Source organism: Vanellus vanellus, assembly GCF_965231255.1.
Source record: "Vanellus vanellus genome assembly, contig: HAP1_SCAFFOLD_718, whole genome shotgun sequence".
Classification (NCBI taxonomy): Eukaryota; Metazoa; Chordata; class Aves; order Charadriiformes; family Charadriidae; genus Vanellus; species Vanellus vanellus.
Window position 1 is genome coordinate 8104 of NW_028126724.1, and position 70962 is coordinate 79065.

The 70962-nt window shown below is 44.3% G+C and overlaps 3 protein-coding genes across 3 annotated transcripts in view; 1 reads left to right on the forward strand and 2 right to left on the reverse strand.

Annotated features, from left to right (window-relative positions):
* Positions 1 to 5523: 5523 nt before the first annotated feature.
* On the reverse strand, positions 5524 to 14784 carry LOC309685805 (kelch-like protein 8; the record flags this gene model as incomplete). The annotated part of the gene is given in 7 exon segments (XM_082501518.1): positions 5524 to 5700; positions 5702 to 5729; positions 7778 to 7906; positions 9094 to 9241; positions 9928 to 10114; positions 12678 to 13226; positions 14569 to 14784. Coding segments are annotated over 7 exon segments (1434 nt in total), but the record flags the coding sequence as incomplete, so codon positions are not given.
* Positions 14785 to 18840: 4056 nt separating this feature from the next.
* LOC309685806 (AF4/FMR2 family member 1-like) lies at positions 18841 to 58142 on the forward strand (the record flags this gene model as incomplete). Its single annotated transcript, XM_082501519.1, has 19 exons — positions 18841 to 18855; positions 23112 to 23156; positions 25360 to 25440; positions 26230 to 26251; positions 26626 to 26677; positions 31736 to 31790; positions 31922 to 31959; positions 33393 to 33555; positions 37035 to 37319; positions 39895 to 39977; positions 43476 to 43722; positions 49227 to 49318; positions 50296 to 50359; positions 51202 to 51338; positions 52528 to 52599; positions 53220 to 53313; positions 53416 to 53459; positions 54845 to 55074; positions 57778 to 58142. The coding sequence occupies 19 exons, from the start codon at positions 18841 to 18843 to the stop codon at positions 57897 to 57899; spliced, it is 1941 nt and encodes a 646-aa protein (XP_082357645.1). The 3' UTR covers positions 57900 to 58142.
* A 12427-nt stretch (positions 58143 to 70569) lies between these two features.
* LOC309685807 (kelch-like protein 8) overlaps positions 70570 to 70962 on the reverse strand; it is a gene marked incomplete at both ends in the record, with an annotated part of 9959 nt that continues 9566 nt past the window's right edge. Inside the window, one exon of the mRNA XM_082501520.1 lies at positions 70570 to 70683. Within this exon, the coding sequence (XP_082357646.1) occupies positions 70570 to 70683 (114 nt within the window). The remainder of the gene's footprint in view (positions 70684 to 70962) is intronic.

Here is a 70962-nt window from a genome sequence, read left to right on the forward strand (position 1 = left end):
TCCGTTAAACAAGGTTCATTTGCATGGAGACAACACTTCTCAGGGTTCATGCTTTTGGCAAAGATATTTTACCACTTCTTAGATTCTTTTATGATTTTCCCGGTTGCAACTCTTGTGCGTAATGTCTGTAGTTATAACATTCATGGCAAATACTACTAAGAGGATACCCATAGAGGCAGTGGACCCACCACTTTTCTTTACAAAGTTTACACTTAGACAAAGGGATAACAAATACAGTTAGGATTTCTACAAAAGACAGTTTCATTCATTTGTCTTTCTTCGGAAGGTAACCTTTAGGTTGTCCGGGCTTCCTGTTGCCTCTTAATGGGAACTTCGAACGGGTCCTTTGATTCGGCTTGCGTGAGTCCACTCTTTTTCAGCAGTCCGAACAACAGAATCTGTAGTGAGTAAAACAAGAAAAGGTACCTCCCAACAGGGAGTCAGGGATGATTCTTTCCAGACTTTGATCAATACTTTATTTAATTGTAATATTTAAAGGCGGTCTCTGCACTCTTAGTCTTTTCTTTATTAACTTTTGCCTTCTTTTCATGCACAGGAGAAAGAGTCTGTCTCTCACCTTGAAACACGCTCCACACTGCAACCAGCTCTCTCACCTGTGCACTACCTTCTCCTGTAATGATTTGCTTCTTGGTTTTTACTTGAAGGGCCACAGCCCGGTACTTCTAAACTTTCTCTTCTCGCTTCGATGAAGCATCAGTAAACTATGCATTTAAAACTTGCTCTGAGAATGGGGGAGCGACTTTGATCACAAGGGAAAGTTGGGGGCATCTCCCTATCCAAGTTCGCCTCATCTTGGATAGGCAGTATTTTAGCAGTTCTTTTTGTCACAAAAAATCGCAATAGTGTTTTATTTGAGCATACTATTTTTTTTTTTTTTTTTTTTTTTTTATGGAGGCGCGCTGAGCCACCCCGTCAGGGGTGGGGTCTTTGTAAATTTTAACTTTTTCTTGTATGTGAATGGTTTCAAGTTCTTGGGCCAGTACATGATGAGCTGGTGTGGGGGAGTGTTTACATCCTTGAGGCAGTCGAGTAAACGTATACTGCTGCCCCCCCCCCCCCCCCCCCCCCCCCCCCCCCGTGAAAGCAAAGCATTCCTGTTTCACAGGTTGCAGCGGAACCATAAAAAAATGTCTTTGACATCAATTGTTGCTATCACCGGGTGAGATTGTTTCTGAATGGTGGCGATTAACTCAGCGATGTTTGGCACGGCAGCCGTTAATGGGCCCGTATTGTTATTGAAGCGCCGGTAGTCTACAGCCAATCTCCATTTCTTATTAGGTTTTCTCACGGGCTATATGGGAGAGTTGAAGGGGGACTGTGTCGGGACTACGACTCTCTGCTTCTTCAGATCTTCTAACACGGGGGTGATGCCCTCCCTCGCTCCCAGGGGTAACGGGTAGGGTTTCACATTAGTCAAGCGGGAAGGGGGGGGGGAGGCGCCGCTTGTAGCAGGCGCACTGACACACTGAAATTCTCGGTTAGCCTTCTAACCTGAGGAATGCTGAAAGACTGTAAGTTTCCTTGGGTGTCCCGCCACTGTCTTCCCTTCAAAATATTTATTTTTAGGAGATTTATTTGGAAGGGCTTTATAACCGCCATGGTGTCTACCGGACTTTCCTCTCCTGGTAGCCACAAGATTACCGGAGTCATGGGCACAGATTGGGTTTTCCCCAAAGCATTTAGTACTATTAGGTGTTTAGAAGGGGCCGAGATGCCGACTGTTCTACCTCACTCCGATTAATTGCTGTAGTTTGGGCCCCTGTATCAATTAAAAAAGTCACGGGCTTTTTCCTTGGCCCTACTGCAACTGTAATTAGTAAGTCTCCTTTATTATTGCAGATGAGTTGTCTAATAAACATTTACCCTCTGCCTCCCCTCTCACCTTGGGGGGGCGGAGGATTTAGCTTTCTGCCACCTTTTTGTTTCTTTTGAACCTTTCTTCTATGTCCACGGGTGGCGCCGAAGGTGGGTTCAGTGTGAGCGGGGGTCTTTGTTCAGACCACCTCCGCACTAGGAACTCTAGCTTTTTGGTGGGGAGCCCCATCCATTAAGTCTTGGGGCACCTCCTTTTGTAGTTCTATTTGCCACAATTCTTGCTGGAACAGAGGTCTCTCTCTCTCTCTTTTTTTTTTTTTTTTTTATTTTTTAAGATCAGGGCTTTTCCCAGAGAAAAAAAAAACTAAACAATGATTTATTCGCCTGCTCCTCCGTCCGCACTGCTCTAGTTTCTGCTTTTTGGTAAGTCGACTTACTGGCCTGTATTTCTTTCTGTAATTTATTAATTCTTGAGTCACTTCCCCCTCTTCAATGGGTTCAGCCCCCCCACCCCCCGACTAATATGCGGCTCTCTGGGTTAGAGACCATGGGGCTCGGAGGTCGCCCGTTGTGAGGAAAACGCCAGGGCCCTAATATCCCTCTGCTCCCTTTTTGATAAAATGATTCCGTTCTCTCCCGACAGGGATATACTCCACACGTATTCGGTTTCGGATTTCTTTGCCATCCTAGCAAAATCTTTCCGTAGTTTGGCTAATTCAGTGGCGGTAAAGGGGATTCTGTTTTTATCAGTGGATACATGTGGGGGTGTTATCTGTGGCGTCTTTTAGTTGGGTTTTTGTTTTGTGGTGTTTTTATCTTCCTGACGATAAATTGGGCGCACCCCTTTTCCCTTTGGCATTACTTTTGTCTCAGCGAGGGTGTCTGACTCCTTTAGGAGCTGAACTCAGCTTCTCTTTCAATATTAAGTTTTTTGCTCTTTTCTTCCTTTAGCACCCGCTTGGTTTCTAGGAACTGTTCCTGCAGCGGCGCCAGTGCCGCTTGTATTGAGGCAACTATCGCCTCTTCTTGGCAGGGCGCCTGCCTCTTGTCCTCCACCGCAGCCGCCAGGCACGCTCCCAGCACAGCACAAACAGTAGCTTTCCCTTTTCTCTTTCTAGCTTTAGCTTCTTTGTGCAACACCACTATTCGGTTTATGACACCTTGCAGTTGGAACCAATGGTTCCGTGCTCAATCTCGTCCCGAGAGTGAGGGGCGAGAACAATACCTCTCTCAACAACTCGTTTAATCCTTGCTCTTGCCAGTTTTCTAACTTTATCAATTTCTTTCTAATGTCTGTCCATGACTTTACCACAAACTGAGTTTTCAACAGAACTTGTCTCACAGGGGTGGTGGGATCTAGCCTTGAATAGAGTTGCAGATTCTGTCGCAATCTGTCTAGCCATTTAGTGGGGGGGTTCATCTTTCCCTTGATGTTCACTAAAAGCTTTATTTATATTCTGTCTCTGAGGAACAGATTCTTTAATTTCTTGAACAACTCTGGTGCGCAGATCCACCATATGAGTTTTATGTTCAGTGTCTTGATTAGTCCAGTTTGGCTGCTGTAGTAGCCATTTAATGTCTGCGCCTGGACTATGTCGATGTTCCCTCTCCTCCATTATGAAAATCCTTTTCACTTAGGGTGAACACACAAACTCTGCACCGCACTCACTCAAACACTCACTCAGTCATATAAAAGGGCCCATTACACTTCTCACTCACACCACAAGATTTTCCAATTAAAACAATAGCCAGTTACGTGTAACTTAAATCTTAAACCATTTGCCATTTACCACTAATCTGCACCAAGATAGTCAGACTGATCACAAATCTAAATTGGCCAATATAAGCCTTTTCTTATTTGTTTCTTTCTCTCCATATTTCCATACAATAGTGGATCAATTTTACTTTGTTCTTACCCCGCCTAGAGGGGTAATCATCCCAATACTTGATCATTAAACTTAACGGACTGTCTGGTGGTATTTGGGGGGGGTTTCACATGAGGTCCCAATCCACCCATGGAATCAGAGGGCTTGCTCTTCCTCTGTCCCATCTTCCGGAGTGCCTTCTTACACACACACACACGCTCCCCCTATTCGTGGCCCAGTCCCTCGCGGGAGATGGGAACCGCACTACTAAGGGGTCCGCACTCACTTCGTCCGGTGGGCTACTAAGTCCGGTGGACGTCTCACATTATCACACTCCGGGATACCCAACCCCAACCGAACGGATAACTGGCCTATACTCACGCGTTCCTGCGTCTTCGTTCGGGGCTTCGTGCACAAAGATTACAGGGTTTGCCGGCTTTCTTTTGCTTGTTGCCGAATTTAGGGTTCGTCGGTAGAGGATGTGATGCGATAGCACCCAGCCAGGGCCGCTGAATTTCAGCGGGGCGCCTCCCTGTATGGGGCTTCTCACCAGATTGCCTCTATCCGAGTCACGGCACCAAAATTGTTATATGTTGATCTCACAAAATTGACGTGAGACAGAGTCAATTAAAATTTGGAGTATTTATTAGCAAGCGGCAGCAAGCAAAACAGCGCTGGGCGGCCCGGGAGTCTCACTCCACTGACGGCGCGCACTCAATGCAGCGGCCTTCTCAAATATATATGGTACTTTTTACATAATCATAAGATCTCTTAATACGGCTATACATATGCATAACCTATCCCCGCTTCGTATTAAAATTAGCTTTAAGAAGTCATTTTCATAAACTCCTCCTAACTGCGCTTGCGCAATGCTTTGTGGTGGTGGTCGCTGAGGGTCTTGAGGATGAAGGCTGCAAATTCTTCTTCATCACTTCAAGTAACCTTTTGTCCCTGCGCAGACTCAGTTTTTCTTTTTGGTCTCTGTCCAGACTGCAGGGTTGGTTTCAGCCGCCTTTCAAGGCCTTCTTTTATTTGTTATCAGGAGCTGTCCTTGGCAATGCCTCAAGACTTCTTGCTTCGTCCATTTTTTTTATCAGGCCTGTTTTTTAGGTTATGAATTACTACTAGTTAATTAGTACTATATCTTTGACTCAGTTCCCCCCCCTTTTTCTAAAGAGTTAGTAAATTCTATAAGGATTCTTCATCTAACATTTTCTCAAAGTATTTATCTAAGTGCTATAGGTATCTCTAAAACTCTGGCAGTACTAAACGAACACCTTTAAAATTACACAAATTAATATCTTAAACACTAGTATTGCCAGTGGTCTTGGGGTGAAGGTTTCTTTCTTTCAAGTCTTTTCACAATTTATTATACTTTGTCTACATAACTTGACCCTGCAGCTTAGTCTTGCCTGCACAATCATGCATATCTTGTTTACACAGTAAAATGTTGGCCATCTTGCCACCTCTTGTTAAGCAGTTGCCTTCTTGTGGAAATGTAAGTTTTTAGGTTTGGTGAACAAACGATACTGAGTTTATCACAATGGATATTACTCAATTATTACCAGGAAACAATAGATAGACTCCTGCTGCGCACTACTTCTATTATGTTGCGTTTTCATATAGGCAGTTCAGTTTGATCTGAGTATTATCCTAAATATCCTCATCTTTTGCACAGCTCAGTAGGATTTTGATGACCAGAGGTGCTAAGACCTACCAGCTGCATTTTGTTCAAAATCCTGTGTTCTGCCTTGTAAAAGCAGATGGGAAAAGCAGTTCAGTTCCTCAGATGGCCTCAACTTGGGAGGAAACAGTCACTTACCACAAGGGCTACGGAACCAACTCCTCCCCTGGGAGCGTTCATTGGGGCGACTGCACTCCATCGATCAGAATCAATGTCATATCTTTCCACATCGCTGAAGCAAGTGTTGTCATCTAAACCTCCTATTGCGTAAATGGGGCCACCAAGGGAGGCAAGAGCAATTCCTCTCCTAACAAAACCACAGGATCAACACCTCAGTGCAAGTCCTTAAGGAAAAGGAATGGGAAAGACACATCAAGTGCAATGTTACCTGACTGGTACCTGTTTCAAACTATGGGGGAAAAAGTAATGAAAATGTTAAAAGTGAAGTTTATAATAAATAATGACCAGTAACTGCGGCTGGCCCTCTGTACACCTGCATCAGTCTTGCAGCTTTATCCTGAAAGTCTTTCGTATGTTTGCATCCTCCCGTGAGAGGGGCTCTAGAGTTTTATCTTGACTTCACCTCAGCTTTCCCAGGCACCTCTACGTTATTGTGTGATCCATGAACAGGACTGTTGCAGCTAGAATATTTCTAGACTGCAAAAAGACAAAGCTCCTGTTTAAAGAATAAAGGCAGGGGGACGCGGAATACTGTTTTGACTGAATGTCACCCAAGACCCAAGTCTTCTAATTACACGCTTAGATATATGAGGTTAGCTTAGCTATGTGATTTCTTGGTACTGAATTTTACGCCTCCTATTTTGTTTTATTGAAGAACCACATTTTGTTTTATGGAGAACCAAAACCTGCTGGTTTTAACTTTGCTGGTATAGCTGCTGCTACAATCTGGGAATGATTTTTTTGGGGGGTGATATTAATACATATTAAAAGCAAGCCTGCGCTGGATATTAGATGAGTGAACTCTAGAAAGATTTAGTTACAATTTCTTCCATTCTCTTCTTTTTTATTAAGTCTGTGTTAAAATAGTTGTCAGATTTTTTTCTACTGAATCTACAATTATGAGAATACAGTCAGTATTACAAAATGCAAAGTATGGTCTAGACTCATTAGAAGCATTAAGTTTCTGCTTTAAGTACCAAGACAGGTGATTCACCATTTCACTGAGAACATTCTTGCCTCATTACACAGAGGGCAGGTGCGAAGATACCAAGGCAGGAGCAAGGGATGCACAGTCTTTCTACAGAACGCACACTGGGGAGATACCCTGACCTTATCTTGCATTGCCTCACCAGGTAACATAGATGGCATCAATGGTGGCAGTTTTTTCTCAACTAAGTATTCGGACACCATGTCCATGAATGGGAGGAATGGAGCGTAGCCAAGGCACAGCAGCCCTTCCATTTACCAAGGTACTGAGTAAGAAATGTCACAGAAATCTAGGGCTGATGTTTGCAGAGAATATGCCCTGTGGTGGTGGCAGTAGGGAGGAGTAAGAAGCTCCTTCTGGGAGTCTGGGTCTTTTACTTTGATTATGTCACAGCTACAAATAGCTTGAGGACTTAGCCGTGTTCAGTAGTTCACTCCTGCTTGTACATGATGCTTTTAGAAACAACAAATAACAAAACAGAATGTAGAATTCAAGAGGTTGATTTAAATGACAGCGGAAACAAAAAATTACCCATCTGTGACTCCTTAAAAGAATCCTAAATGTCAAAAGGCAAGAAAAAGCCTCAATCTGACTTTAAGTGTTTTAGTGCGTCTGGTGGCCTTTTGTGGCAAAAACATAGGCAGCATGAAGGTTTCCTGGGCATGAAGAATTTCACTGTGCATGTTCACTGGCAGTCATCTTGCTCATTCTTAAAAAGCGCAAAAAACCCACAGAAGTCTATCAGTTTCAAGTTCTTTATCGGGCATAGCAGAAATGCCCTAGATACGGGAATGTAAGCACAGCTGGAGTAGAAGAGCTCTCTGCTCCAGAAGCCAGGCCCCCAAGAAAGAAAAGAATAGTGACAAAAGAAAGCCAAAGTGTAAACGTAACCAATGTTACCAGCCAGGGCCTCTCCCTAGAGAGAGAGAGATATTATGCAGTTTTGCACTGAAATAGTATGTTACACACAACGTTGTGTTTCTGAAAATATGTGATGTATGCAAGTATGTGATGCAAATTTGTATTTGCTTTACAGCTAGTAAATAAAGGTGTTTGATAGCATAAAGCCCCAAAATAGGAAAAAAAAAAAAAAAAAAAAAACAACCCAAAACTAAAAATAGCACAGTTTGGAAACCCAAATAAAGACAGGACAGACATGGTGTTTTTCAGCGTCAGCAAGAAATTATTTATCACAGACTAGGACTTAAAATTTGGATCACGTACCTCTTTGTGTTCATTGATGCCTTCATCATCCACTTGTTTGTGAGAGGATCAAATACTTCCATGCTTCCTAAGTGTTCGTTTCCATCATGTCCACCTACTGCGTAGACTTTACCCGAAACACATATGCATCTTTTGATACAGAGATTGCTTGGCAACACTTCAGTTTTCATTTATGCAATATCCCTGCCTATGTGGAGACAACAAGCTCAAATAAAGGTTAAAGTCTTCAAATGTTTTCAATATCAAGATTTTAGTAAGTACAGACTTTATATTTTTATATGCTGTACTCAACCAGAGATCTGTTTCTAACTTGGACTTTTATACAAAGCTTGAGATATGTAGACAAAAAAATCTTCCCATCACTTGAGTACTGCAGGTCAGATCAGTTTTGGACATTTATATCAGTCTCTCCAGATTTACGGGGGCGGGGGGTGGGGGGTGGGGAAATCTCTGTTCTGCTGCAGCAACACAGGAGCTACCGTTTACAAGGAGAAGTTGCATCATGGGTGCTAAGCTGCTCTGGACTGCACGGACCTGGTTTCAGAAGATGGAGACCCAAAAATAAAGGTAGGTCTGTTCTTGGAAGATTTATGGTCTTAGTGACTTGCCTGTATGGAGTTAAGTGTGAAGGGAGCTAGTATGAGTACTAGCAAATTCTGGGTGACTCTGCTGTGTAAGGCTATTTTTTTGTAAACGGGTTAAAAAAAAATTAAATCGCCTATTAAGAGAAGAGGAGGCTATGTACCGTTCATAGAATCATAGAATAGTTGGGGTTGGAAGGGACCTTTAAAAGGTCATCTAGTCCACCCCCCCTGCAATGAGCAGGGACATCTTCAACTAGACCAGGTTGCTCAGAGCCCTGTCCAACCTGACCCTGAGCGTTTCCAGGGATGGGGCATCTACAACCTCTCTGGGCAACCTGTTCCACCACCCTCATTGTAAAAAATGTCTCCTTATATCTGGTCTAAATCTTCCCTCTTTTAGTTTAAAACCATTACCCCTTGGCCTATTGCAACAGCCCCTATTAAAAAGTCTGTCCCCATCTTTCTTACAAGCTCCCTTTAAGTATTAAAAAGCTACAGTAAGGTCTCCCCAGAGCCTCTTGCAGGCTGAACCACCCCAACTCCCAGTTCACAGTAATATCTTTTCAGTAAGCATGCTCTCAGATTGTTTCAGAATCACAAACCCCTTCGTGGGGAAGAAGCCTTACTAAATTGAAGAATATCCAACAGGTAAGCCATTGGAAGACAGATTTATTTATTAAAAGTACCGATTCCACCAAAAGGAGCAAACAAGTGCCTTTAGAATAGCATTACTGACCTCCCACAGAGATCACACCCACGTGCCTTCTCCTGCTGTTCATTTCAGGGCCGAAGAACCAGTTGTTCTTACTGCTAGAGTAACATTCAATGCTGCGAAATGGGTCACCAGATCCACCTCTACCACCGACACAAAACAACACACCTGAAGAAGACAAAACAGGTTTCCAGAAAAATAGCAGGAAGATGGGGGATAAAGTTGTACAGCAGAGTGAACTGAAACTTATGTAGTTCGGGAGAAGTCATATTTCACTTCAGGGGGCACAGTCATTGCCCTGCGTAACTGGGTGCTGGATTTTGCCTTTGCTTGGCATGCTGTTATGGCAATTAACTATCTATGCTGATGCAAAACCAATGCATATTTTAAATATGCTTTTTGTGATTTTTTGCTCAGGGAGATAAACATTGTTAAATATAAAAATGTAAAAATTCGGATTTGCAGTCTAATATTCATCACTCACTTTTGGTGTAGGTTAGCCAAAGAGTTTAAAAGTTAGCTCAACCTTCTCGTGCCAAAAGATAAGTGTCCACTGTTGTCGGTATAGCTGTGAGCATGCTGCCTGGTCACAAGATACTTAACAGTTCTAGCTTTAATACAGATAGAGCCAATCAGGATAAATAAATAATGCTTTAAAGAAAGAAAATGACAGCTAAAGTTCTGCTAGGACAATGCAGCACACTAGCTAATTACCAGAGAGGTACACAACGGCTTTCCCAGTTTTGCATTAAGTCATTAACAACCATTTCTACCAAGCTACCTAACCCTGCACAGACGCACCGCCTTTTCTCCACACCACTCCCTATGGGATAATCAGACACACATTTAATTACCAGCAGTCTGCTTCCTTGGTGTTGTGCGAATGGAGTACTCAAAGTCTGGCACTGCCCTGCTGCTCAGGTGAAGGTGGTAGTTTCTTGCTTCATCCGGCAAATCCCTACATTTTAGATTCTGCTTGACAATCTCTTCCTTTGCCACAACACCCATAAGGAAACAAATGGGCAAGAGAGGCAGCCGTACCTGACAGAAATGAACACAGTTGGAGTAACTGGCTGAACTGACTGAGTCTCACCATTTACAGTGACGCAAGCATAACAGATGGCAGCTTCTGAGCCAGCTGCCAGCCCCACGCTCTTCACTAAAAAGGGAGGCGTTCATACTTTTTTTCCAGAATAACAGCGATATGAACAGTTCTTTTTAGTGACAAACGATTGCTACAAGCCTTTGCATTTAAGCAGCGGTGGAGAACTGCCCCTTGGCCCAGGCTGAGCGGAGGAAGAAGTGCCGCTGCCTGTACTGCAACTGCACCTGCCTGATGTGATGCAGGCAGCATCCGTGACTGTACCAGGATAGCCCGTGTCAGGTTAGTCTGCTGAGGGGGTGAATTTTCAGCTCATTGCTATGCCAGTATAAGAGGGCTTTTGCTAGAATGGCTGATTTTCTTTGGGTGGCAAGTCAAAGAGGAAACACTATCAGCATGAACTAAGTGTCTGTCTATTAAGGAGGTATTGATAGTGCAGTAACACCTTTCTCTAGTGTGGACTTGACAGACTACAGGATTAAAAAAACCCCAACGTTGAGAGCTAATTGTTTCCTTCCCCAAATCCTTCCTGTGGTTCCCTAGCAGAGAGCTGGTGAGCAGGCTGAGGAAAGAAAGGCTCCTTCTGGGTAAGGCTATAGGTGGTCACTGCCCAGAGCAATCCCCAGCGACAGGGCACATCTGAAATAAGGTCAGCCTCTCCAAGGCTGCCTTGAAATGTCTTCCTCCCCACAGTCACTTATTTCAGCAAACCGTTCATTTGTCCTTTTGAGAGAAACAGTGAGGAATATGAAGTACAATCGGGTGCAAAGGTGGGACAGGTGTTAGCAGGGGGGACTGAAGCAAACCAGCATCTGACTTCCTAAGGTTTGGAATCGATGCTGTCAGGCACCTCCCAGTTAGCTCAGCAGCAATTGTGAAGTCCAGTATCTCCAGTGCTTCTCAGAGCAGCAAAAGGGTGCTGTTACATGGCTGACAAATGTCCCTGCCTTGAAGTAAGCAAGTGTTTCTACCAGTTCTTCCTTACCCGCTTGCTTTCAGTCCCACTTCTTCCCTTACTTTGGCCTGTCTTGGTTTTGGCCGATTAAAAGCACAGCCATAGCCCTGCTCATAGACTCATGAGGCAAGTGATGCGGTAAGAGCACAAGGCTGACAAATTCAGAACCTCATGATGACAGCGCAACCCCTAAGGCTGATTATGATGTGGATAATAACTATCGCGAAGCCCAGTCATGTTTTCTGCTAGCAATAATGTCCAAATCACCTGATGGCTCCGTATACTCTGGCAAATAACCCATATTTACAGGAAGGGGTTTACTTTTTCATTGTTTCATTCTAGACTGGTTACCATGAATAAAACAAAGATGTTAATCTCATCTACTTGTACACCTGGGTAATAATGAAGGTTTTTTTAAATCTCAAATTATATTGCCTATAAATTTAATTATAGTGTACTAAAGAAGGAATTTTTCTACCAAAACCATCATGCTAGTCTAGACGAAACTGAAAGTTTTGGGAAGACAGTTAATAAACAGTTGTGATCTTTTACCAGGAAAGGTGAAAAATGATGCATGAAGACAATGACAGCAGTATTCTAGTGGACCTCTCTTTACTCACATGATGCCAATATTAGCACTTCTGCTGAATGCAAAACATTCAAGCTGGAGTTCAGTGACAACTGAAATGGCACAGTTGATCCTACCTGCTAAGATTCACAGGGCATTTTGCAGTGCACAGCATGTACCACCCTCCTCCCCAGCACAGGTTCTCTATACCTGTCTCAAATACTGTATTTTAAATTCCCATAATCAGCACATACGGAGCTTGAATGACTGACGTACCTAACGCTTTGACAGGAGGAGGTCCGATGGGTGTTTAAATAAGTTCAGCTAAGTGACCTTTTGATACCCGTATGTGTTTCTTTCAGAAGCAGTGGACTCTCATCAAGTCTAGATCATTAAACTGCTAACTCCTACAGGTAACCAGCAGTGCTAGCCTAGTGAGCATTAAATGGTCTAGCATATGTTTCCTAGCCTGCTTATAGGGCTAACATGTCTTGGTCTTTTGTTAATTAAATATAGGAACATTCTAGAAGTAGCACAACTTGATATGACACATCTCCGTTACAGTTTTACTCTCCTAGACACGTAAAAAGCTCCTCAACAGCTTTGCTCTCTTTTCTTAAGTACAAACACTTACCAGCAAGGGAAGTGAGTGTTTCAGGCTGTAGTAGTATCAAACCAAGTGAAGTGATGGCTTTATGTACTCTACTATGTGTAAATCTAAGAATTTTCTGCTCTAACACAGATGCAGCTTTTTGTTGGCTCCCCAGCCACGAGCATGTAGTGAGTACTCATCTCACAAGAGAAACTGAAGAATATGACTTCTTCCTGATATTCTACTGTTAACTCACAACTGCGAATACCAGAGGAGGTGCCAACTGCCGAGAACAATTTTCATCATGAGATCTACCCAAGGACAAACAGTTGATTAGACAACAAAACCAGTGACAAGACAGGCACACGGCGCCTCAGCCTGCCCTACCTGTGCAAGTATTTCATCCAGCCACGTCGCATGATGCTGTGGATTGGCTAGCAGCCACTTGATAGCAGCGTTGTAAACTTGCTTTTCGTTTTCAATATTCAGGTCACTGGAGGACAGGAGTTTATGGAGGTGCTGTGGTGACACACTCACAAAGTCTTCGCACTCCACCACTTCTGTAAAGTGTTCGCAAGCATACTGATCAGCCATGTCCATCAAGTCAATGCGGTTGTGACTCTCCGCAAATGCCCTGACTGCCAGGCAGTTGGAGGGATGGAAGTGCAGCTTCATGTATTCACAGCACGCCTTTGCTACCAGTTCCACCTGAAGAATGCAAGCAGCGTACAAGAGAGGCTGGACGTTATCCACTGTCAGAGTAATCCGGGAGGAGTACACAAACTTCACCAGGTCTTCTATTGCATCACCATCAAAGTCCCTGATCTCAATCAATGTCTGCTTGGCTTCAGCCATTTCCGAAAGAAACATGGCTCTAAAGTAAGGTATAACACAAGCTAGCACCAGTGTGTGGCAGGAGATAAGCTTTGGACCAACCTGAAAAAAAAGAAGAAAATAACCCTCAGTCTTTCACTGGAATGTCAGTTTTGGCTACGATAGGACGGACAGTTAAGCCGAAATAAGAATCCTGAACTCAATATGCATTGAGCTACTGTATTTTGTTCAAGCAAAATAACTCCATCTGCCCTGTACTTCTGACATCAGATCAACGTATCCCAAGCAGGTCTGAGTTGTAACTTGGTCACCAGAGTAGGGCAAGGCCGTAACACAAAGAAGCAATAGCACTGATGCACTGAACTTGCTTTTCTTTAAGAGGCGTGTCCTATTTCTTAAATGAAACATCCTTAGGAACCTTCTAGATGCATCTTGGAGACAGGAGGAGACTGCCAGGCACTTGTTTCTTTTATGTGTATTTCAGAGACTTTGCAGGGCGGGGAGGGCGTAAATTGTAAAGCGACATTTTTAGACAACCTAATTTAAACCTCTGGACTTTTACTAATGTTGAGGAATTTATAATTCTCTATATTAGCAGCAAATTCATGTAAAACGGCAGTAATAACAGGTATTACAGGGATTATTAAAAGTTACCAATCACTTCCAGATTTTTAGCAGTTGTTCAGCCACAAAAGATAGAGTATTCCCCATAAAGAGGAGGTATTTTTCAAAATTCCGATCAGAAAGCACAAAACAAGCTTTTCACTTATAAAATTCTAGAATTCAACTATGTTAAGAGAATGTAGGTAGTGAAGGTAAAGGAACAATCCACTACTTATTTGCGTTACAGGAGTGCTTTCTTACAGCCTTTGTCATTCATCAGTCTGCGCTAACAAAGGGATGGCTGAGTTAAGCAACCGGTACTCCTGGCAGACTCAAATTACATCTTCATTTTCAGATGAAGGCGTTAAAGTGAGCGGTCTTGCAATGTAAAAATAAAAAAAGGGTGGGATATTAAATTATAAAGGATAATTTGGAGTTTTTTCTATCTCTGATTCAACACACAATTTCTCTACCCTTTTAAAAAGTGTGTGTTATCAACACAAGTGTAACCTGCCTGGTGAGCAGTAAGTCGAGGCTACAAGGAGCTGAAATTGCACAGTTACATACTGATCAACTGTGGGAACCTGCTTAGAAGGCAATTTGGGTGAGGTCGAAGTCATGCACGTCCTCTCTTGGACTGTTAGCATCTTAAATGTTTACATTTCTGTTGTAAACTTCCTAAATAAAAAAAAAAATACAAACACCTAGATAGAGATGCTTCAGATCCAACAGGTATTCTATGCTTTCCATACCCCTGCCCAAATTCACAGCCACCTCCAGCATACGTATTCATAGCTTAATCTTCAGGCTGTTAAATGCAATGGATGTGTGACAATATCTCCTTTAGTGTAACATCGCAGAGCTCTCCAGCTTCAAAGAACTGAAGGAGAGAGCTGTGAAAATCCTTCCAAGCCTCATTTGCTTCAAATACAAAGATGTCATCTTCACCGTCACTGTTGGAAGACCTAGGCTGCTGCTGCTGCTGCTGTTGCTGCCGCCTTTTTCCCTTTATCAGATGTTGTTTTGCCTGCTCTGGAACCATGGATTCTGAAGCCATTGTTTCTTCTTGCACTGTGTCCATCTTCAAAAATTCATGCCAAGACAAAATCCAGCCCATCAGGAGTCAAATCCTAAAATGCAGTTAAATTCTGTTCATGTTCCTGTTTGGAAAAAAAAAACAAAACCCAACACAAAAAATGATGAGACATTAGGTACTGGTAGTACCTAACAATTTGATTACATGTTATAAATACTACCTATAACCTTACTTGGGGAAGGTGGGAGGAGAAAGCAGGGAAAAAAGACCCACAGTCAAGAACCCTACGCAGGTACCTTTAGGAAAAGCCATTGTTTGTGAACTTGTTGCCCACGCTTCTTGAAAAAAAGACAAGAAAAAGAAAAGGCAAGGATGTATCCTCCAACATTCCTGATCTCACTGCTGTGGATGGCAGAGGAACAAAAGCGACACGGCCCACACACAACCGTGTTTCTTTGGTCCTTAAATAGCATCTCTCATCACTGCTGCCATAGACAAACTATTGATCTGACCCCGATGGGTATTTTGTACATACTTATTACTCAGCTTTCCTCGGTCTCTTAAAAAGCTAAAGCAATCCTTAAGTGTTTTATGCATTTATGCAAATGTAAGCAAAATATAAAAAGCTTCTACACAATTAGAGAACAAGAATTTACACTTACAGAAAAATCTTGGAATGAAAATGATTTCCTTTTATCTAGCAACCTTATTAATCCAACAGATTGATAATTAAAGCATGACAATGAGGAGCAAGTTTGCTCCTGCTTGCTAGCTTTTATTTTATACTGTTTACCCAGCTTAGCTGAAGATATTTAAGGTGTCTAAGTTTTATACAGCTCGGACTAAAGGAATTGTAGCCATACTAACATCATAGCCTTCCCAGGGCTGAAAGACAAATCAGGGATACCACAGACAATGGGGAGAAGGTTTTTTCTGCTTCTGCCACTCGAGTATTTTACTCTTCCTGCTACTGTGAGCTTCAGTTAGGTTAAGATTTAAGTCCAGCTTTTTATTTGGAAAAAAAAAAAAAAAAAACAAACTTAAGCATTAGGGGAAGAGCAAATATTTTTCCAGTTCAGTAGCATATTTGAAGTTTCAGCTCTGTGTGCCTAGAACTCATGAAAGCCACCTCAGTGAGATTTAGGCCATGCATCCACACGTTTTGTGGAAGATTATGAAGTCCACAAGAAAAAATGAAATACTGTTTGAAAGCATGGAGTTACTGATCTAGCTTACAAGCAGGAGTTCTGTTAGATTTTGGCAAGGAAAGCAAATGGATTTGTAAGGTTTTAAGACAAAGTCTCTGGAGACGGTATTTAGTAGCGTGTTCCTCTCTTACGCTGGCTACGAAACTTTGGTTTTCATGTTTTCTGGTTAATTTATTATGCATTCATTCTTCGTTTTATGCTAAGAGTTGATGATTGCTGTAGTTCAGTGATTTCTGCTCATGGACTCTGGTGTTGGAGGAAGTGGACTGGCTGAAGTAACAAAAAAATTATTCTACAATAAAAATGTAAGTCGCATGTCTAGGAGCAGACTTGACTTTCTTCTGGGGTATTTGGAAAGCGTCCATGCTAAATTTAGAACTCCTCAGGCATCGGTACTGGAGAAAAAGCAGGAAGTCATACTCATTTCTGCTGTAGGTCACAGGGTTGTTGCCAGCTCCTCGTCCTGTGCAGTGACAAGGCTGTTGGCTGCACTGGGCCAGGCAGGTTAAAGTAATATCACACGTGCCTAGAATATTCACTGATGGTGCTGTAAGCAAGGTAAGTATTCTTCCTTCAAAAGATACCTAAGAGAAAGATCTTACTTATTCCAAAATCACAAACTAGTTCACAGATATTACGGATCACAGGATATTTACATAGTTTATAAGAAGGAATACCTTTTCCTGCTGAAAACTTAATTTCTACTATGCCAGATTTGACAAATTCCTATACTAAGATGTTTTTCTAGTTAGCTAGGGGGAAAAATCTTGATATTTTGGTTCTCTTAACTTCAAATTAATCCTCAACTACTGGTATTCACCACCTTTGCTTTGTTTAACATTCCCTTTGAAGAAGTCACTATTATCATTGAGATATAAGCTTCCGAGACAACCTACTTAAGTTACAAAAGTGAACATAAAAAAGCAAGAGGAAAAATGAGAGAGGTTGAAATGCTGTACAAGGGTTTTGAAAAGCACCATGTATTATTCATTCAGAGGTCAGATATAGCATCTTTAGCCTACACTTCCAGGGAACTCTTGCTTGTTTTGGTCCTTAACTGACAGTCTCACTTCACCGCTCCCTAGCTACTCACACTTAACAGTATTTTACAGCCGAGTAGAAATGCTGCTTACAGATAGAACTGCCACTGACTACTAAATGATAGTTTGCAGCTCCCAAGTCGTACGGTTTTCCACCTGGCATACATGCTACATTTATCCTTGTACTTTAAGTGCAACTGCACATACGCTTTCCAAAACTATTCTGTGTCTCAACGTGAAAGAGGCTGATGGTGTATGTTTTACCTATTCTGGGTATGCCATTGTAAACACGAACACAAAACCCACACAATAAGTCTTAAGATAAATCAGTGCTGTTGGGGTGGCTTTTTGTGTGTGTTTTAAATCAACTGAGCAATAACACAAAATTCAAACATAACTGCTTTTAAGCAGTTTTTTCAAAACCAAGTCATCGCTTTCTTTTGTTTCTAATCTTTTAGCTACAAGCAATTAAAAAAACCCCGATCTGTAGTTCAGAGTACTGAGGCAAAAACAGTGCCTGGAACTAGGTTCGTGCATGCATGGAGTATCATGACACAATCTTGCCTATTTGTGTGCTTTCTAGGGAAAATGAAACTTGCTGGTAGCAAAACATACTTTGATTGCATTGGAGGTTTTCTTTGTGTCTTTTTGAAAATCTAAAATACCCCGTTCATAAAGTTTTAAAAATTATTATTTTCAAGTTATGCAAGTATCAGGTGCAGTATAAGAGTCACTTCAGATTTGCTGGAATCTGTAGGAATTCATCAATTAATCTCTCTGAAGTAACTTCCTCAACTGCATTTTCCCAGAAGGAAGATGAGTATAGCAGTGCTGCCTGAAATGACTCTGAATTGTGTGTCCTTCCCCACTTCATTATCTGGGCAATGCACTTGCATTATCAGAGGTTTCCAAAGTGTTGTACCTACAGTAGATGTTAAATGGAAGCACACAACTTCTTTGTCAAAAAAACCCTGAATCAAAATAAAACAGCTCCCCCCCAAAAAAACTCAAAATATATGGTACATCTTTTTTTCTTTTTTTATTTAAGCTTCCGCAGGTAGAGATTTCTTCTTGGCTGAGGTCATTAGTAGTGAGGAAAAAGGAAGTGGGTGATTTTTTTTTGTGCAACTAGCAAGGTGGGGAGAGGGTGGATGTGGGATTTAGGTCATGCTGGTCTGAGCTGTTACGTTGAAGTTACATTGAACAAAAAGGTTTGAGTGAAGTCCTTTTCAGACAACTTCAGTTGTACCTAAGAGTACTTCAGGCATATTGCCTTGTAGCACTGTCTTAACTTTGAGATGATAGGTCTTTGCAAAAACATTACTTGGCCTTCATGATCCAGTTGTGCGGGTTGGTGAACTGGAAAAACATATATATTGCAAAAATTATAAAAAGGAGAGAATGTGGCAGCGTCTCACCGTTTTAAGAGCATGTTGCTTGTTCTTTAGTGACTGAGAGGCTTAGAAGTCTTATTAATAGTAGTCTCTGCGTTTTTCTGTAGTCAAAATTTATTTAATGGCTTTGACTTTGTTTATCTAGCTTTTTGGCCCAAAAACCTTAAAACCAAAGTTATCCTTGACATTGTGAAACATCTGTTATGCCAATTAAGTCGTGAATCCTCATCAAAAAGATACCTGAAAAAAGTCTTTATGACCTTTTTAAACCCCTTCTCTTTGCTTTTTAAGCTTGCAAGTAAGGAAGTCATCTGTTAAATTAGCCTTGCAAAACTTATTATGGAAATTCATCAGTCCAGATTCTGCTCCCATCATATGTTATTGTTTGAGAATAATTTTCAATTTGCCCTTTAAATTATTGGCCATGTAACGGGCATGAACCATGTTAAGGTCTGTGTCTAGCTGTTCCCTCGGATTTTTCTGGATAAGCGCTGCAAATTACAAAGGCGGCAGTTTCTTCAGCCTGCTGTCTTAAAGTAGTTTTCTGTCTTTCTGAACGAGATTTCTTTCCAAGTTACATCCATTTATTTAGCCTCTCCGGAGTCTGTGGGCCTGCATCAGTGGAGGAACTGGGCTGGAGTCTTAGGTCAGATGTGAGTACCTGCTTGCAGCTGGACATGTGCGGCTGGCTCTGGTGGTGCTTCTGCTAGAGGAGATGGTAAATGGAGAAGCATGCTGCCCTGCAGACCTGTTATTGAGCGCAGCATCAGTTTGGGTAGGAATGTTGGCATTAAAAAGCAAAACGAAAACAAAAACCCAGGGACTCAACGGTTCTGGATGTCCCGTGATTGCGCTTGGCCTTGGCTGTCAAAACGTTTTGTGAGTGGCACTTGGAGGCATCTGCATCATTCCCAAACCGACAGTGAGTATGAAGGTGGCATGAGGAAATCCTAGCTGGAGATTGTGCAGATGTCAGTGTCAGCCAGCAAATATGCACAGGGCTTAAATCGAGTTGTCTGTGGGGAGTACGATGTACTGTTCCCTGTAAAGGCTGTCAAACTGCTAGTGGGGATAGACAGCAACATGTAATATTTGATCTTCTATGCCCACAGTCCTCAGTGGAGCTGATCTCGTTTCAGTATTTCTTTGGCTTTATGGCTTTTTAACTCTTCTTCTTTGACCAACGTTGTATTTCTCCTTAAACTCTTCTCTTCAAAGTGGCAAGGACAGCCCTTGCTGCTGGGTGGCAGTTGTGGTTTAATGGTAGTTTACAGGCTGAAATACAGCTGACATGTGACTTGTAGGGAAAAAAAAAAAAAAAAAAGGAGGAGGGGGGCAAAACATTACTCAGGGTGCAGAAAAGCCCAACTCCTTCAGGCGCTGGACGGTTAGCTTTGTAAGAGTCACTGCAGCTGGGACAGAGTGAAAGGGTGCACGCCCGTCCTCTCCAGGGCCAGCGGGTTTGGGGCACAAGGACTGATGGGCTGCAGTGGCAACTTACGGTAGAAATGACAGTTGCACACCTACCCAAGAGACAGGAGGGCTCCCTGGTGCAGTCAAATGGCCCTGACCAGTTTTGTTGTGGTTTTGGCACTGAAAAGAAATTTTCTGTGCGTGTCCTGAACAGTCTGTGATTTTAATCTCTCGAGCAAACGTTTCACCGTGTATTTGATATGGGTGTTGCAAGTCCATTTGTGGGCAGCAGTTTTGTTTGCCTATTGCACACTTTCCTGCTGGTGAAAGCGTCATTCAGTTTTTCAGTCTTAGGGTGCCGCAGGATGGCAGAACAGAGACTAAAGATGCCTGAAAACCTGTCCTCTTCAGGGAGAGACTCTAGTAGGGGCATGGGCTTCCTAGCGTGTCCTAACTTAGTGGCTGTGGGAATAAACTGCTGGGCAAAGCTGAAAGCAATCCTGACAAAAGTAAACCTTATGTTCTGTACCTCCAGAGCTGCACGTATTTTGGGGATACTTGTGTCCTTTAAAAACAATAGAGGTCCTTGTGCTGCCGCTGCAGACTTCTGCAGTACTTGTGCAGTCGTGCGTTTGCTTTCCTTTAAATTTTGTGCTGCGAAGAAGAAAGTGGTTTCTGCTAAGCCACCGGACCTGTGAAGAACAGCAGACAGTCACTGAACAGTGCCCTTCGGGCTTATGATAAATCCTCCTGGCAATTGCACTATGAATACTCATTGTATGTAAACCTGTATCAATTTCAAAGCCTCTTCAGGCTTATCTGAAAGAACTTGAGGAAGGGCTGTGAGTTGTTTGGCAAGGATAAGAGAGGTCCAAACTGGCTGTTGCAGATATTCTCTGATTCGCAAGTTAATTGAATTCCACTTTTGTCATCAGTTATCACTTTATAAAACTCAAGTTTCTGGAATGGGAGAAGCAAACGGATTTTGATTTGTTGCAATTGATCCATTGTAGAGAGAGGTTTTTGAATACTTTGTCCAGGTGGGATCTTGATTCGTTATGTTTTGTGGGAAGGTTTTTTACTGTGGTGCTCTCATGGGATATCGCAGGAGCTTTCTGCAGTAATCTGCTGGTTGAACGCTGCTTTTCTGTGCCTGCTGTTCACCACTTATTAAATTAAGAAGTAAATTAGGTGTTTGAGCTATCAAGTTAAGCTTGCTGGGAAGAAAAAGGGGAAAAGAGAGATTGCGTTTTGGCACTGTGAGTTCTGAAGCTTCCCGATGTCTTGCTGTGTGGTAGAAGTTCCCTGCTGTTTGCTCTCCCTTTCCCCTCCTCCTGCCTGCTGTGGGGTGCTTCTGCAAGCAAGATCCCAGCCCCTTGCCTTCATTCGTGTGACTTATCTGGCCGTGCCTCAGCTTCTGTTTGTCTCGAGGTGAGTAAGGTCAGATGCAGCTATCCGTGCATGATTTTCTGAAGAGAAGTCAAATCTTTGTCAAATGAGCGCTGCCTCAATGAGAGCCTTTTGTAGACATAGACAAATGAGGTTGCAGGGAAAAGAGAAGATTCCTCACCTGCTCTCGTCCCTCCAATGCAAATAGTGCAGCATATGGGAAACAGATGAGTGACCTTTCTGTGAGAGTGTGAAGGATGACACTTTTTGACTTGATTAAAGTGTTTGCTTGCTCTGCTGTTTACCTTGATCTGGGGAAGATCCCTCTGATGGGGCACTGTAGCTCGCTACCCTCTTCCTTTAACACAAGGATCGTCTCAGTGGCCTTTCCCTTTTCAGCGGTTATGCTGATTGCTGAACATTTCCATTGAATCTCTTGTTTATAGGCAAGAAGCTGGTCTTGGATGCACTTTGCTCATTTTAACTACTCAGCCCTTTGGTTATTTTTCATTCCGATTTCCTTTGATAGGAATGGTTGGGAAAGGATGTGTAAACGACATGTGCTTTCAAAACACATGCGTTGCTAGTAGATAAGCCGATCCATCGAAGTGAAGTGGTGTTCCCTGCGGCCAGGTGGCGAGTCAGTGCGTGGAAACAGTGCAGGTCCTGCTGCAGAGCATCCCCAGCACCTAATTCTGCCAGGGGCATGGGAAGGAGGGCCCTGCTGCTGCGTCCTCTCCCACCAGGCACAGCCTGGGCATGGGGCAGGTGGGTTCTGTCAGGGGGCATCGCCGCTCGCCCTGGCTGTGCAGTTACTCTCGTCCCCACGTGCCTGAGGAGCAGGAGGCGTTCACTGTGCTTGTCCCAGCCCCTGCGCCTTGCCCAGCGGTACCCACACTGCTGATGCGTGGTGTCGCACGTGTGCAGGAGGGTGTCCTGCCAGGAGCCGCTCAGTGGTTTTGCTGATACATTAAAAGCAGATTTATGTGTTTGCACAGGCTGCAATGTCTGCTGTTTGTTATATAACTGGCAAATACCAGCATTGCCTTCGTTTTGTGCTCTTCCCCAGAGCTTTGTTGTGCCTGGGCTCGGGAGCCTGGTTGAAGGCAGCTGTGGGCGCTGCTACGGCTGTTGCCTGGTTCCCTTCAGGTGGCACTGCTGGAGTGCCAGGGCACCAGCAAAGAGATGGCCTCCTTTCAGAGGTCCTCATCACACTTGCGCTCGGGAGTCCTGGCCCATGCCAGGTGGGCACGTATGTGGTGGTCACTGCCTGGGCTCCAGTGAAACGGGTGGGGGAAGCACAGGGGCAGTCCCTTGATCGAGGTCATCTGCAGACTTTTCCAGAAATCACCATGTTGTTCCTACTCAGCAGTACGTTCAAGGTTTTGTTCTGAACTGCGCAAGTTACAATTGTATGCTTTTCTATTTTTTAATATCAGTTGATGTTCCCACGAGCCCAAGAGCTGGCATTCAAGGGTCTGGTGTGTGATTCCTCCACTTAAAACCACCTCTGCTTTGCCCTCTCCAAGCTTAGGGCTTTGTACTGGCTTCTTTTTCTGCTGAAAGCACATGAGTTCGTAGAAGAACGTGAGCCATGAAACAAGAGGAATCCTGCCAGCTGAACGAGCACCACTGTTGAATGAGCTGTTTCACTTTCCTTCTTTCTAATCTTTCTTAGAATGTATCTTCTACTAAAGACTTGAAAAGAACAGGCTTTGTAGAAGTGCATTATTAACTGGCCTTCTGATGGGGCCTTTAATTCTTACTAGGATTTTATTATTAATGGGCTTTCATGAAATTTATAGAACTGTTGGTAAGCCAGTGTTTAATGAGTGCATCTGTGTCTCATGTCAGTTGGTAAAAACAAAACAAACTCATGCTGCTTCCCTCTTTTTTTGTTGTAGCAAACCTTCCCCAGTGATGTCCACTCCATTGAAGAAATTTTGAAGGTAGGTGCTCTTAAATAATCAGTCTCTGTGGTTGCTTATATTTTGCATGCATTAAACTAGCGTGTGGGGAAAGAATGTCATTCTGTTTCTGTTCTGTCAGTGGATGTTGTAGTCACTAAAAGTGGTGTATTTTGGGATATGCCGTGGAGCAGTAAAGATAAAAGCTTCAGATACAGGTGGAGTTGGAAGACCAATAATGGTCTTCCTATCAGTATGTAAGTGTAACGCAGTGTGGTGCAGTTCAAGAGCAAGACTGACAAGTCACCTGAAACAGCCAGAGCTGCTCCTTTGTCGAGTCAGGGGGTTGCCATTATTGAGTGTGTTTCCTCCAAAGGGGCTGGACATGCTGCCTGCTGTCCATACTGCCAGCCCCAGCAGCATGGCCCTGAACAGGAGCACGCACCTGCATCCGTCCCACCTGCCTGCGCAGGGCACTGCTGCTGCACTGTTTCTTCTTCACTGTAATTATAGTCCATTCGTGCAAAGCTAAGGCAGCTCTGATGCAAAACCGTCTCCGTAACTTTGTGTTAGAGTCGGCTCTGTGAGCAGTGTGCAGGCTTCCAGTAGCTGGCTCTGAGTACATGTCACCCATTCACTGTGCAGGGTGTGAAAATGCACTGGGACCTTTAATAAAGGTCTTCAGTAAAAAACACTTTAATAAAGTAAAAAATGGCTGGTCGTTCTGATACTGAGAAGACAGTTCCTTGATGTCAAATGCTGTTCTGAGACACGGGAGTCCTAACAGGTGTTTGGTTTCTGTGATTCGCTTCCCTCACGGTTGCTTCAGGTTGCTTCAGATCCTGATGCCTTTATTGCTCTCGAGAAGCTGTTCTTGAGGCAGTGTTGTAGCTGAAAGGTAGTTGTGCACAGGTGCTCACTAGCTGCTGTGCACTGGTTGGTATTGCAGCACAAGTACTGCTCCTGGAAATACTGCATCATTTTGTGTTTCACAAGACATCCTGTCTTCTTGCCTTGTGTGCAACGCATAACACTATTTTTGTAGCAACCACAGGGAAGCACTGACAAATGCATGAAGAGGTGTAGTGCAGTATATTGAGGAGTTAATAATCTACTGAAAGATTGGAGAGCTAGTCAGTGAAGCGAGCAATGAGCTGAACAGTGGGAGGGGAGAAAAGAGAAGGCAAGGGTGGTAACAGTGCCATCAAATAGTCACTCAGGTTAGTTGTAGGCTGCTTCCAAGTTTTGCACAGAAACCCCTGCAGATTGCTCTAATCCCTTCTTATAGAGCCAAAGGTAGCAATGTGGTTTCATTCCCTATGTATCTTTGCATTTCATGTTGTTCCTAATAGATAAGGAAACTAGGGACACTCCTAAACTTTCATATTTGTGCCTTGTTGAAAAAACGGCACTTGTAAATTATGGCACAGTAGACTTTCATACTTCAATCTATTTCATGCCAAAAGTACAAAGATGCACTTTGTACCGACACGTTTCTCATAATTTTTTTTTTTAAGCCCCTGAGCAAACTGCGTGTGGTGCATGCTCATCATGAGATGTGTTCCGCACGAACATAATTCCTAACTTTCATTCACCTGTTAGTGATGGTGGGTGAGAGTGAGGGCAGGGGAACAGGGCAGGAGAATTCCTGAAGACATAGCACATCGGGCAGTCTCTTTCTTTGGTTTGAAACTACGTCCCAGAGCTCTGCGTCAAAGATGTCTTGGTCAGTCGGAGCAAAAGCCAATAGTCCAGGCAGAATAGCGTGGGGAACGGCTGGCAGTCAGCACTCTCTGGCTGACGTCCTCACATTATGTGAAAAGCCTTTTGGAGTGTTGTTGCTGTAAGGGGTTATAAGAACTTCTGTGAACAGGAAAGTCCTGTGCTTTGAGGAACCCCAGAACTACTCATACAGGTTTTATTTACTTTTCCCTTTATTAACTGTGATAGCTGTAAGACTGAGGCCTAATCCTGCAAATACAATATGTACTTAACTCTCTACGAGCTTCACTAAGATTGCTATTACTTGGGCAATGGGAGTATGCTTGCAGAAGAGGAGCAAGTCCTCTCCATGGTCTGGCTGCTGTGATCAAAGGAGGGTTTCTTGCTGTGGTACCAGCTCAGCTTTACAATCGGGTCAATAAGGACTTTATGGGAAGATCTGCATGAACCTCTTAAGCTTAAAACCTCACCTGTGTGTATCAGCGAAAAATACTGTAAGCCGCTTCTCTCAATCTCTTTCCAGGAAATGACCCACTCATGGCCACCTCCCCTGACAGCTATTCATACGCCTAGTACAGCAGAGCCTTCCAAATTTCCATTCCCAACAAAGGTAAAACACCCTCTTTTTGCCAGGGTTTTTGATAAATTAGAGGAACTCTTTCCGGCTCTTGCATGTGTTTTCATCTGATTTTGTCCCTCTTTCATAGATAAAGGCTGTTAGGAGATATTATCTTTAGAAGTCAGATAAATTAAAGCACAATGGATCTTGAGTTGTATAACAGCTGCTTGCAATGTATCATTTTACTGAGAATTAGATCAGATTGTGCTTCTGAGTAATTGTTTTTGAGTGGGCTTTATGGTAGTGTAACTGTCTTTCCTCTTTTTTATTTTTTTAAGCAAGATTTGTATTTTTAGAGTTGAAAGACGTTTGAGCCAGAGGGGGATGAATGAATTAATATTTCAATGACTTACACATTTGTTACAATTGTGGGCTTGAAATGTGACTGCTTTTCCGAAACATTTTAAGCATCTCATCTCTGTTGCCGCATAAAAACCATTTCATCTTTATTGCCAACAAAAATACTTGCTGACTGTGTTAAACAGAAGTGTTTGGCAGCTCTTATAATTTTTTTTTTAATATTTCTTCAAAAATGCACATACCACTGATGTGCTAGGAACGCATTTTTGGTGGCAGTAGCACGTATCACTTCTCTGTCCATCTTAAGCTATGTCAGGCCAGCTTAGACTATTGGACACTTCAAAGTCATACTTTGACAAGTTAGTCAAAGTATTTATTACAGTATGTAACCAATATGCTGCTATTAAGAGAGAGCTGATTTATTTTATTCTTAATTTGCACTTTGTCCTTTCTTTCTAAGAATCACAGCATGTTGGATCTGTAGCACAGAATCAGAGTAAGTAGAAATCCAAAGAAAACGCACTTAATGTGTGTATTGACAGATAGTTGTGTGTTGTGTGCTATACGTTGAAGTGAACATCAAATGTTTACATTGATTAAGGAATTTAATTCAACGTTGAACAGTGATGAATTTAGAAAATGCTTAGGAAATTGCATACACTCATTACCTAGAAACTAAGACAGCAGTTCAACAGAGAGCAAGCAGTATTTCGTTAGGAAACCCTGTTTGGAGTGATGAATAATCTTAATGGCAAACAATTGCATTCTGGAAGAAGGTGACTTTCTAATCTGATGCTCAGAGACCATAGGTTAAAATACCTACTTTAGTGTGAGGCAAATAAAAGCAACTGATTCATTTTTGATTTACAGAACAGTATGAAGCACCTTCAAAAACGTTGCCTATTTCTCAGCCGAGAACATCGTAAGTAACCAGACTCAGTTCCCATCTCTACTGTGCAGTTATTTAAATGACCCTGGAATGAATTACAGTTTGGCTTACTTGATGATTCTGAAGATTAAGGCTTTACCAGTCTGATTTTTCTCAGAAAATTTCAATGCAGGGAATTTTCACCAACAGAAACATTACTGTTTCATGATTATAATGACTGTGTTAAAAACAAAACAAAGCTGAAGAAAAGAAACCCAACCATTAATGTACCTGATTTAAGGTTTTTTTCTCTTTTAATATTATTTAATATTATGTAGCTGTGGCTACATAATATCTTGTCACACTTAGTGCTATTCAAACTACTAATAATTTATTAAACTGACATAAACGATAAGGGATACAAAATGAATCTGATCTGTTCTGCATATAATTTTGAAGCTTGTGGGGGCTCGTAAAGCTACAGCTACCAAAACTCTGAAAACTAGGGGTGAAATTTTAAGGCAATTGTATGATAGAACTTTCTGCAATTGTGCAAGGAAAAGTTTTCTAAAAAGTGTTGTCTTAATTCTGTTTTCATTTTTAAAAGCAAACAAACAGGCAAAAACTTAAATGTTGACTTTCTAAAAACCTCTATTTATATTCTAAGAATGTTAGCTTGTTGCAAAGTGGGGTGAAGATGAAGTTTCTAGAGCTTTTTTAAATAGTATTTATATATTTCTACTTTTCTTTATCTAGTTATTCTTTTCCCTATCATGTTACGTTTTCTTTCAGAAGAAAGCTTCTTAGAATTTGAGTCTCAGTCTAAGATGTTTATGCGTAATCACTGCAAAAGTTTTACAAGGCTAGGAAGGAGTGCCAACTAACAAATGAATCAGTCCAATAGAAAATTTTAAGTTGGTGGATAAAATAACTTGGTACTTTCCTTGTAGGTTAATAATTAATTAGGTTAATAATTATCTATTAATTAGGTTAATTACAGAAATTGCTTGAAGGTAGTTTTGTGTGGGCTGACATTAGTCTTTCAGGATTAACCTGGCCAAATTGGCAGCATTGATAGCCCTGAGTAACAAATAGAAATCTTTCCATGTCTGGAAAGCTAAGGCGTCCCTGGGCAAGGCAATTGCTGAACCATTAAATGCTTATCAGTCCATGTGATATATAAAGATCTCATGTTCCATGGAAGGCTGCAAACTACAGACCACAAAGCTTACTCCATTTGTTTTCCTTATCGTGAACAATTTAATTAAAAAACCCCCAAACTGGGCTAGTCACAACTAAGAGGAAGAGCATCTCTCCATCTTGTTTGAGATTGTAGAATTTTGCATTCAATCTCTGTAAGATCTGTAAAACAACCCTTTTTATACTGTTCCAGCATCATGCAGAGGAGCCCGCCCTCACTGGGAGCAATCAGCTACTCCCTTAATCCATTCTTTATTTTACTCCTCCTTCTTCCACCCCAGCTTGCTCCTCCTGAACAATTTCTGGCAATTTTCACTGCAGTATTAAAAATACTAGTTTCAACTGCAGCAGGCTCTGCCTTCCTCCTCAGCTACCCTACAACCATCATCTTTATTTCAACTGTTCTCAGCTGCTTGTAAAAATCCCCCTAGAACTGTAGTCAGTTTTCCAGGTGGCAGAGAGAGAAGAGGCTTTCACTGTAAACAAGAATCTGAAAATACTCCTTTCTTAGCCCAAAGGTCCAGAATTGTAAATATGGCATGGTACATAGCTCTGTCCTTAGCCAACATCCCCTCTCTGCTCGGCGTCCTTCTGGGTACTTCAGAGCCAGCACTCATCTGCCCAGGGACATGCATACCCACAATCGACGACGGCAGTTGAAGCAGGAGGAACAGGGTGGTTTAGGTTTACGTCCCAAATGGAATTAAGCAAGATTTGCCCAAGAACTTCCTCTACATCTTTCCCTCGAACTCATGCGTCCCTTCTTTTTTGTTTTGTTTTTGGTTTCATTTGCACAACAGGGCTTGTTTTCTTTGCTGTTTAACGCACACGTGACTGTCTGAAAATTCAGCTGCCTAGAGTAGCTTGCATTACAAAGTGTAGCTGGCTGAAAACAAACAGCGTTTGTGCTGGTTAATTAGAAGTTGAAATCCCAGTGCCTCTGTGTGCCCAAATTAAGCATTCAGCTTTACAGAGCATGCAAGGGTTTCCCAGATGGCTTTCATTCTTGAATAGAGCCCCGAAGTTAGCACCTGGCTACACTGGAATGGAAGCAGCCCTTCTTTTAAAAGGGGAGATGCCAAGCTCATTCTTGGTGATGCATCTTTAACCTGGCTGGCAGAGAGGGACCAGCCTGTGCTTTCAGTGGGGTTGTTTGGCAAGTGATGTTAATTTTAGTGCTGCTTCTCGCTAAAAGAGCTCTTTTTAAATAGCTTTACAGGGAGATTGATGGTGTGTCTATAAGCTGCAAATGAACAGGTCCTGCGAATGAAAACTCGGCATCTATTAACTCCTGAGCTAATTAAAGCATTAAAATTATTAAAGCAGATTTATTTTCTTTAACTAGGCTATTTAACAATTTGTTGAAACCTTGTTTTGGGGAAACTGGTTTTGTCTATCCTTGTAGAAGTATGACTCATTTAAAGTTTTAGTGTTCTTCCTTCCTTGATCCTAAATTGAACTTAAGTAGTTGCAATGTTCTTTTATGCTGATTTGTTTTATTTACCAGCAGCTCAGGTGAAAAAGGTGGTCCTTTTTATTACAAACAGTTAAATCAGATTTAAAAGATCTAGATAGAGTTTCCTTGCATTATTCTCTTAACCTCTAAAAGAAATGCATCTGTAGTCCACAATTCTTAAGGCAAAAGAAAAAATGAAAACATTTTCAGAACTTTTTAGCATCCCTGGAAGTTTGTTCATTATCACCTTTGAAGGATTACTTTCCCTAATGGGTTGGGGGGAAAAAAAAACAAAACAATTCATTGAGATGCCAACAGACATTTGCCAAACTGCCCAGAAGTGTGGAGAGTGGCTGTATTGTTGCTACCCTTCCTTTTTTCCTATTTATGCCTCAGTGGACTAGCGGTGAGCTTCAGCTCTAGCCCACGTGCAAAGTTGGCACAGGCAGGATTGCTGCAGACTGCATGCCATTTGCCTTCTGTAGGAAATTCGGGGGCCTCATTTTCCAAGGTGGTGTCTCATAGTGATTCCTGTCCCTCTAAAGAAGAGGGAAGAGGTGACTTCCACTGAGAAGGTGTGTGAGGAACTGAGGCAGTGGAGGCTGGGAGATGGAGGAGGATAGTCACAGGGGAATGGCAAAGGCAAAATGCCTGAACAAAGAAAGCGCGTAGGTCATCATGAGTGTAATCAGACAGCGCCTTTGTGGCACTGAGAGCCTCTTCTGCATCAGAGAGAGGTACTTGGGGACTGTGGGTCAGTACCTTTGCAGGAGGTGTCACCTATGCAGGAGGGGTTGGCTCCGTACTGGTAGACAAGGAGACCTTTGGGGTTTCTTCATGCTGTCCTGCTCCATGGGCAAGAGTAGATTCGTCCCTTCTGGTTTGTGGAATTATTTGTTTTGAGATCGTGCCAGCTTCAACTGTAAACACGGTCCTATTCCAATGAAAGTATCTCCATGCATGTCAACTGCTTTGGTATGAGTGTAAAAGAATTTATCTAGGTAGTGGGGATAGTACTTAAATAAGGGAATCACTTTTTTATTCAAAGTTTTTACTTCTCTTTTGTCATGGAATCATAAAAGCAAACTGCTCAGGGTCATTAGAGGTGACCCACAGGGCCATAAATCTTTTTCGCTTTGTTCGTAATTTGAAATGAAGGCTTAAAAGAGTGTGAAGGTTTCTGTAGTTTTCCTTCTCCTAACAAGCACCAGGAACACTCTCTCCCCACTTTTCCAAGGTGATGTGGTTCACTGGGGATCTTTCATATTTGTTTTCATGCTATAAAATGTGTTGTCGTGAAGGGTTGGAGGCTTATTTTTCTTATTTCTCACAGAGAGCCCTTAGATTGAAATGAGGCTGAAATAAACAGAGTTTTGACCTGATTGATTAGAACCCCTGTCTCGGTTCCTAAGCGTTTTATCCAGTTTTTGGACACTTGTGTAACTCTCTGGGTTGAGGAGTCAGTCTCCAGCTAGTTTCAAGATTTGAACCACCGTACACTTGAATAACAAGAGTTTTGCCCGTCTGCTTTCCAACTCCTTTTGGGGGTGCCTGCATGATTGCCAAAGTGGGGGATAACAGTTTGGGAGAACTTTGGGTCCCTCCCCACAAATCCTTCCCTTCCAGCCTTTTAAGGACCTCGGTAATGCATTGAAATTGCCAGCAGTAGTTAGCACCTGCAGGTAGAGGACTAAATTAGGCTTTTTGGAAACATTTGCGGGCAGCCTGCTCTCTACTCTAGCAATAGTAAAAAAGAGTTTGTGCCTCCCAACTCGTAAACCACTTTGAGTATCTGAACTGCTCAATGTTATGGTTACTGCTGAGATGTGCACAAGTGTGAAGTTCATTGTGTAGAGAAGAAATAGGAGAAAGGCTTGACCTTGGCATTTACTTATGTATGTGCGATAGGAAACTTCAGCAGCAAAAAGAGAACTCCTGTGACAGAAGAAATATTCACAGGCCCTCAGAGTGTGAACACGCACAGTTTCTGGTGCAAAGACGATGCTTTCTGCCCCTTGGGGAGCCAGTGGAGGCTAATAGCGTGCTAATTTCTTGCTGTACAAGGAGCAGATAGATTTCTTCCACGCCACCTTGCGGTCTTAGTGCCTAGGTAACTTTTCTTCTCTGTGTTAGTGTGCTAGGTAACCGTTGTTGAGGAGCACTGCCCTCGTAGAACTTTGTCTCAGTTGCCTGTAGATGGCAGCCGATGACACTGACCTCCAATTGCGCAGCTCCTGAGATCGACTGGAAAGCACAGTAAAACGTTGAGGTTGTGTGTTGTCGTTTTATCATCCATTCGGGTAGTGAGAGGGTTTAGCAGATTGAGCATGCCAAATGTTCAAAAAGGATGTGGGAGGTTGGTTTGTTTTGGCAAGTGCAAACCAAGTCTTTTTCAGTGTCTGCTGCTTGAAAATGTGTCTGCCTTGGCTGATATTTATCTTCTGGTTGTCTTTCAGAATGCTCCAGGACGACCTGCAGCTCAGTGATAGTGAAGAGAGTGGTGACGACCAAGTCAGTTTTAGATGTTTTATACACTAGGCACACAGACATCCCTTTCAATCACCACAACTTGTTGCGTTGCTCCGAGTTCCTTACGCTAACCTTTCCTCCCCCTCTCCTCTTTGTTTTTGTGAACAAAACAGGTTGTTGAAAAGCCACCTTCTTCACTTGCTCCTCCAAGGTACAGGTTTGTTCCCAAACTACTAGCTAGACCAAATAAGGAGGAAAACCAAAACTACTTTTTGTATATGGGGTAGATAGGTAAGGGTTCCTGGTTTCTCTTGTAGACACAGGCTTTTGTTTCTAGCTGCCTGAAGCTGCTTTTGAAAATTGGCTTGTGGGGGGTTTTACAGAAAGCTCCAATTGGAACTGAGTAATCCAGTCATGCTGGATTTTGCCTGTGAGCCGTAATTTTATTTCCCCAGCTCTTCTCTTTTTTTTCTCCTCTTCCCATCCACCACTGTGTATGTAGATCACGCTGGAGCTAATGGGATTTTCAGTTGTAGTAGTGATGGATGTGAATCCAGTTTTAGTTTGGAAGGAGGCCCAAAACAGCCAAGTGAGTGAAGAACAGGAAACGGTTAAGTAGACTCATTGAGGCTGTTTCAGCTCCCTGATAAGGCAGCTGATTGTAAGCAGCTCCTGCCATGTATTGTTAGTCAGAAGCAATATTCAAGGTAGACTCAACAGCCACATGCCAGCATTAGAGGAAGAAAGGTGGAGAAGCCCAGAATTTTTCCTACAGGAGAGCACTGACAGACATTTTTGGCTTGATATCTGTATTCTTCAAGCACAGGGTAATGGTCGACAAAGTCAGACATGCAGAAGGGCATGCCGATTCTTGGCATGATTTCTGCGTCTCTGCAAGCTCTTGAAATAGAGTCTTCTCTTGAGATCAGTCTGGATCAGCAAGGAGCTTGCCTCCAAGTAATACAAGCGTGTTGATGCTGATATGGGAAACAGTTTTCAAAGTAAAAAAAATAAAAAAAACCCAACATTTTGATTTTGTAAGCCCATTTCAAAGCAAAAAGAAGCTGTGCATCAAAGTCGTGGCTCTCCCTCACTTCTATTCATTCCCATTGTCAGTGCTGGAGGAAAACACTTTTGAGTAGGGGAGGGTGTTGAAAAAAAGCCGCTGCTTGACATGGCTGTTAACGAAACAGTTACAGCACCTTGACCAAGTAACACAGATGAAGTGAAAAGGTGAAGGGGAGAATACAAAAAAGAGAAACCATCCTGGAATGTGTGTTTCCATCTTGTTAGCCTTTATTGGAAGTTTTTCTTTTGAGGGTTGGGGCTGTCAGAAAAGCACTTGTCAGTTTCAGTTGTTTTTTAAACTTTGGTTGGCTAAATGCTGCTTCATAGTGTAGCAGTGATGTCCTGCTTATGTATTTGTCTGACTGGGTTGGAGTTGAAGGTTTTATTATTTCCAGAGGTTTTTTATTCCGGTGCTTTATCTTTTGGGTATGGCAATGTATTCCTTTGGCCTTCTCCCATCTCCGCTCACTGCCAAAACATGGGGTTTCAGTTTTACTTTTGAATCTTGCCGTGTCAATATAATAAGTAACCTTCGCCCATGCTGCTTTCTAATGTTAGCTCATGGTGGTCTAGCAGTGCCCTACAGTCCCAGCCCAAGAGTGTGGCATCAGCACATTCCAGCAGCTCGGAGTCAGGGAGCACCAGTGACTCAGACAGCTCTTCAGACTCGGAGACCACCTCAGAGAGCACCTCCAGTGACAGTGAAGCAAACGACCCTGCGAGAGCGTCAGCGCCTGAGGTGAATATTAAAATAAAATGTAGAGGCTGCTTAATACAGCCTCTTGCTTCAGACTCTCTGCTGCCTGAATGCAGTCAGGACAGGAGACCTGAAATAACGTCATCATTCATGTGTCCCCTTGACATCTTTGCTTCATCATCAGACTTTTTTGCCCTTTGCTTCCCTTCTAGAGTTTGTCAATTAAATAATCCTTAGTAACAGCGTAATTAGACTTTTACGTGCCTAACCTTGAAGTGTTCCCCCTTCTACTTTGGCATCGTTGTCTAGCACTCCTGGAGGAATTAGTGTCATCGCTGGGGAGACACAAGTAAGGCACAGATGAGAAGCACGGCTTGTCTGGGATGTTTGGGGTGCACCTCTGCCCATGCAGGTTTTCTGAGTGCTGAGGCTATGGGCTGGTTCAGGGTGAGACCAATTTCCTGATATGTGAAGAAGAGCCTTTCTTTTGCCTTAGAAGCACATGAAAGGGAGAATTTTATGTGCAGAAAACAAGTTTTGAGAAGGCATAGCTTTTCTTCTCATATCTAATACACTTCACCTTCCAGCAGTTCAGTTACGGAGTTTGCCTTCTGCAATGCGGTTGTCTTTGGAAGGAAACAGATATTATACTTCTACTCTTTTACCCAATCCTGCCTGCTTTGTTTTGAAAATACTGGATTGCAAGATCCTTCTCGCTCTAGTGAAATCCTAGCTATTTTCCATTGACCATCTTATCCTTTTTTATTCAGCAAACTGTTCATCCATGGTGCTCAAGGAGCAAATTATTGCACATGGCCCATTTGTTTATAGTCAGTTCTTCACATGCAAAAGCACAGACTTGAAGACCTATAGGCAATAGTTCCTCCTTTCTTTTTTTTTTTTTTTTTTTGAAGTCTCTTACTATTCTTTGTGTTTGGAAAACCTAAGGAAAGCCCGTATGATGGTGTAGATCACAAACAAGGTAACCAATGGTAGAAGGTGCTAGAAAAGGATCAGAGTATGCCACTGTCTGCTAGCTACCTACATTATGAACTGAAGTTTGCTAAGTATTTTAACTGAAGCTTGCTAAGTATTTTGGCCACGTTTGTATAGTGTTTAAATTAAAAAAATGCTCTTTGGTGGCTAATGAGTTAAAATTCTAATGAAAACAAAGCTGATTTGTGTTGTCTGAAAACTATAATGGAATTTGTGGTTTAATTTTTCTTACGACCCCACGGTAAAACCAAACTGGTTTTTAAACCAGGTTTCTAGATTGACTCTCTGAAACACAGTTGAAGACATGTTTTGTTTATCCACATGTTCTACAGTGAGTTGAGTCTGGATAGAGAAGAAAATTGTGGTAGAAGGGATTCATTAGTCTTGGAAAACCTTTCAGGCTTTCTCTTTTTGGGGAAGAGTTGTGGGACTTCTGAGAAGGGAGAGTTGTGACTGGGGAGAATCGGTAAGGGCAGGAGTGTAACTGTGCCATGATGGTGCCCAAATAATGAGCTACACATTTAAGTGATGCTGACCCATACGTGGTGTTTTCAGAACAGGCCCCAGAGAATAATGCTCCTGCTTTGCAGTTTCTGTTGTCTTTTTTTAGGGTTAGTTGGGTTTGCTTTTCATAGAATCATAGAATGGCTTAGGTTGGAAGGGACCTTGAAGATCATCTAGTTCCAATCCACCTGCCATAGGCAGGGACACCTCCCACTAGACCAGGTTGCTCAAAGCCCCATCCACCCTGGCCTTGAACACCTCCAGGGATGGAGCTTCCACGACTTATCTGGGCAACCTGTTCCAGTGCCTTCCACCCTCAAAGTGAAAACTTTATTCCTAATATCTAATCTAAATCTAACTTCTTCCAGTTTAAAGCCATTCCCCTTCATCCTATCGCTACATGCCCTCCTAAAAAGTTCCTCCCCGTCTTTCTTGTAGGCCCCCTTTAGATACTGAAAGGCTGCTATAAGGTCTCCCCAGAGCTTTCTTTTCTCCAGGCTGAACAACCTCACCTCTCTCAGCCTGTCTTCATAGGAGAGGTGCTCCAGCCCTCTGATCATCTCTCTGCTCTTTTTCTCGTAATTTGTCAGACTCCTGTTAGGTTAAGCAGGGCTTGTAGCGACCACATTACGTTATCTGACCGTGTGTCCTGGTTTGAGATAGAACAAAACTAATGTTCCTTTTCAATAATTTTCCTTTTCAGTTTAGTCTGGTCTAACTGAATGCACTCTCTGAAATTAATGGTATGTTTTTCAGACAGTGTCTGCTTCTGGCAATCAAAAAGTCTGATGCTTATAGTTAGTACCAAGGAATAGTATGCCGAGAGGCTTTTGCTTATACTTATCTCTGTATCAACCAGGGTTAGCTAACTTTGTTATGTACCGAGTTGGAAGCAGAAGAGCGGGCAGGAGCGGACAGGACAGATGACCCAAAACTGACCAGCGGGGTATTCCATCCCATCTGCCTCATGCTCATTATAAAGCTGAGGGAGCAAGGGCTCAAGTTCCCTTTTCTTCAGTGGCTGGAGTCGGAGGAGGACTCTGTCTGTTCTGCCTTTGATCCTGATCTGTGTGTTCCTGCACCCAGTTCCTGTCTGCTGCTGAGTCCAGTCTGGGATTTCCCCAGTGCTGGCTGGTGACGTGATTGTCATCCTGGGAGCTCGATATTGGGTTTATATATATTTGTATATATTTCATTATTTTCTTATTAATATTATTATATTTTCTTTTTATTGTTAATATTTCATTAAAGCTGGTTTAGGGTTTTTTTTCAAGCCGTAAGTCTTTCTCCCTTATCCTCTCTCCTTTCTCTCTTCTGGGAAGGGAGAGGGGTTAATAGAAAACATCTGTCATTCATTTAGTGGCCAGCCCAGCCCTAAACTGTGACTCCAGAGGCCTTCAGACCTTGGTCATTGCTCATGCCTTGCTTGACCCAGAGGGAAGCAAGTGTTAAGTTGTGTAGGCAGAGGACTCAGAAGAGGCTGGACTTGATGCGGTAGCCATACAATTTCTTATGGTAAATGGTTTTCTTTTGGTTAAACCACAGGAGCCTGACAGCCTACCTGTCAAACTTCAATGAGATGTGATAGCTGGCACAGCCCCTTGTCCGTTTTGCTGTGTGCAAATAACTTTCCAAAAGCATTGTGAGGACAGCACCTAAACCGTTTTTACAATTGCTGCTTTTTTTAGACGTTGTCTGATTGTGCAACAATGTTGGTTAGTGGCAAACCAAGATGAAGCTTTCATGTAGACTACTCTCTTACTGGATGACAGGTAGGGCTAGCAGAGAACCAGGAGTGCTGTGCAACATATTTGATCCTGTGCAAAAACGAGGTCTGTGTTCCTGAAGTAAGTGTTCATGTGCACATACTAGAGCATCCTCACTGTCTCACGGTCTTTCACTTTCACGCCTTTTTTAACAATAAGGAGGAAATTTTACTGGGTTCTGATAAGCAGTGCTAGGATGGAAATAGCCCATAAAGGCATCAGTGTTGCATCCTTCTTTTCTCTTTTTGTCTGCAGCCTGACTCACCAACTTCTAATAAGTGGCAGCTCAACAACTGGCTGACCAAGGTGAACCCACCAGCAGTGCCAAGTCTCAGCGAAATCGCCCATGGGGATGGATGTGAGGAGGGCCAGGAGCAGGGCGATGGCATCAGCAGCAATTCTTCCCACCAGCACGCTGAGCCGAGGGAGCGTCATCACAAAAGCTCCGGCCGAGCAGCCAGGGCTCCTCAGGACACTCATCTTCCAACCATACACAACTGCCAGAAGTCTCCTGTGCGCACCGAGGAGCCCTCGCTCAGGCAGACTTGTCTTCCTCAAAAGAGGAAGGTGAGGGGTGGAGGGGGAGGTGGGTTTGTACAAGGGCCAAGGTGGTGTTTGAAAAACCCGTGTGGAGAGTTCATTTCTGCTTCATAGGTTGGGAGTGCACCCATTATGCTCCTCCTATAAAGGTGCTATCAAACTTCTAAAGGGAATGCGTACCAAAACTTTCCACAGATGTTTCTTGTTGATCACAAATCCCCTGCTGAGCAAATGAAAAGCCTTGTAAGCTGTCTAACAAATGCTTTGGTGGTTTAAAACATTTTTTTCTGTGTTTTCTTGAAATACTAATTTTCTCAGACACCAAAACCTCAGCCCTCCTATGTCAGAGAGGACCTTTGGGCAGCAGGCTGTGTCACAGCATGCAGCTGGCCAGCCTGCTGGGAGCATTTGTGGGTTTCTCTGCTTTCAGCCCAAGCAGAGCTTTGTAGGGCTGCAGTTCCCCCTCCCCCTGCAACTCCTTGAAAAGCAGCATAGTATCTGAAGCACCTTCCAGACTGTGGAGTCATCTGTGCTACCCATTGAGTGTCTGTTGTGGGAGAGCACCTTGCCTGCAGTTTGTGGGGGTGCCCACAGGGACAATTGACCCAGGCCACCCTGGTCTGTGGTTTTTGGTTTTGTCCATGTATGCACCTTCTGCTGCCTTTAGTCACGCAACCACAGTCTGAGTAGCGTAGTCTTTTCCTGTGTGGAATTATTTATTTCCATGAAACAGTTGTGAAGGCTTGCTTATGCAAAGAGGACTGAATTCTGCAGATGTAAACTGTGTTATTACTAGGGGTGATGGCAGCAGCCCCGTGCCTTTTACTTTTCCATAAATGCAGACTTTTGACTGAACCAGGTTCACTGATAGTAACAACCATCACTAAACCCTGCTTTGGATCTCAGCGCTTGGATAAATATGTAGAAAATGTCTTTGGTTTTCCTGGAGCTGCTGTGGTGCTAGCAGCAATGCTAATGCTTAAAAGATGCGTGTATCCACTAAGGGGATTTGTAGAGTCCTTCAGCTATAATAGTTGCTTTCCCCTGAATTCCAAGACAGACCTTTATTTAACTGCGATGGTAGTAGCTCATGAGTGTTTTTGAAAGCTAACTGCCAAAGGGGACTGTGGATATACTTCCAGCCAGCTGGTTCAGCTGCACAGAGAGTTGGCTGCAGGTGTTAAGGTGAATGGGTATTCACTGTGGACGTTTCAGTGCCTGTGTAACTTTTTGGTCCTCCTCACAGAGCAGGTGGCTTAGCATGTGTGGGTGAATTACCTTGGTTCCCACGTGGGTTTCCTTTAGTCTTGTCATTTTCTGAGCTTCCCATAGTTGTGGGGAAGAGCAGGAAAATGGTGAAGAAACTTGAGAGACCCCGGCAGTCCCCCTCCTGCAGAGCAGCAAGAGAAAGGTGAACAGGCAGTAAATCTGTTGCTGCTTCTGTTGTCTCAAAGAGCCAAGAGAGGAGCTATTTGATACTAGACGTGTCTTCCCTTGCAGCCTGAGTATCTGATTGCAGGAAAACCCTCCTAAGAGACTCAACATCTGTATTATATCAGCATGCATCAGTGTCCTTGGAGGCTCAGGCTTCATCACAGCCAGTTTGGTCAGGTGCAGCTGTCAGACATCTTTTGCGGCACTGTGGAGCTCAACCTGGGAAACAGTTTAAGGACGTGATCTAGGTGCTTGAGGCTTGCCCTGAGCACGCTGCCAGAGGTAGACTCTGTGCTGAGCATAACCCACTGAGCACCACCACAGTGACGTAAACCTGGATGTACTCGAGAGAGAGAGACAGAAAGTCCTGCAATGCTTTTGGCTGCCACCAGGCGCACTATGGGTAACGCTGACTTATCAGTGTAGTTTCTTTTACATTTTCTTGGCTTGTAGCAAATTATTCTGAAGTTTTTGATTCAGGTAAGCAGATGAGGATGCTTTGTATTGTTAAGATCTATCGAGTGCAATTTAAAAGTATTATTTATTACCTCTCTGCCTTAATGGTTCCTGTTCTTCTGGTATCAGATTCTTGTTGTTAAAACCAAAAGCCCCTGTGCATCTTGGAAATCTGAGTGATCGAACTCTCCTGTGAATGCAGTTTTTTCCTTCCCTTTCATAAGGCCTATCACAAAACACAATTGCTTGCAGTTCATGACTTTGCCAGGAGGAATCTGAATACATTTCTGTACAATTCATACTGAGTAGGAGAAAAAAAAAACACAACCATCCAGAACAGATGAAATGCTATTTTTCAGCAATGGATGTGCCTTAATTTTGATTACTGTTGGCAACAAGAGGTTTTGCGTTTCCATCCCTGCAACTACAAAATAATTAATCTATCCAAGCAAAAGTAGATAATATCATTTTAGGATACTTGTCAGTGAGCCTGAAATCTATATCCGCTGTGCTCTGGGTTTCCACTTTGTCAGTTCCAGTATCTTATATTTTCTTTTTTTTTTTAACCAGAATCAGTCAAACTTAGATGTGTTTGTCTGTACTTTACCTGCACATTCAAAACCTGAGTGATTTTCTTTTTTTTTCTTTTTTTTTCCTTTCTTCCTGTTAGAGGGAAGTGGAGAAGGAGATTGATAGGAAGAAAATGAAATCAGAAAAAGAAACAAAACCATTGCAGTCTTCAGCTAACAAAGACTCCCATAAATTGAAGTGAGTATACAGTGGTGGGATGGCAAAAAGATGCATAAAGCTGAGTCTTTCTCAAAAAGGTTAAGGCGAGGAACTGTATCTCCTGTGCTTATGCTTGTGAGTTTGCTTATAACTTAATGTGTCTTCTGAAACTTAATCTGCTGCAGATTTGTCTTTACATCCGGGAACCAAACATGTGGCTATGGGAATATAATTTATTCACCTTTTTATTTGTTGCAGATGTGAAGGTTGGGTGTCACTTATCTATCTTCCTCTGTCTTCTCAACGCTGAGGATTATGGTTCTAATCATTCAAGCATAAGCTGATGTTTCAGTGGCTTGTTGTCTTCCCATACTTGGTTTACAGTGCTGCAAAAGCGTTGAATGTTGTTGCATTTGCCTTGATTTCCTACAGTTGAGATGGGAATGAAGACTTTACTATTTTAAACATGAACTTGTCCATCCTGCAGCTTATGTTGCTGCATGCTCTGATCCATGTATTACGCATAGCTCAAAAAATCTGTTTATGCTGCAAGAAGTTTAGTTGCCAGTTATGCCCATGCTGCTTTTCCTTCTAAGCTGGTAGGCAACCATTTGCACTGCTGTCTTTCAGACCAGATGCAGGAAACAAATCAGTGCAAAAGAATTTTACATTGCTTGAGTTACAAACAGTGTGGTAGACTGCCTGCCTGTGGGATGCAGGAGTCGTTTTCCCTTCTGCAAACTACCATGGTGGTAATCTGTCAGCAGATGATTGCCCTAGATGATCTGGGAGGTGGCAGCTGTTCTGTGGGGAGTAGCATGTGCTTGTTCTGCATGATAGTTTAGGGGTTTCAGGGGATGGCAAGAGGTTGAAGATGGTTGAAGATGTCTCTGGTTGAAGATGTCCCTGCCGGGGGGAGAGGGGGAAAGTGTCGACTAGATGACCTTTAAAGGTCCCTTTCAACCCAAACTATTCTGTGATTCTAGGTGAGTAAGACTTAAGAGTTCAAGCATCAGTTATTTCTGCTTTCATGAGAAATGGAATTAGCCTTAAAATGGTTTTAAAAAGGGAGTTGGACTAAATGATCCTTAAAAGTCCTTTCCAACCCAACCCATTCTATGATACTACGAACTTCTTTTTCTTTGCCCATGTCTTCCTCATTCTGGGTTCTGCTGTCATACTTATTTTGGGGAAGTTTGTGCTCTCACTGCATGAGAAGCAGCAGAAAGCTTTTTGTCAGATTCGTGGTACTTCACATGCATTTAAAGCTCTTAGCCTTTGTAAGGTGAGAAGATGAGGTGAACGCGTTTTGCACACAGAGAAACCGAGGTGCAGACAAGTTGAGTTGCTTGATCAGATTCTTGCCGCAAACAGGTGAAATAGCTGAAAGTGTAGCCCTGAAGTCATGACTCTCGTTCCCATGACTGAGCAGAGAGAGTTCTGGCAGCCTCTTGGGAAAGGATATTCTGCTAAGTGTAACTGAATGTCCATAAATTTCGACTTGGTGATTGTTGCTGTTTTCTTAATTGGACAGGTTCTGATGAAAGAAAAAAGTCATGTGTCAATGCTGATACTGTCTGCTCCCTCAGCTGCTTTTGCTGTCACCAGTGACAGGCTTTGAATTGTACTTATCGGCTGGCTGCTGGTGCACACGGTGTCTGTGCTAGGTGGGACCTGTCTTCTCCCAGCTTGACAACACAGAGGTGGATGTGATGGACATTGCAGAACTCTGGTTTCTTCCCTTGCTGCCGTGTGAGGCTGCTAAACTGGGATGCTTCAGAAGCACATAGGTGTGCAGCTCCCCCTTTCTCTAACTAAACCAACATGATGCAGAGCCAATAAGCTTTTTGCAGTGACTGGCCCAAATTTGTATATGGGTGAAACGCACAAAGCCCAATCCAGAAAACAGAGTTGTATGTATAGGTGAGTAAGGGTAGGGAGCATTTCCCTTTTCCACCAAAATCATCTCGTTGTCTTTGTCTTTTTTGTATGTGACCTAATGGACACACAGCCAGCATGCCTTTTGAATCATGAAACTGTGGAATTTCAGATGGCCTTCATGGCCAGGAATTTCTCATTTATTCAGCATAGCATTTGCAGTGCTTCTGGTACGTCTCCTGAAACTTAACCCATAATTTGCATACCAGTGTACTGCCAGCATTTTGGCTAGCTCTTTGCTAGAGCTAATGCTTCTAGGAGCATGTCTTCAAATGGGCAGTGTCCCTGAGAGGGGAGGCTCATGCATCAGTCACGGGGCACTGCGATCAATTCCTGCTTGCTTGTTGCTTGAATTGGAGGTATTGGATTGGTATGTAGCGTTGAGGTTTGTGTCCTGACAATACGACTAAACTGCTTTTCTGCAGAGAAAACATTGACGTGCTCTTAAAGCACTGAGACTTTGGGGCTAACATTTAGTTGTATGAAGGGATACAGAAGGGCTTTAATTCTGGGGTTCACTCCTCCCTTTTGCTCAGTGAAAATGAGCACCCCTTTTAGCCGTGTTCTGGCTTGCAGAGTGGGAAGGATAAGGATGCGTTTTTGGGGAGAGAGCTGTACCAAGGTAGGGAAGCTGGGGAGCATGTGTGCAGCGAGTAGGGACTGTACCATGGGAAAAGTGGGTTGTGGAAGGCAGGAGAGGACTGTCCTGTGCACAGCAGAATGAAGCAAGATGTGCAATGTCATGCTTCGGTCTTCTCACTGGGTTTAACTTAATTTCCTGCTCTTCTGATGTTGCAATCCATGAGTTGGGATCCACTGTTCGGTGTTTTCCTCGAAACTTTGAGAAGCTGGATAAAAACGATGTAAGTGAGCAGTAGAGAAACAAGGTTTAGAGCTATCTGGTGCTGCTTAAAGCTGCCAGAGTTCCCTGGTAATCCTAACTCCGGATGATCACAAAACTGATATGCCACCGTGTTATTAAATGTGATAGCCTCTGCCATTATAAAGCACAGCATTTTAAGTCTCTCTCACTTGAATCCTCTCAACTTTATAAGTGTTGTGTGGGTGAGCTGGCAAGTCTTAAAGGAACAACTCAGTTAAACTCGGTCAAAGCATATACAGGATCAAGTGTCAGGGTGAGTATTTCTGACCATAGAAGATATCTTCTAGCATAATGGGGAGAGAGAGTCAGTGCTGCAATTCATTTGCCTTGTTGTGTGATTTGTCCCAGGGATTTTAGTTGCTGTTATTACCCCTCTCCCATTTTCAGTGAAAAGAGGCTGTGTTGGAGGGATGCCTTTTTTGCAACATCCTGATATTCTGGTTGCAAGTCTTTACTCCAAGGACAAATCTTACTCCTACTTGAAAAGAAACTTTCTTGTGTGGTGTTGGCAGCTGAGGATGTGGTATCTAATGCACAATGAAATCCCTGAAGTTTCATTTTGCTTTTGTTTGATTCTTTATGTTAACAAGTCCTCTTATACTTCCAGAGAAATTTAAACAGAATTGGTACATGAAGTAGTTTTTTTTTAAAAAACTTAGTTACGTTATATGTACACCATATTCATCCCAATTGCTGAATTCGCTTCCCATCTCCAGAGCACCAAAAGCTTTACTTGAAAACCAGAAGAGAGATCTCCTGCTACCGCCACCTCTGCCACCCATGTCTCCTGCACATCCTCCACCAAAGTCAACCAAGATGGCCCAGAAGAGACCCAGAAGTGAGACTGGTGAGCTGCCTGCCATGGATAACACTGCCAGGAACAAGAGCGACCACAAGGATCCTTTGTTCTCCAAGCACAAGAAAGTGGAGAGAAATCACGCTGAATTGCCAAAGGGCATCGAAGTAGGTATCCATTATAACTGGTGGGATGTTTCCTGCAACTCATGAGCGCTGTGTGATTGTCTTTAGAAATGTGCTCTGAGGATATTAAAAAGGAAGGAAGATAAATGAGCCACCAAAGAAAGCTCTTTGAAGCAATTTTGCTCCTTTAATGGCTGTCTGGGACCATATGTTGCTAGCCCGAAAGCCTGCATTGTAACTTCTCTGCTGACTTTCCATCAGCTGTTTTCATTTCACCAGTGAACAATAGTGTAAAGGGACGACCGTGTAAAAACCCAAGGCAAGAGAATCATGTTTATGGCAGTAACCGTTTCTGACTGTAGGCGACTGCAAGTACAATATTGGCGTAAAAATAAGTGTGTTTACAGAAAGGAGTGGATTGCTTCAAAGTAAGAAACAAGCAACCTGTGGTTTTGGCTGCAGCTGGGATATAAGGTTTTGTGGCTTGCTTACAAAATTATTAATGATCCTTGCAGCTGGATCTTTGCATTTTTTTATTAGAAAATTCAATTCTATTCCTGTTTTCTGGTGGCTGGGGGTGTGTGGTCTAGTCTGTTGTTGTGTGTGTTAGGCCAGATTCTGCACACTGTATTAGCTGGCTTCTAACTGCTTGCTTTTTCCTGATAATGGAGTTAGTAACAGAGAATCAACAGTTGCTGTGTGGTTAAGCTGGAATAAGTGTGAATGGATATTACCCATTCCTGCCTTGGCTAGTGGCCATGAAAAATGTGGTCAGTCGGTCAAACTCGGTCAGTCGCCGAGGAGATCAGCTCCAGTGAAGGTCAGGCCTCACTGGGGAAGGGGATGGCGGCGGATCGGGCTGGCAAAGGGCTCTTCTGAGGGCTCTTGTAGCCGGGAAAAGCGGCTGGCGCGTGCTGGTGCCGGAGCCGGCAGCTCGGGGGCGGGCTGCTGACGCGGCAGGGGCGGAGCCAGCGTCACCCGCGGCAGTTCTAAACGGGCTGCTCAGGAGCGCAGCGGCCACGCGGGCAGCTGGTGGGCGTCACCCCGGGCGTCACCGAGGTGAGAGTGGGCAAACAGGGCGCAGCTCTTCTAACGGTAAGTTACTAAAAAACTCTTTACCCGGCCAGAACGTCATGGTAAGAACTCGGCAGAAAACCATGGCTTTCCTGAGCTCTACACCGAGCAGCTCTGAGGTGGCCACCCAGACAGAGCTAGCGTGGCAACATGCTGCCACCCAGGGGTCGGGCTGTAGGGAGTGCCCTTCTCTTGCGCCGGTGTTGAATAGTGACGGTGAGCAGGCCTGTGGGCGGTGTGCCCGAGTAGAGGAACTCCTTCAGCTAGTGATGGAGCTCCGTGAGGAGGTAAGCCGCTTAAGAAGTCTAAGGGAAAGTGAACAGGAGATAGATAACTGGAGTCACACTCTGTCTTCCCTGAGAGAAGCACCCCAGGGAGACCGAGCTCCGCATACAATGAACCCCACACCCTCTAGCATTGTGTCTGAATGTGGAGATTCAGAAGACAGGGGCCAGTGGCAACAAGTCCCCACTCGTCGTGGCAGGCGTGCCTCCCAGGTTACCCCCACGCCATCCCAGGTGCTGTTACAGAACAGATACGATGTTCTTGAAAGGGAAGAGGAGGATGACAATAACTGTGGCTTGCCAAACATTGAGTTGCCACTGAAGCCAAGACAGATTACACCTCATATAACGACATCATCATTTAGGAAAGAAAGACGGGTCCTTGTAGTAGGGGACTCGATTCTGAAGGGAGTGGATGGTCCCATATGTAGACCGGACCCAATCTGTAGGGAGGTCTGCTGTCTTCCTGGGGCCAGGGATATCCGGAAGAAACTCCCTAGCCTAGTCAGGCCTACTGACTACTACCCTTTATTGATCTTTCAGTTAGGTAATGATGAAATTCTAGGAAGGAGCCTGAGGGCGATGAAGAGAGACTTCAGGGCCCTGGGACGGCTAGTTAGGGGATCAGGAGCACAAGTAGTGTTTGCTTCTATCCCAACAATTGCACAGATGGATGGGAAGATTAACAGGAAATATCAGCTGATCAATGCCTGGCTCAGAGACTGGTGTCGTCGGCAGGATTTTGGGTTCTTTGATCATGGGCTGCTTTTCAGGACACCAGGCCTTCTGGCAGCAGACGGAAAAAGCCTGTCTCAGAGGGGGAAAAGGGTCTTAGGGCAGGAGTTGGCGGGGCTCGTTGACAGGGCTTTAAACTAGGTTTGAAGGGGGATGGGGATAGATCCAAGGTTGCTAGCAAAAAGCCTGAAAGTGGGGTGCTGGCACTAGACTTGGAAAAGACAGGGGGCGTAACCGGGCTCCTTAGGAAGATGTCTGGGGATGGCAGAACTTCAGCTCCCTCCAGTAAAAAGGAGAAAGGACCAATAGCCCAGCTGAAGTGCTTATACACTAATGCACGTAGCATGGGCAACAAACAGGAGGAGCTGGAAGCCATTGTACACCAGGGTAATTACGATGTAGTTGCCATCACAGAAACATGGTGGGATGACTCGCATAGCTATAGTGCTGCCATGGATGGCTATAGACTCTTCAGGAAGGATAGGCAAGCGAGGAGAGGCGGGGGGGTGGCCCTGTATGTCAGGGAGTGTTATGAATGTCTTGAACTAAATGGTGGTGATAATGAGATTGAGTGTTTATGGGTAAGGATCAGAGGGAAGGCTAACAAGGCAGATATTGTAGTAGGAGTCTGTTATAGACCGCCCAACCAGGATGAGGAGGCTGATGAAATATTCTATAAACGGCTGGGAGAAGTCTCAAGACCGCGAGCTCTAGTCCTCGTGGGAGACTTCAATTTGCCGGACATCTGCTGGGAATACGATACAGCAGGGAGGGAACAGTCTAGAAAGTTCCTGGAAGGTACTGGGGATAACTTCTTAACACAACTAGTGAAAGCCAACTAGGGAAGGTGCCCTGCTGGATCTGTTGTTTGTAAACAGGGAAGGTCTTGTGGGGGATGTGATGGTCGGAGGCCGTCTTGGCAACAGTGACCATGAAATGATAGAGTTCTCAATTCTGGGAGAAGCAAGGAAGGGGGTCAGCAGAACTGCCACCTTGGACTTCCGGAAAGCGGACTTTGGGCTCTTCAGGAGCCTGGTTGACAAAGTCCCCTGGGAGGCAGTCCTCCAGGGCAAAGGAGCCCAGGAAGCCTGGATGTCTTTCAAGACGGAAGTCCTAAAGGCGCAGGAGCAGGCTGTCCCCGTGTGCCGTAAGACAAGCCGTCGGGGAAAAAGACCGGCCTGGCTAAGCAGGGAGCTAGTGTTGCAGCTTAGGGAAAAAAAGAGGATATACGGCCTTTGGAAGGAAGGGCAGGCCACCCAGGAGGATTACAAAGAGGTAGTAAAGCGATGTAGGGAAAAAATCAGAAGGGCCAAAGCTCAGCTAGAGCTAAACCTGGCTTCTGTTGTCAAGGACAACAAAAAAAGTTTCTATAAATATATTAGCGATAAAAAGAGGACCAAGGATAATATCTGTCCTCTAGTAGATGGGGCTGGTAACGTAGTAACCAAGGATGAGGAAAAGGCTGAGGTACTTCATGCCGTCTTTGCCTCAGTCTTCAGCAGTAGGACCAGTTGTTCCTTGAATTCCCCGACCCCTGAGCTAGAATACAGGGATGGGGAGCAGAGTGAAGCCCCTGTAGTCCAAAGGGAAATGGTGAGGGACCTGCTTCAGCACCTGGAGGTGCACAAATCTCTGAGGCTAGATGGGATCCATCCAAGGGTGCTGAGGGAGCTGGCGGAAGTGCTCACCGGCCCACTGTGCATCATTTATGAACAGTCCTGGATAACCGGGGAGGTCCCAGCTGACTGGAGGTTGGCAAATGTGACGCCCATCCATAAGAAGGGCCGGAAGGAGGATCCAGGGAACTACAGGCCAGTCAGTCTGACATCGGTGCCTGGGAAGGTCATGGAGCAGATCATCCTCAGTGCCATCACACGGCACATGCAAGAGAACAGGGTGATCAGGCCCAGTCAGCATGGCTTTGTGAAAGGCAGGTCATGCCTGTCAAACCTGATCTCCTTCTATGACAAGGTGACCCACTTGGTGGATGAGGGAAAAGCTGTGGATGTTATCTACCTGGATTTTTGCAAGGCTTTTGACACCGTTTCCCATAGCATTCTCCTGGAGAAACTGGCTGCTCATGGCCTGGACAGGTATACTCTTCGTTGGGTAAAAAACTGGCTGGATGGCCGTGTCCAGAGAGTGGTGGTAAATGGAGTTAAATCCAGTTGGTGTCCAGTGACGAGTGGTGTCCCCCAGGGATCGGTGCTGGGGCCCGTTCTCTTTAATATCTTTATCAACGATCTGGATGAGGGGATCGAATGCACCCTCAGTAAGTTCGCAGATGACACTAAACTGGGGGGGCGTGTTGATCTGCTTGAGGGTAGATTGGCTCTGCAGAGGGATCTGGACAGGCTGGACAGATGGGCTGAGGCCAATGGTATGAGGTTCAACAAGGCCAAGTGTCGGGTCCTGCACTTGGGTCACAACAACCCCATGCAGCGCTACAGACTGGGGGCGGAGTGGCTCGAAAGCTGCCTGGCAGAAAAGGACCTGGGGGTGTTGGTGGACAGCCGGCTGAGCATGAGCCAGCAGTGTGCCCAGGCAGCCAAGAAGGCCAACACCATCCTGGCCTGCATCAGGAATAGTGTGGTGAGCCGGACTAGGGAAGTAATCATCCCCCTGTACTCGGCACTGGTGAGGCCTCACCTCGAGTACTGTGTTCAGTTTTGGGCCCCTCACTACAAGAAGGACATTGAGGTGTTGGAGCGTGTCCAGAGAAGGCCTACAAAGCTGGTGAAGGGTCTGGAGGACAAACCTTATGAGGAACGACTGAGGGATCTGGGGTTGTTTAGCCTGGAGAAGAGGAGGCTGAGGGGAGACCTTATCACCCTCTACAACTACCTGAAAGGAGGTTTTAGAGAGATGGGAGCTGACCTCTTCTCCCTGGCGACAAGTGATAGGACAAGAGGAAATGGGTTCAAGTTATGTCAGGGCAGGTTTAGATTGGATATTAGGAAGCATTTTTTCACTGAAAGGGTTATTAAACATTGGAATAAGCTGCCCAAAGAGGTGGTGGATTCACCATCCCTGGAGGTGTTTACGAAAAGGGTAGATGAGGTGCTTAGGGACATGGTTTAGGAGTGGTGGTGTTTTTATCAGGGTAGGTTAATGGTTGGACTTGATGATCTTAAAGGTCCCTTCCAACCTCACTGATTCTATGATTCTATGCTGTCTTAGCCATTGTGCAAGCAAACCTGTGACTTAATTTCTCAATGCTTGGGAAAAGTTTGAGTGGTATTAAGCCTTACTAGCAGTCAGGTAAGAAGCCAAGTTTCTATTTCTGTTATTGGATGGGGTGCTGGGGAAGAAGGTAAGAAGATGGTGAGAACCTGGAGAGTAAACTGTGCCTGGGACAACTAAATCTTTTCTCTTGAAATTTAGGAAAGCCAGGCTTTGGAATTGATTTAGATGTACCTCTCTAACCAGCTTTATCTCTGCTCTGTTTTTCAGGGATCTGTAGGGGATGTCACAAATCCTTTCCCAGTGCCTTCTTTGACGAATGGTACCTCCAAGTCAAGGAGACCTCAACTCAACTTTGAAGAGTAAGTTGTTGTTTTACACCCCTTGTCTGTACTTTCTGAAGACACCAGGCAAGCCTGGCCCTGCAGCCGCCCTGGCTTCTGCTTCCTAATGAGCCCTTCTTTTGGGAGGAAAGAGAGAGGAAGAGATGTCTGAGACCTGCCCTGTACTGTCTTCTCATGCCTGGGACTTACTCCACCCCCCACAAAGCAAAGGTCTCATTACAACAGTTCTTGGCTTGAGGGAAGCTACTCTGGAAATTAGGTACTTTTTAACTCTGAGAGGTGTCTCATGCCTGCCAACAAGTGATGGGTTTTGATTTATGTGTTTCTTGGCAAGCGGCAAATTCCTCTGTGACAAGGTGCTGGGCAGGCAGCTGACTTTATCTTGAGAGGGCATGACTCACTCGTTAGTGTACAGGTGGCTGTGTGCCATTTGCACGGTGAATAGATTATCCCAGTGCACAGAAATGTGTGTCATGATTGAGACCCAAGACCTGTAGAAGCCTTGGTGACCGTATGTCTTGTAAGCAAATAGCTCGAATGCAAGCTCTCTTGGTCCAAGATGACAGTGTGGTACTGCAGAGTTCACTGTATGTTTCAATCAGAATGTGTTTGTGGTATTGTACTTGAGGAACGGCAGGAGATCACACAACTACTGTCTTTCCATGGGAGCAAAGAAGTAAACTTGGCCTCATAGTAACCTAACTTCTGGTGGATTTTTATTTCAAAATGTAAGTTTTCAATGTCATTCTAACATACATTTTTTAAGAAATCAATTAACTTTATCTGTGCGTTCAGCTGCTGCGTATTTCTGAACAGGCAGACAACATTCATTTAGTGATTATCATAATTGTAAGGTGTGTTTGATAAGACTGTAACAGGCTTACCAAAACACGATGTTTGGACTCATAGCATCCTATAGATCTGAAGGTAAAATTGATAATTATCCCCCCCTTTTTCTCTGCTTTCTGTTTTTCCACTCTCTGTCCCCAATTCAGACAGCATCCGACAGAATACTACATAGAAGAGGCCAAGAGGCTGAAGCACAAAGCTGATGCAATGGTAAGTCCTGGCCCTGTGCTAAAATGTTAACCTTCTCTTGCATTCGGACCAAATACCTGTGTGCATGTGAATAAGATTCGCTCGCTAACATTACTTCCATACTCGGAGTACGTTCAAGTTATATGTGGGGAGGCTGTCTTTATTTGCCAAATGTTCAGACATTTCCCTTTGTTGTAAAGACATCTAGGGAATATGCCTGGAGAACGGGATTTGGAATTGACATTGCCTGAGGTTAGCAGGCCTGTTTGCTTTGCAGAGCTATCACGAAGTCCTCGGAAAATACAAGGAACAGTTAGTTTTAAGACAGTTTACTCTGAAACATCAGGATCCTGACAGTAATTGTGTTGCTGGCGAACAAGACTTGGAAGTGCCCTTTGTGGAATGTGACTGACTTTCTCCACTGTGTGCAGTTTAACAGTGTGTATGAATGAGCGCTTTTTTTTAATGCTAATTATGGCTCAGTCAGATAATGTACATTTGCTAATTGTCGTTTACTTGTGAAAACGAAGTGGGGGAATACTGCAGAGGAAAAGCCTCATCTGCCTCTCATTAGGCAGGCCTCCAAGACCAGAAAATAATATCCAAGAAAAGTGCAGATGGTGAATTACTGGAGGAAAAGATTGAGCAAGAGGAAGAGATACAAATAGCCAGAGCACACAAAGCTGATGACTGGGCCTACTCAGGGCTACTGCTGAGAACCCTTTAATTATCTCCTGGAGGCCCGACTTGCATCTTTTTCTTTCTTGAAATCCTGCCTAACTAGGGAGAAAAAAGGAAATCGGGTACACTTGAGAGAAGTAGTTTTTGTCTTAGTCTAAAAATGAGAATTTTCTTCCCAATAGACCGACAAGACTGGAAGGGCCTTTCAGTACCTAGATGCTGCCCTCTCCTTCATTGAATATGGGATTGCCTTGGAATCAGATGCATCAGCACCAAAATCAGCTCACAGCCTATTCAGCGGCACCATAGATCTCATCAAGTAAGCGGTTTTCAAAGTGCGATGGTTAGGCTGCGTGTTTGGAGGGGAAGGGTTAGTTGCATTGCTTGTTTGCAACTGTGGCCAGTTTGGATTCCCACCATGGAGCAGAGTTCAGGTTGCTGTACAAGCACGAGAAAGACCATCCGGAGGCATCAGAGGCAAATCCTTTGAAGTGCTTCAGCATTGCTTATCAGAAGAAGTAGGCACCGTGTCTTCCTCAGCATTTGAGCCTTGCAGCTGAGGTACACCAGAGGATGCTGGTTATGACAATCAAGGCCATGAAGGAGTTTTCACTTCATACAGGTCTGAAGTTGCTTTTGCATGTGAGCTCAGTAGTATTTAAATTTAAAAAAAGCAAAGCAAAGATATAGCATGTGGAAGAACAGTTTGTGTCCCAAAGGTCTTGTAGCTTGATTGAAGGCAGACTTGACTGGTTTCTCCCATGTGTCTTTCTACTAGTACACTTTATTGAGGTTTCTTTTAGCAACCTTCCCCATTTAGTTTCACAGCCATTGTAGATGCACGTAGATAATATGACGTATACAAGCAGCACAACCCAAGCAACCATGTATTGGGTAGAAAAGAGGCAGGTATCGGTTATTCATACCGAAATTACAGGTTATATGAGTGTTTTTGAGAGCTGATTTGACTTCTTGCCTTAGAGCTGAAACAGCTGTCAGGTTTTTGGTTTTTTTTTTTGTGGTAGACTTCAAACTTTTTAAATTACATTGTTTGCTTTGTGGTCTTGATGGACTGTATTTCCAAGATGCTGTTGTTGCTTTATTTTCATAAAGGAGACTTGCTTGTTTGTTGTTAGCCAAAAGAAACATTTCGACTAAGATGTCTGTCTTGTCCAGAAACAATTGAATTAATATTTCACCTTCAGTAGTAGGGGCACCTCTTCTGGGTCCCAGGCCTGTAAGTTAGCGTGTAATCACTGTAAGAGGAGAGTGGGTCGCATAAGGGGTCACATCTGTTCGTGCTGCGTGGAAAACAACGCATTCTGAGACAGTACTCTGCTCAAGATCATACAAAGCACTCAGTGCCAGGACTTAAGAAGTCAAGGCAGGTTTAGGTTTCATGACTTTTGGACTGATGTTAGAGATAACGGCATGCGCTGTTTTTTCATAAACAGCAGGACTTCAGAGCACTGATGGCTGACAAGATTCTGTTTTTTTTGTTTCCTTAGATTCATCATGACATTGAAATCCTTTACGGACTCCTCAGCATCTTCACATGAAAAAATCTTTGCCGTGTTTTGGTTTGTAACTGTTTTTCTCTGCCTTCCTATTCTGTGTTTAGACTCGATAGAGTGAAAGACCCATTACTTTCAGGGGCAAAGGAATGAGTTAAATGGGAATCAGAGTTCCACAAGGGAAAAAACCCACAGAATAAAAACCAGAATGAACTGGAACATCTCTAAAGTGCGCCACGTTATCACAAGGGACCACATGTGGAAGGCACAGGCTCTAAAATTTGATCTGCTGGTAACCTGAGAGCACACAAAGGCTTTCACCTAAGGTGAAAGAATGCAATTTGGCTGCCCATGTTTGAGCCATGTAACTGAAGCTATCACTGAACATAGCTGAGGCACTTCTGGACAGGGGTTTAACGGGCCTGTTGCACCTATAAGAGGTCGGGCACCTGTTTGAATATAACAGCAGACATGGCCCGCCCTTGTTTTGTTTTGTGTTTTTTTTTCGCCTTGTGATTTTTTCACAGGGTCCTTTTTTAAGATGAGCAGGAGGAGGAGAAATTCTGAGCTTTCTTGACTTTGCAGTACGGCTGATGTGTGCCTGCCTCTGTCCCACAAGGCTGATGACTGCTGAGCAGGCAGCAGCGAGCATGAACACTGACGCTTGGGTGTGTTTCTGTTCACAGCATGCGCTGCCAGTCCATTCTGCACATGGCAATGTTTCGTTACAAAAAAGACACTGCAATCAAGTATTCCAGGATCCTGAATGACCACTTTAAGGTAGGGCACAGATATTACCAATCTGCCAGCTGGATGGCTGCGGCAGTTACTGATGTTGGCCCAATAGCCCAAATCTAACAAGAGTTCTGTTCCTTGCTGCAGAGTTCTTCCAGAGTAACACAAGCACCTTCTCCATGTGTTGCAAGGTAAGATTTAAAAATACATATGTTGTAATGTGTCTGTAAGGGTGTGAGTGAAAACAGTAGCCGGAATATTTGAGTTGCTAACTGCATTTGAGAGCGCCTCACCTCTCGCTCTTTCTTGCCACCTGAAATCACACTGTTAGGGGGCATGAGTACTTTTCTTCTCTCTCTTTCCTGTCTTTTCTCGTTGGAAAGGGGTTGCTTTTGTGTTATGAGGTCCAGAGTTACAGCATAACAAGAAGAGCAGTTCTCCACCAGATAAGCAGATCAGAGCAAGGAAGGTATCGTCACTATGCTGTTTCAAAGCCCCTGTTGTCATCTTTTTTCTGTTAGAGATCCCTTGAGACTTAATGGGATAGCATCCCCATCTCCCTGGCCACTGTCCAGTATGATTATGCCTTCGTCCTGGGGTAGCATAACTTTGAGGTGATACTTCAATATTTGTCTCTTTAGCTTAGTCACCAATTAAGAAAAAGAAACTAATTTTCTAATTTATGAGTTATTGAGCGTTTTGTCCTTTCTATGTATCTACAGCAGCGTTGCTGTGTCTGTGGCAGCAAAAGCAAAGGGCAAGCTGTCACATAACAGTGTTTCACCTGATGCCCTGCAGACTGGGCCTGTGTTTTTACGACAATGAGTAAGAAAGAGTTTTTCTGTGTGCTGTGGTAATTGCATTTGGCAGATAGCTACCTGGTTCCACGTCTGTCCCTTTTAAACTCTGCAGCTGAGAGAGGGTTGTTTGGTCTTTAATATCAATGCTGAAATTCCAGTTATTTTTCTGCTGCCTTGCACAATATAGTTTATTGGGAAGTAAATGGTCTCCCAAGAGCAGTGGTGGAAGCCCTTTCATACCAGGTACTAAAAGTTAAGTTGGTAGAAGTGGTGGGGGTGAAGTGATGTGACGAAGCCAGCCTGTGTCTGGAAGGCGGGCAGCTGACTGCATGTAGCTTCCCTACATCTATAAATAAGTGTGGGTAGGCGCACCTGGCTGCTTTGACTAGCTGTCAGAAAGCTCCAGCCTCTATAAGTGGTGAGCTTCAGCATGCCTGAAATGGAAGTCGTTAGAAAGAAAACACTCAGATAATCTGGTGAAGGCTTCCACAAATAGGTGTAGATTTTGGAAGGTATGGATGGCCCTTTCTGATGTCTGGTTCTGCATTTTCTTTTGTCAAGAGGAGTCCTTAGAGTTGCAAATCACTTCAAAAAACTTGGCCTTGCACTTGAAGGACAATTACTTGTTATGTTGCTGAACACATCTCAGTTTTCAATCCTCCGCTCCATACTGCGGGCCTGGATGATAGCGGATAGCTCCTGGCATAAGATAGTCTTGTGGCAAGGCTTTTAACTCTGAAGTTAAATGTCCACGATGGTGTTTCTTTCTCCTGCAGAAGCACAGGCATGCCTTCTGCTCTTTCTCCAATGTCCTCTCCTGCCGGTTCTGTGAGTTCTCAGCCGGGATCGAATGCTAGCAACTGCAGTGGCAACAGCATTGGCTCTTCAATCACTGTCCCCTATAATATCCCAAGCATCACCTCTTCCTATGTCAACATCACTTCCTGTATCCTCTATGCGTATCATATTTGGGAACAGGCTGATGCACTGGCCAGGAAGAATAAGGGTAAGTTTTTGCCTTCTGGCTTTTCTGTCTTGTGTGTTGTGGTTATGTGTATGTTCTCGCTTAAATCCTAACACTCAATGGAGCAAACACCATACCTAAAGATCAAAGCATTAAATATGTTGAAATAGACAGCTATGGCATATTGGCAGGTTATTGGCAGAGATACTTGATGGTGATATATTGAGGAGTGTTCCAATTAAAAGATTGTCGTGGCATCCTCAAACGTCTAAGAGCTAAGGGATGAGGGTATCAAATGCAGGAAACCAGCCAACTTGCTTCATGGTAACACAAGAAGCATAAGGGGTTTTTTGCTGTTTGTTTTTCCCTTTGGGGCGCAGAGCTTTTCTGAGTCGGTTCACTCTCTATAAAAACAGCTTTTTGGCCTGTAGCATTGTGTTTTAGTTTGTTTGTCAAACTTCCAGGTATTTTTGTCTTGAAAACGGTGAAACTGGCTTCTCTAACAGAGGATCTGAGCAGCACTTGAATTGGAGTCCTTTCTGGGCACGTGACCAGTATTTGCCGGTAGCATTTCCTAAAATTGCTGCTACTTTTTTTATTTTACAGTTTTGTTAATAAAAAAGTTGTATTGTCCTGTGGTACAAGCAGTGGTGAGTAAGCAAAAGCCCTAGAGTGGGTGCAGTTCTATAACCTGCCATCCCACGTGGCATTTGCAGTGTCATTTTTCATCAAACACAAAGTTTTGTGAGCTACTGTGGGCAAAGGGACGTATTGCCACGGTCTGTTGGCAAACTTGCAAAAGAAAGTAACCATGATGCGCCTGGCTGAATTGTTGGAAGGCTGTAAAAGTACTCATGCTAATGAGGCAGTTGCTGAAATTCAAAAGGCTTTGCAAGTCACCTTTGAATAAAGTAGCTCCAGTTGTTGGCTGTCTTGTGAGCAAATCTGTGCTCGCAGCAGCAATTCATGTGTAGTATTTTGGATTATGTCCTCAAAAGGCTGATAAAAGACTGTCACACAGAAGGCTCAGTGGATACTGCTGGTAAGCCAGAGGAATGAGTCATGGAGGAAGACCTGTAGGGGGGACAGCCTGAGCACAATCTTTCATCAATCAAGAGTAAATTCAAAACCTGCTCTGTGTTGCAGTAAATACTCTCAAGGGAGTGGATCTGTGCAGGAGAACAGTAAATACTCCTGTAGGCTTTGCATTTGCTGTCACTGTTCAGGACGGTGGAGGAGTTCCAGTTCTGATATTTGTTGATATTTGGTGTAATGTACAGGTTCTAAGAGGTACAGAGAGTGAGTACCTAAAACTATTGAAAAGGCCACATCCTTGATTCTTTTATGCAATTCATAGGGCTTAAGAAGAAGAAGAAAGAGCAGTGGCCTTCAGCTATCAAGTTCCCTTAAATGGAGAAGTTAGTGGAAAGCAGTTAGTTATAACTGATGTCCAAGGCACTTGTGCTGAAGTGCTTTCTGGCGGGTCCAAAACTAGGTGCTTCCAGTGCAGGACCCAGCTCCTCACTTCAGAGCAGTGCGTAATTCAGATCATGAGGCTGTAACACGTTGCCTTCTGGCCTCTGATGTTCCACAGCAATGACGAGCAGAGGTTGCATGTGTGCATGTAAAGTCACTCTCCTTTCACGTGGTGCTGTGGTCACAGATCAGATTAACTTCTGTTTGCTCAGGCAGGGAGTTTGGACTCCTCGTCTCTGCTTGCAGCTCTTCTGTTCCCCATGAAGGGAATGGGTACCCATTTTGTAAACAAAAGAAGGAAAATCAGGGGAAATGCGTTTTCTGCTTCTGAATTGGAAAGTATTAGAAGGAAAGCGTTGTGTTCTCTGCTTCTGAAGAGTTCCTTGCACAGCCAAGCAGAAATTTTCAGCCTCCAGGTTCAATCTTTGTGTGTAAAAAAGTAGAGCTGAGAATGGCCAGGTTCTCAAAAGGTATCTGGCAAGACGATTGAGGCTGGAGGGACTGGGGTGAGCCCGTGTTGCTGGAAGGCAGGTCACGCAGCAATGTCTTGGAAAGGTGTGATAATTTCCTGTAAGTCACTGTCACCTGCCGAGATGATTGCCAGCGCAGAGCAGGGCATTTAGCCTGCCAGCACCTCCCGGCAGGTTCAGATATGCTGCAAGATCCATTTTCTGCCTGTGCCGGAGGAGGAGCACGGTGCCTGAATTTGGTGGCAGGATAGGACTCTGTTAAATCTGCCTGATGTGCCCAGCTGTAAGCAACTCAAATCAGAGCTGTATAGCCTGCCAAGCTATCCAAATTTTTAAACCTGCTCAATTGAGAAATCATGATGCCTTCGACGTTTGAGGATGGATGAAGGAGAGGGACCAGTCCAACGACAGCTGTGTGTGCTTCTGGGCATTGCTCAGAAAGACACTCGAATTTGGCCTGTTTAAAATCTGGGGGAAGCACACAGCACATGTGTGAAGACCCAAACTTTTGCCCACCTACCATGGAGTCTCGACGTCCCTTTAAACCCAGCGGTTGGGGAGGCAGTTCAGTGTATGCAGGTGTGTGTGAGTACGTTTTCCTCTCATGTGCCCTGCCTCGTGTGCTTGGTATGCTTCCCAGCCTTCTAATGTTGCTGAGCTCTTTGCATTAATGCGTTTAATGGGACTTGCCGGCTGACAGTGTGCTGCTGTTGTCGCTCCTTGCTGCCCCCTTGCCTGTCAGACATGCCTGTTACGTGAAACCAACCACATGTTTTCTCTCTCCCTACCCTTTTTCCAGAGTTTTTTGCTGAACTCGGCACAGCGACGTGCGCTCTGGCACTGAACAGTAGCATGACTGAACTGGTACGCTACACTAGACAGGGTTTACAGTGGCTGAGACTGGAAACAAATACGCCTTAACTGGTGCTCCAGGTGGTTAAGTACCTTGAACTTTTTTGCACTTTTGAAGCCTCAGAAACAGTCTGACTTGTTGAATCGTTGGATACAAAGCACCTGCAAGGGAAAATAAGTTAAGGTGGAATGGATCTGGTTACACTGGAAAAACTTTGAATGGTGTTTGTAGGGTAGCGCTTTGCTGCCTTGAAAAAGAAGAGATGGAGGAAAGCCTCGATGTTGATGGCACCTTCCTTTAAAACGACAAAGTGCAATAAATTGTCTGAATGGCTCAATGTATTGATGGTCTATAAACATTTCTATTACGGATAACCAGCAGGACAATAATCACACATGAAGAAGTGCCGACAAGAAGGAAATCTGCCTCCAGACGTTATTACGCAACATCCCACAGTCCACAACAGTTGTGTGCCCAGAAGACATGTCAGAGAAGTGTTTTTGCAAGCACGGATGCAATCTTTGGTGTCTTTGTTCCTCAGATGGCAAGTAGCAACCTCATCAGCACCGAACAGCATTATGTTACAGTAAAAACAGCAAATTGGTCTGCCTTGCCAGCTTTCCAACCTAACCCTCTTGCATTTGTCAACCAGCTGCTGTCCTGAGAATTGGGGGAAGCCACTGCCTTCAGCGCTGCAAGTTCACTTTTTAAGTCATTGCTGCTCTGGTCCTCCTCCTTGCCACACACTCGTGCACACACATGCCCTTAGCACTCGAACTATGTTACTTAGGGTCTTGCTTGGTTTAAGGCTTGTAAGCCAAACACAGCTGGGGTGCCAAAATGACCAGGTATGGTTGGAAACAGCTCTACCCTTCTTCTGTGGTGGAGGGACATTGCTCACACTGAGGACTCCTTGTCCGGTTGCTTATTGTCGCTTCAATGGGTGGGGGTGGACAGCTGTACTGGGTCACCGTGGTTGCTTGGACATTGTTCTGAGTCTGAGAGGTTACACGGGGAGGAATCGCTTCTGTTTACGTGGCTGAATGTGGAACATAAGACAAATGTTGCGTTTGGATATTTGCCTGCAACCATTGCTGGTCTCGGTGAATATCTAAGAGCAGGATTTGGTACCAAAGTAGGGCATCCTTCATGTGGGAGATGACTCACTTGCTCTTTCTCAACCAAACTACAGCATGGGCCCAGCAACTTAGAAATCTGCAACTTAGACCACTGGGATCCTGCCTTAGTCTTCCCGCACCTTCAAGGGACTGTCCTTTTATGTTCACTTTATTAAAAGCCATAGTGCATTTCAGGGATAAGCTGTCCTAACCAGTGGAAGAAAGGTCCATGTCCTCCCCCTCCCCGTTTTACCTATCAAACTTCACTTGTGCTCCTTCTCCCTGGGGGAGAGACTGCTCTGAGTAAGCCAGGGACAGAGAGGGGCTCAGCATTAACTGTTTTGTTCTCAGGAAGCGCAGGGATGGCCAGCTGGCCTGAAGTCTTGATGTGCACTTTGGAGCTCAATTCCAGACTAGAGGGTCGATACCTTCTTCGGACTTTATCTTCAATCAAAGCTATTCTTAGGATCACCAGCTGAGGGGGAGGAGGGAAAGAAAAAAGCTTTATTGAACCTGAAGACCGCTGTCGGAGTCTGCCAGAACCGTAGCAGAGTGTTAGGGGTAAGCGTAAGGTGAAGCAGGGACATGAGTGTGTTCCCCCCCCAGTACTTTCACTTGCATACACCCACCTCTCTCCCTGCTGCCAGGCCGGGTTCCCAACGGAGAGCCACTTGCTCACAGCTTGCCTGCCCCAGGGGGACCTGCTGCAAGCCGCGAGGCAGGGTGTGCAACTGCTCCTGTCCTACCTCCAACTCGGTGCAGCCCGCGGGTGCACCAGGTCCTGTCCTCACCTGCCCTTTGGTCAATTTGCTGCCCAGATAGTGATAATCTGTTGTCCTGATCCTAGGAAAGCAAATGCAAGGGTGTCGGGCAAGCAAAGTTGGTAAGAAGACACCCGGTGAAGGCAGATGAACTATTGGCATTTGCTTCTTTACGGTTGGGAAAAGGCAGCATGCGCTCTGCTACCATGTGGAGGCGGTTGTGCAAGGGCTGCTCCCAGTCCCAGGGCAAATTCCCATGGGCTTCGGAGGAAAGGAGATCACGGGCAGTTCGTGTCAAAGGCATGTGGGGGCTATTTGGAGGCTCTCATTTCAAAAGCGATCTGTGGAAGCATCAATACCAAGCTACATAGCAGGAAGCTATGTTTTGTTTCAGGTCATGGAGAAGACTGTTTAAATAATAGGTAATTTTTAAAAAGCCATCATATTTCAACCTTGAGCCAGGTCAGAGGCCTGCAAAGGGTTAGGAAAGATGCTCATTGTTTTCACTTGGGCCTGTTCAGGCCTTTAAAAAAAAAAAAAAAAAAACACAAACCAAAACAAACCACAAACAAACCCCAAACCAAAACATAGCAGTGGAGGAAATAGCATTTGCCATTAGGATAGAAAACCATGAATCCAAGAAAAAACAGCGGTGATGGTTGAGTCACAGAAGGAGAGGAGGCAGCTATGGTGGCAAAGCAGCATCATTTCCATGCAATATTTACTTAGAAGAAATAATACACGTGTTGAAATTGTCAAATGTTCTATTTTTAAGATGCCATTTATTTAATAGCTGAAAGCCCCACTTACATGGAGATGAAGATTTCTTCTGTAACAGGAAGTCAAAAGTCTGACTGCAATGTCCTTGTTTTTGGTTTTGTCCTCTCCCCTCCCTCTTGGTTCCCATTATAAATCTGTACACCTTAAGCTTATTTGGGGGATGTATGTCCCTCTTGTTAATAACTTTTTTCCTGCCCTGTGTGTGATGGAGTTTCCGAAATGGTTGATTCATTCATCTGGGGAAATAAACAATAAATGAAGTAGCCTGTGTTATGAGTTGTTGCAAGAGTCCTCGTGTTCTCAGCTTTTTGTAGAGAAATTGTAATTTGCCTTTTCTCTCGGAATGGTCTTAGTGTTTCCCTTCTGAACGAGGTTTAAGGATGAATTTCTATACAAGAAATGTCTGTTTCAATTGCTCCCCTGTTTATCGCCCCTTGTCCTTTCCTTTAGGAACAAGAATGGGTGCAAATCTAGATGCTCAGAGTGGCAGGAGGATCACGCCTCAAGACATCTGCCTCCTGTCCTCCCGAAAGGGATTCAGGGAAGATTGTGCTGGGGTCAGCTTCTGAGAGCTGCCAGAGCCTGGCTCTGAGCACTCGCTGACCGGAAAATCCCACGGGTTGGTTTCATGCAGTTGAACAAGTTAAATAAGAAAACAAGGAGACAGGGCACACAAATGGCAGTTGAAGCGTGCTGCTTTGCGTGTGCCACAAAGGTGTTGCAGGGCACAGTGCTGGGAGGAAGGTCTGCTCAAGTTGAGTTCATGGATACGTTTCTGAAGTGCTGCAAGGAGGATTCACCTCAGGGAATCCCACAGGATTTCATGCCCCATGGTAGCTCTGCTTCTCATTGGTTAAGCAGGGTGGTCTCTTTGCAATGGCCTTACTCTTGTTTGGGGCTTTTCCCACTTTTTGTTTTATGTCGGGCAATGTAACTGTTCTTGGAAGAATGGTTTTTGCATCTCTCTGTGCACGATTGTGCTAAAATTCATGCATATCATTCAGGTCCTTTCTGCAATAGGCATTGCACCTAAGATGGTTGCTAATAATGGATGTGGTTTTCTAATGTAGTAAATTGTAGGGTATACTGAAACCTGTTTTAATACCCACTAGATATGTTGCTGTTACAGATGTATATAGCAATGTAGACTTTTTTTGGTCACTGCACGCTTAAAATCCCAATGGCAAAATTGGAATTGAAGTATGAATAAAAGGAAAAAATACCTAGTTAGTTAAAAAACAAAACAAAAACAAACCGAAATGTACCCAGATGAGCATCTGCTGGGATTTTTACCTACAGACTAGACAGGAGGAGCTCGGTGGTGTGTTTGCTCAGGCGAGGTGGGACTGGGACTCGATTCACTGCCATCAATTAGTGTTTCAAGTGGCATGAAACCAGGTCAGCCCCAGGCTGATTAAAAGGTGCGTGGAGGGTAAGAAAAGAGGACGGGAAGATAGCTTGTGGTTGTGGACGTATGTATGTGGATTAAGCATCTGTGAATTTTGTTCTGGTTTCGGTGGGTCGTGAGGGGTAATTGGACACGAGCTGTCCTGTCTGCCGGCCAGGGTGGAGCTGGTTTTCCTGTGTCGCTCTCATCCTCTGTCCCACCATTTCCTACCCCCTTGTGCCCCAAAAAGTATGTTTCACACACTCCTTGCTTGAGGCAAAAGCAAGGAGGGTTAGTTTTGGAGGTGGGAATGGAGATGGGGAGTGGAAGGAGGGATGCAGAGGAAGGGCGTGCGATGTGCCAGCAGGGAGGTCATCCAAAAGCCAGGGCGTGAGAAGGGGGAGCAGGAGGCCATGGGGCTGCAGCAGGTTTTGACCATCCTGCTCATCTTTCTGCCCTGGGGCAGCGCCCCCCCTTGGCTAAAAGGGTCAAAAATGTTTTGGGGTGGTTTTCCAAGAATATTTTGTTGTTGTAGTTTGGTTATTTATTGAGCCTTTATTGACCAAACCTAATTTTGCACCTGTGTTTAAGTTGAGGTTTGTTATACGTTATAGATTAGCTTGCTTTCTCTCTTTGGCTTGGCTTACCCTTTTCAAAGGCAAATGTTATTTTTGGCAGTTTCTCAGCCCTATGCTGCTCTCCAAACACTAAAATAGCCCATTGGCGGCCTGTGCTTTCTTTATATTAATTGCACTTTTACTGACCCCCGTCACTACCCAAAACCAACAGTGTTCCTGGGCCATCATCAGCATTTCTGAATGTGTTTCTGTAAACTTTGCGTTCCTGAAACAAGGACTCGTGCATGTTACAATGGCAGCGTGCGATCACTGCTGGTTTGCGATGTGTTTTGTCAAGGTACAGGGTTCCTGGAATTCCCACTGGGTCTTTCTCCTCTCCTACTCAGTATTGCTGAACTTAAGGTTTTCTTTGGGTCCAGCATTTCCTATCATAGCAATACAGCAATGTTGTCCGCTTCTGTTGAGCCAGCCAAACTGCATCCCAACCGATAGCTTTTTTCTGTTCTCTTTCAATAGTTGAAGCCGTGTATCAGCCCGTATGTGGTCTGTGGCAGCTGAAAGGTATTTCTGAAAGTTGCTCCAATCTGTGCAATTTTTTGCTTGTTACACGTGAGGTGCAGCAGGCTCTGAACTTGCTCATGAGCTTTCCTCGCTGTTCAGAGAAGAGCTAGTTAGGCTTTTGCTTTGTCTTATTTTTCCGGAGGGCGTTGGGAGAGAGAGTTGAGCAAGATGCAATCTGCAAAGCAGAGCAGGAGCTGAAGGTTTTGTGGGTGGTGTTTTCTTTGCGATGTGAATGTGTACGGTAGTGCGGTGGGTGCTGGCAGGACTCGTGTCATCAGGTCTCTGGGCAGTACGTGAATTGTGGCATGCTGGTCAAGCCACTGCCCGTCTGTTCAGCTGCCAGCCTTGCATTTCTGGGTCATTTCTGTGGGATTTCTATTTCAACTGTTACCATACAGGGTTGGGTTTTTTCTTTTTTCACCCCGCTTTAGGCATCATCTTAGAGTGTAAATAAAACTGCAATTCTCAGTGAGAACGTCCTTAAAAAGTAACTGTCAGGTTTCCTGAGCACAGAACATTGGTCTTAAATCTGTTAAATGGTCCATGTCCCGTGGGGAGTGACACGCCAGTCATCCCTCTCGCAGCAGCTCTTCCCGTGCTGGCACACCGCGGTGGCCCAGTGACGGGAGAGGTGCGACGTCTTAGAGCCCCATGGAGAAATGAGGACGCCAAACCTCTTGCAAAATGGAGTCTCCAGTGGGTAAAGATGTGCAAATAAGTGAGGGGAGGAGACTGATGTGTTTGGCTTCAGCACTGAATCCACACTCTGAGGCTTCTGTGAATTAGAAGTATCTGCCTTTTATAGTCCATGAAAAAGATAAAAATCAGATGTGTGATACAGCTTAAAAAAAAAAAAAATCTCCCCAAAGATACTGTGCCACCAATCTTTTGTTTGTCTTCTGTATTGAGGATGAATTGCTGCGTGTGTGTGTGTATGTATATATAAAATTAAAATATGAATTTTGACTTGTTTGTCTTCAAGTTCTTCAGATGAAAGAGATGTTGGTGAAAATTGTAAAGACGAAATTAAAAGCGAGCTGCCTGGGGGAGGGGGTGTTTCTTGTTTTGCTGAGATGTCTCGCCCTCCTCTGTGCTCTGCTCACGCACAGTTGCACAAGCACAGCCCCTGGGTGCAGCTTTGCTCGGAGGCGAGGGCTGGTGTGGCCATGCAATTTGTGATCATGCCACGCATCTTCCTTGGTATGCAGTTGCATTTCTTAAAATATTCGACAGCACAAACTTGTCACTGCCTTCACCTCATTGCCGCTTTTTTGAGGGAAGATATCAAAATGTTGCATTTCAGGTTTTTTAACCTTGAAGTTTGAAATTTGGGTGTTCATCCTGATGAGACCGTGATGATGGGATTAATTTTTGTAAGCACTACTCTGGCAAAATATTCAAGCGTGTTTCCAAATCCCATTTATTTTGCCTGAGTGTGGGGTATGTTTTACTGGCACAAGTGTCTTCAGAAGCTCTAGATACCTGGTACGTATGTATTTTCCTCTTTTTCTCTCCTCTAATGGTACATGCATAGTAGTCCGATGCTGCCCTCTGTCTTTTGGTTTATAACCCGAAAAAGAAAACAGAATTAGTCTTTTGGTTTACTGGTGCCTTTTGTCTGACAGCTTTGACCTTCTTTCGGTGAGGAAGACTTTAATTAAGGGCAGTAACTAACCTTCTGCTAAAGCCCAGTCATCAGTAGGTGTGAATCAGCAGCACATGAGTGCAGGGGGATGAATCTCAGCATAACCCCAAGGGGTTGGAGATAGCAGTGCCCCAGCTAACAACTTCAGCAGGGCTGGGCTGTGTGTTTCTGTGACCACTGGCTTTACAGAGCAGGGCAAGTGTATGCTCACATCAGCTTTCCTTTTTCCCCTCTGAGAGGCTGTGGTGGAGGGAGTGTTGGCATGCCTTGGAGCAGCGTTGTTGGCATGCCTTGGAGCAGCGTTGTTGGCATGCCTTGGAGCAGCGTTGTTGGCATGCCTTGGAGCAGCGTTGGTGCCAAGGTGAAATGGGCTTTGTCTGAAAGCCAAAGTGCATGTGTGTGCAGACGTTGCAAGGAGGAAAAGAGAGTGTGTGGAGCCAGAGGGGCTGGCCCTTGGGGAAGCGTGAACTCGTAGATCTTTGGCAGTAATTAGATAAGATGGATTATGGTTAGCTGGTGTAGGGGTGCTCCAGCAACCCACATCAGGTGTGGAGTGATTAAAAAGCAAGGAAACCAGCCTGGGGGCAAGCAGACCAAGGTGTGAGTTGCTGGGAAAGAAGCGGTGAGAGAGAGAGAGGCATGGCAGTCTCTCGGAGGTAAAAGGAAGACCTTGGGAACCAAATGGGAGTAGCAAGAGCAGCTAGGATGTCCACTGAGGACAGGAAGAAAGAAGGGCTCTTTGGCTCTGCTTTTCCATTCCTGTCCTTTCTGTCCTGCATTCACCAAGATTTTGGCTGGGGAGCTGGCACCTGCTTGGACAAAAGAAAAGTGAGAAGCAGGAGGAGAAAGTTGCCATGTGGCTTAACGTGCAATGACAATGTGACATCTAAATGCACTGATATTGGCAGCTGTAATGTGCTGTTTGTTTCATCTGGCGGCTGTTCATTTGGAGATCTGACTTGGACTGTGTCAGGACAGTTCACGGTTTTGCAATTACTTTCTTCCAGCAGCCCGTGCTGAGTTAGGTGTACTGAAAATGTGTGTAGGGGAAGATAATTTGCTTACGATTCTTGGCCCAAGTTAAGTCTTACCCATCAAGCAAATAAGGACACAAAAATGTTTCTCGTTGGCTATTGAACCAGAGCCAAGCCTCGCTGCCACTCCCAGGAATGGCTGTAGCTGTGTACTTGCAAGCTTAGACTATTAATTTTCAAGACCGTTAATTTAATAAGCATCAGAGAAATTATCCTGTGGGACGCTGCCAGGTAGCAGGGGCGCTTCAGAAGTCAGGCAGGCAGCCGTAGCCACGCACGCGTGCATTCTCTTCATCACAGCCCAGTGTACATGTGTCTTATTATCTCTGTCAGGACGCTGGCTGCCGCACCACCTGATGTAGGTTGTGTGCACTCATTGAAAGATTGAGTCACCATTTCAGTGCAAAACTTATGGCAGGTGTGTATCTGCATGGGCTTTTTGCTTGAAGTGATGGAACACGATAATCCCTGCAGACCAGACAAGTCAGATGGCAGAAATTACAAAGCTGCCTGTTGACTTTGTGTGTGTGTGTGTGCTGGAACATGTTGAAAATGAAACTGGAATCCAAGGAATTGCGTTAAAATGCCGTGAAGTGGCAGCAACACCAACCATGCTGACAGAGCCAGGAAAGAATTACAAATATAGGGTTCATCTCCTGGCTAAGAGTGCTTTATTTGCTGCCAGTTCCAGTCAAGAGAACATGCAAAGGTTCAGAAAATAAATACAGATGTGGTAAAAGCAGCCAGCAAAAAAATTTAAGTGGAGCGTCTGGAATAGAGTACTTGGGTTTGCAGAAATGTGCACTGCAGCGGTGTTCAAAATAGTTTTAAAAGCAGTTTCAGCCTAAATGAAGATAGAAAGCCCCATTTAACTGTGGGACTAATATGGAGTTACGGACTTTCCAAGCATTTGTTCTACTTAAGCTTGACCAGGTTTATTGGCTGAATTTTTATCACCCGATGACAACTTATTTGTAAAATGGGTCTCCGTGTCATTTGGTGTCGCAGCCGTGGTCCCATCACACAAGATCACACGGAGCATCCTGCAGCAGTCTCAGCAGACGGAGCAGACAGGCAGCAAACGAGGGAAACACAACCGCTTCTGTTTCTCATTGTGGTTCAGGGCGGTTACATTGGGCTGGAGTTGTTGGGAAGCTGCGCCATCAGGGTTGCATTTTGAGCACTCAATTTCATCTTTAACAAACCTTTCTTTACTTAGGAGTTTCCCCGAGTCGACGGGGCCTGCCCCCGTTCCTCAGTGCTTGCGGTTTGTAGATGGTTTTGCCTGTTGACAGGAATTTTCTCATGCAGCTCATTCTAACTCCTATAAGAGGTGGAATCACTCCAGAGTCAAAATGTTGTTGCAAGTGGCGGTGAGACACAGAACTGAGGTCATGCAGTTGGGATGCAGGAAGGCATCCCGACTTTAGGGAAGTGCATACACAAGCTCAGAGCAGCAAAGTAATCTCATAAAATTTCCTGGGGCTTTGACAGTCTTACTGCTGCTGGATTGTCTGCATCTCTCTTGCTGGCACTTGAATGCAGTCGGATTGAGCACAGAGTGCTGGTTTCAGAGCCTGCTGCAAGTCATGCTGGTGGCAACTGTGCTTTTATTTAATTACCTTCCCACTGCTCTAAAAAAAGTGTCTTACCAAGACAAGGAGCAAGAAAAGTTCCTGGGTTCTGATGAGTAAATTGTGCCTGATGTGTTCAGTCTCCCTACGTGCGTGCATGCTGCGAGGGTTAAGAACGCTGACGCTGGAATAACTGCCTCCGGATCCCACTGTAGGTGAAAGCAGATCCTGGAGACAGACACGGGATCCCTCCAGCGCCTGGCTGGCATCCTTGTTACCTCCTGCTTCCCTGCAGCAGCCCGAGGCAGTGGGTTGGCTGCCTGTTGGTTGTGCTGCGTAAACACAGGGTGCGCGCAAACCCTCTGCGAACGCTTGGTTGGTTGCAGGGCTGCATCCCCCTCTACAGGCAGACGTTTGGGTGAAATAATTTTCTCTCCACCCCTGTTCAAACAGGCGGAAATAGTCTTTCCGATGGGATTAAGAGTGCATGCGTGTATTTTGTTTATGGCTTAAAATATGCAAGTAGCACATGCGTTGCCTTCTAAAGTCTTCTGTCCACGTCTGAATGTTTTAGCAGTTTTGCTGCAAGCGTGGCTCTCTTAGGAATGAGATGGCTTTGGGGAACGGCAATATTAAAAAGTAATCAAAGCTGTGAAAGTATAACCAAATTCTCACAACCCTCTTTGAATGTAAACAATAAGGTATGAATTTAAGATTATTTTGAGAAGACATAATTTACAAAATTGAAATAAACACGAATACATGCAAGATCCTTGCATCATCATGGTGTTATGGTGTGTCCTAAAAAAATACAATCAGAAATTACTATTTGAATGTAGCAAACGGAATCCTGACTTAAAGAGAAATCTTTGTCTTTGTATTGATCTTCCATACGTAAAAGTGCTCAGACTAAAATGTCCTGAAGACAAACACAACGCGTGGCCCTTGGCAGCCGTACGGTTTGGAAGGAATTGGGAAGCCACAGTCCCAAGTCCTGAGGTGAGGAGCAGCGGCGTGCGTGAAGGCTGCTGTGAGGCAGCAGGAGAGCTGAGATGGGAGGCGACATGTCCCAGAAGCTGGGGCGGCAGCAGGGTGACCCGTAAGCACTGGCTGCGCACCAGTGTGACTGGAGATACAGGGCCAAGGGGGCTGGTCGGGAGTGGTCGAGTCTGGTCTTGCTCCTCCCAGAAACCCATGACGGTGTTCAAATCAGCAGGCTGGAAACTTGGACGTGAGTAACTGTGACCGCACTTGATTCTTACAAACTGATTTTTTCTATGTGTTTAAAGGATGTTCTAACGGACATCTTTGGGTTCATGATTTTTATGGGTCAGTTCAAGGCTTTTAGGTGCAGGAAAAACATTAACAGAAGCAGTAACAATTTGGGATTCGGGATCATTTGGGATCAGAAGTTGCATCTAAACATGATGCACGATTTCCTGAGCTTGGATGTTTAAATACTTTGCTATAGCAAATCCCGAGTTTAGTTCTAAATTAGACGATGCGGTGGGAGTTAGGGCCTGCTGCCACTGGAGGGCTGCCTCACCACGGGGAGCCAGGGTGGGCTACATTCTCCCCTCAGCCTTGGGGGGGTGGGGTACTTCTTTGTCATCATTATCCTGTTGCCAGTAAGAAGAAAAACGAGTTTGCTGGTGTTAAATTACGAGGGCTTTATATGCAGGTAAGTCATTACTTTGTTGCCACAGTAATCCTACGCTTTTTTAAATTTTTGATATTTTGACATCATTATCACATTTCCTGCAATAATGTTTCTAAAAACAGTTCTGCACAAAATATTTGTAGTTCTGGTGCTATCTAAGATTAATAATGTGGACAGCACTATACTGGCAAGAGGGTTGTTCCTTGTAAACCTTTTCTGCAGTTTTCCCGCCAGCCCTTAACAATACGCCTCGGAAGCCCGAGCACAAATAATGTTGGGGGGAGGGTTGCGTACGAATTGAACTACAAGAGAAGTGTCTGTCTTACAATCGTGTTCAGCCCTAGTGCCACTTGATTTCCAGCTATGGGGTTGACAGCAGAGCTCCTCCCACACCGCAGGGAATCCCACTGCATTTGCTGTAACCTTATTTCCCTGCTGAACACGCACGTCTCCCTTTGGTGCCTGGAAGGCGACGGCTGTCAGTGTGGTCCGGATGCGTGTGAGTTATTCACAGGCTGCACCCTTGGGTGCTAGCACTTTCCCATCAAGAGGAGAAAAGTATCAACTGGCACACAGCACCCCCAGGCAGCTTGGTTTCACAGTCAGTACTACTTTGTGGAAAATCTTCCCCCCACTCCCCCTCAAGTTTTAGTGTTATCCAGGACATCCATAGAAAAACGTGTTTGTTTCCAGAGAGGGAACCTGCACCTCTTGGTTCCAGCCCTCCTAGCCAGGTCAAGAGCCACAACGGTGTCAACATCCTTGCCGGGGGGCAAGGGCAGGAGCAGGGTGGTATGGTTTGCAGCCGTAACGCAGGATTTTCTCTGCTGACAAAGGTTTCCGGTTGGGAATTATACTTCAGGAATGACCTCTCAACAGAAACTTGCCTTTGGGGGGGTAATTACTACAAATTTTATTTGAAGACTTGAGAATTCCAGTATTCTAGTGGGTAAGCTCAGGTCAAGAATCTTTTCAGCTTTCTAACGAGTATATTAGCTTGAGAAAGTACATTGAAAGACAGGTTTCAGACCAAGTACCTGCTATTTCCACTGCTGCCAGCAGTCCCTTCGGACATGGGCAGTGAACTTCTCTGCTCCACTTCTCTTAGTGTGCAACAGGGATGTCGTTACCTTCTAAAACTTGAGACGCTTTGTGTTACAAAGCTCTTACACAATTAGGAAATGTTTAAGACTACATTCCCGAAAATAAGTTACATTAAATGGCACTCGAGTCCTTCAGAAAATGCGTAGCAGGGCTGTTGGGTAAGGCTCAGCAGTACTAACTGCTGCTCTCTCTCCTCACCCCATGCCTGGTTTACAGTTCAATAATGAGTCCCTGTACCAGTTGCCTCAAATGATTCTGAAATTACAGCTTCTCAAAAATGGGATGATTGCAGCTCTTGGCAGGTTTTCTCCTGTGAGTTATACTTTTATTCCATGTTTTCACAGACTTTTCCGTATCACTACTGATAGAAAGCCACCAAAAGCTTTACAGTTGCAGGAGGTAACATCTTCACAAAGAAAATGTATTGTTTGCATTTCTTAACCTACCATACAAAACACGGTGTTTAAAAGCTCCGCAGTGCCTCCCTTCCTATCGTTCCTCTGGAATTTGGAGGAGGCAGCAGAGCTCACATGCAGTCAACAACATTGCTGGATCCTTGGCCCACGTCCCGGATCTGGCTGCTGAGACAAGAGCACACAGCCACGCCTGCCCCTGCCCTGCAGTGTGACACAGGGCCGACGAGTTCCCACCTAAAGAAGATGGCAGAGGAAAAAAAAAAGAAAAATAAGTTCCTGTTCTTTCTGAGCAAGCGGAAAGTATTTCTTTTCTGTGTCTGAAATTCTATTATACAGCCTAGTTATATAGTCTGTGCAAAATATACCTTGCTAGTTTATGCTCATTATTTGTCTGGTAAATTTAGTGCAAAATCGGGTTGAAACAACCAGAAGAATGTAGATTCTTATTGAGCGAAGGGAAGAGAACAAAGGACGGAAAGAAGGAGGAGGAGGTAGTGCTCTAATATTTACAAG